This window comes from Rhipicephalus microplus, chromosome 1 (assembly GCF_043290135.1).
Source record: "Rhipicephalus microplus isolate Deutch F79 chromosome 1, USDA_Rmic, whole genome shotgun sequence".
In the NCBI taxonomy this organism is placed as follows: Eukaryota; Metazoa; Arthropoda; class Arachnida; order Ixodida; family Ixodidae; genus Rhipicephalus; species Rhipicephalus microplus.
Window position 1 is genome coordinate 238,579,237 of NC_134700.1, and position 72,089 is coordinate 238,651,325.

At 45.4% G+C, this 72,089-nt stretch overlaps 1 protein-coding gene across 1 annotated transcript; it reads left to right on the forward strand.

Moving 5' to 3' along the window:
• The first annotated feature begins 23,336 nt into the window (after window positions 1-23,336).
• On the forward strand, window positions 23,337-55,595 carry LOC119166124 (acid-sensing ion channel 4-B-like). Its single transcript, XM_075868333.1, has 12 exons — window positions 23,337-23,615; window positions 25,393-25,489; window positions 25,863-25,961; window positions 28,125-28,279; window positions 29,099-29,205; window positions 30,074-30,231; window positions 31,207-31,311; window positions 32,922-33,042; window positions 33,423-33,495; window positions 36,005-36,056; window positions 38,486-38,520; window positions 55,484-55,595. Exons 1-12 carry the CDS (start codon window positions 23,350-23,352, stop codon window positions 55,593-55,595), a joined length of 1,380 nt encoding a protein of 459 aa, XP_075724448.1. The 5' UTR covers window positions 23,337-23,349.
• Window positions 55,596-72,089: the final 16,494 nt, after the last annotated feature.

Sequence of the window (72,089 nt, forward strand, 5' to 3'; positions counted from 1 at the left end):
AGTTCACGTGCTACGTGACGCCAAACATGCGCATAAGAGTGTTTTCACACTCGTTGTTTGGCTTATAGATGGCGCTGACTGTCGCTCCTACTTCTAAATTCACAGATAAACCCAAAAAAGTGGATGGAGGGAGTGCCGCTGTAATAGCTCAGTGGTTAGAGCATCGAACGCGTAATTCGAAGGTCGTAGGTTCGATTCCTGCTTACAGTTGGTAATTTTTTCATCCACTTTTCTTTCTTCTTATTTACATTCCATTAATGTTAATAACTTCCCCTGTACATTCCTTGGCATTACTGTCTGTTATATCTCATTATTATTGTGTTAAAAACACGGAAAAACGAGCCCTTAGGTATACACTTCTCTCCCTTATTTCATTGAACGAGGGTCTCGTACTGGCAGACTTGGTGTGTTTAGGTTGTATAAGAGGGACAATTAATCAGCTGCCCGCTCATAATAAGTTCACGTGCTACGTGACGCCAAACATGCGCATAAGAGTGTTTTCACACTCGTTGTTTGGCTTATAGATGGCGCTGACTGTCGCTCCTACTTCTAAATTCACAGATAAACCCAAAAAAGTGGATGGAGGGAGTGCCGCTGTAATAGCTCAGTGGTTAGAGCATCGAACGCGTAATTCGAAGGTCGTAGGTTCGATTCCTGCTTACAGTTGGTAATTTTTTCATCCACTTTTCTTTCTTCTTATTTACATTCCATTAATGTTAATAACTTCCCCTGTACATTCCTTGGCATTACTGTCTGTTATATCTCATTATTATTGTGTTAAAAACACGGAAAAACGAGCCCTTAGGTATACACTTCTCTCCCTTATTTCATTGAACGAGGGTCTCGTACTGGCAGACTTGGTGTGTTTAGGTTGTATAAGAGGGACAATTAATCAGCTGCCCGCTCATAATAAGTTCACGTGCTACGTGACGCCAAACATGCGCATAAGAGTGTTTTCACACTCGTTGTTTGGCTTATAGATGGCGCTGACTGTCGCTCCTACTTCTAAATTCACAGATAAACCCAAAAAAGTGGATGGAGGGAGTGCCGCTGTAATAGCTCAGTGGTTAGAGCATCGAACGCGTAATTCGAAGGTCGTAGGTTCGATTCCTGCTTACAGTTGGTAATTTTTTCATCCACTTTTCTTTCTTCTTATTTACATTCCATTAATGTTAATAACTTCCCCTGTACATTCCTTGGCATTACTGTCTGTTATATCTCATTATTATTGTGTTAAAAACACGGAAAAACGAGCCCTTAGGTATACACTTCTCTCCCTTATTTCATTGAACGAGGGTCTCGTACTGGCAGACTTGGTGTGTTTAGGTTGTATAAGAGGGACAATTAATCAGCTGCCCGCTCATAATAAGTTCACGTGCTACGTGACGCCAAACATGCGCATAAGAGTGTTTTCACACTCGTTGTTTGGCTTATAGATGGCGCTGACTGTCGCTCCTACTTCTAAATTCACAGATAAACCCAAAAAAGTGGATGGAGGGAGTGCCGCTGTAATAGCTCAGTGGTTAGAGCATCGAACGCGTAATTCGAAGGTCGTAGGTTCGATTCCTGCTTACAGTTGGTAATTTTTTCATCCACTTTTCTTTCTTCTTATTTACATTCCATTAATGTTAATAACTTCCCCTGTACATTCCTTGGCATTACTGTCTGTTATATCTCATTATTATTGTGTTAAAAACACGGAAAAACGAGCCCTTAGGTATACACTTCTCTCCCTTATTTCATTGAACGAGGGTCTCGTACTGGCAGACTTGGTGTGTTTAGGTTGTATAAGAGGGACAATTAATCAGCTGCCCGCTCATAATAAGTTCACGTGCTACGTGACGCCAAACATGCGCATAAGAGTGTTTTCACACTCGTTGTTTGGCTTATAGATGGCGCTGACTGTCGCTCCTACTTCTAAATTCACAGATAAACCCAAAAAAGTGGATGGAGGGAGTGCCGCTGTAATAGCTCAGTGGTTAGAGCATCGAACGCGTAATTCGAAGGTCGTAGGTTCGATTCCTGCTTACAGTTGGTAATTTTTTCATCCACTTTTCTTTCTTCTTATTTACATTCCATTAATGTTAATAACTTCCCCTGTACATTCCTTGGCATTACTGTCTGTTATATCTCATTATTATTGTGTTAAAAACACGGAAAAACGAGCCCTTAGGTATACACTTCTCTCCCTTATTTCATTGAACGAGGGTCTCGTACTGGCAGACTTGGTGTGTTTAGGTTGTATAAGAGGGACAATTAATCAGCTGCCCGCTCATAATAAGTTCACGTGCTACGTGACGCCAAACATGCGCATAAGAGTGTTTTCACACTCGTTGTTTGGCTTATAGATGGCGCTGACTGTCGCTCCTACTTCTAAATTCACAGATAAACCCAAAAAAGTGGATGGAGGGAGTGCCGCTGTAATAGCTCAGTGGTTAGAGCATCGAACGCGTAATTCGAAGGTCGTAGGTTCGATTCCTGCTTACAGTTGGTAATTTTTTCATCCACTTTTCTTTCTTCTTATTTACATTCCATTAATGTTAATAACTTCCCCTGTACATTCCTTGGCATTACTGTCTGTTATATCTCATTATTATTGTGTTAAAAACACGGAAAAACGAGCCCTTAGGTATACACTTCTCTCCCTTATTTCATTGAACGAGGGTCTCGTACTGGCAGACTTGGTGTGTTTAGGTTGTATAAGAGGGACAATTAATCAGCTGCCCGCTCATAATAAGTTCACGTGCTACGTGACGCCAAACATGCGCATAAGAGTGTTTTCACACTCGTTGTTTGGCTTATAGATGGCGCTGACTGTCGCTCCTACTTCTAAATTCACAGATAAACCCAAAAAAGTGGATGGAGGGAGTGCCGCTGTAATAGCTCAGTGGTTAGAGCATCGAACGCGTAATTCGAAGGTCGTAGGTTCGATTCCTGCTTACAGTTGGTAATTTTTTCATCCACTTTTCTTTCTTCTTATTTACATTCCATTAATGTTAATAACTTCCCCTGTACATTCCTTGGCATTACTGTCTGTTATATCTCATTATTATTGTGTTAAAAACACGGAAAAACGAGCCCTTAGGTATACACTTCTCTCCCTTATTTCATTGAACGAGGGTCTCGTACTGGCAGACTTGGTGTGTTTAGGTTGTATAAGAGGGACAATTAATCAGCTGCCCGCTCATAATAAGTTCACGTGCTACGTGACGCCAAACATGCGCATAAGAGTGTTTTCACACTCGTTGTTTGGCTTATAGATGGCGCTGACTGTCGCTCCTACTTCTAAATTCACAGATAAACCCAAAAAAGTGGATGGAGGGAGTGCCGCTGTAATAGCTCAGTGGTTAGAGCATCGAACGCGTAATTCGAAGGTCGTAGGTTCGATTCCTGCTTACAGTTGGTAATTTTTTCATCCACTTTTCTTTCTTCTTATTTACATTCCATTAATGTTAATAACTTCCCCTGTACATTCCTTGGCATTACTGTCTGTTATATCTCATTATTATTGTGTTAAAAACACGGAAAAACGAGCCCTTAGGTATACACTTCTCTCCCTTATTTCATTGAACGAGGGTCTCGTACTGGCAGACTTGGTGTGTTTAGGTTGTATAAGAGGGACAATTAATCAGCTGCCCGCTCATAATAAGTTCACGTGCTACGTGACGCCAAACATGCGCATAAGAGTGTTTTCACACTCGTTGTTTGGCTTATAGATGGCGCTGACTGTCGCTCCTACTTCTAAATTCACAGATAAACCCAAAAAAGTGGATGGAGGGAGTGCCGCTGTAATAGCTCAGTGGTTAGAGCATCGAACGCGTAATTCGAAGGTCGTAGGTTCGATTCCTGCTTACAGTTGGTAATTTTTTCATCCACTTTTCTTTCTTCTTATTTACATTCCATTAATGTTAATAACTTCCCCTGTACATTCCTTGGCATTACTGTCTGTTATATCTCATTATTATTGTGTTAAAAACACGGAAAAACGAGCCCTTAGGTATACACTTCTCTCCCTTATTTCATTGAACGAGGGTCTCGTACTGGCAGACTTGGTGTGTTTAGGTTGTATAAGAGGGACAATTAATCAGCTGCCCGCTCATAATAAGTTCACGTGCTACGTGACGCCAAACATGCGCATAAGAGTGTTTTCACACTCGTTGTTTGGCTTATAGATGGCGCTGACTGTCGCTCCTACTTCTAAATTCACAGATAAACCCAAAAAAGTGGATGGAGGGAGTGCCGCTGTAATAGCTCAGTGGTTAGAGCATCGAACGCGTAATTCGAAGGTCGTAGGTTCGATTCCTGCTTACAGTTGGTAATTTTTTCATCCACTTTTCTTTCTTCTTATTTACATTCCATTAATGTTAATAACTTCCCCTGTACATTCCTTGGCATTACTGTCTGTTATATCTCATTATTATTGTGTTAAAAACACGGAAAAACGAGCCCTTAGGTATACACTTCTCTCCCTTATTTCATTGAACGAGGGTCTCGTACTGGCAGACTTGGTGTGTTTAGGTTGTATAAGAGGGACAATTAATCAGCTGCCCGCTCATAATAAGTTCACGTGCTACGTGACGCCAAACATGCGCATAAGAGTGTTTTCACACTCGTTGTTTGGCTTATAGATGGCGCTGACTGTCGCTCCTACTTCTAAATTCACAGATAAACCCAAAAAAGTGGATGGAGGGAGTGCCGCTGTAATAGCTCAGTGGTTAGAGCATCGAACGCGTAATTCGAAGGTCGTAGGTTCGATTCCTGCTTACAGTTGGTAATTTTTTCATCCACTTTTCTTTCTTCTTATTTACATTCCATTAATGTTAATAACTTCCCCTGTACATTCCTTGGCATTACTGTCTGTTATATCTCATATATATATATATATATATATATATATATATATATATATATATATATTGTAGCTTCTTGCAAAGTAAAAGACACAATTTATTTACATACCTACAGTGGCTTCAAAAAAGAAAACACAGGCGCGCCTTAACATGGCAAGAGAGAAACCGATGTGCGATTCTTGTCATGCACTATTGCCAACAGCAAACAAGAAAACTCCCAGGATTCCTTGTGCATTCACTTAAGACGACTCGAGCGAGAAAGTCATCTTCTTTTTCCTCCCAGCAGACGCATTGATTCTGCCCCACCATTCTTCGAAAGCTTTCTGCTCCTAACGGGCTCTCGTACAGCCTCTGAGATCAGAGGCACCTCACCTGGTTTTGCGTTTGCCTCCGTGATCAGAACCACCATGATCGAAACCACCGAGCTACGATTTGATGTTATGACGTCTTGATGACGCCATGATGACCTCACAAAACTTTGTTTTGACCCAATTGAGGCTTCATATAGTGACGTCATTTCTTGATGATCATTTTTTGCGTCACTCGTTGCCGAAGCCGCGGGACGCAAGGCCGACGCGAGGCGCCAATAACAGCTTTCCTGTTTGATGCAGCCTCTAAGGCGTTCGCCTTAAAATATAGAAGATTGCGTGTATAGTCTCGCTTTCTTGTGCGACCCGGACCGCGTATGGCAGGTACGCCGACGAACGTACCTTGCAGCGCACTCGCATGCATCATGGAGTCCCGCGTTTTTCAGTCGGAGAGGTGTCCATGCAGGTTGTAACAGTATGCTCAAAAGATATACACCTGTCCCACAATGCATGTTTTCAGGAGACACATGCATGGAACACTTCTTCTGCATTATCAGCCTGCCCACGATCTCTTCAAAAGGATAAGTTGCAGTGCGAGAACGTGTGCTCCGCGACTTCCTACACACAATCATCCATCGTAGGTTGCGCCCAATTATCCGAGCATTTGAGATTTTCAGTTTTAACTCTAGAGCTAGCATTGTACTAAACAGCTTCGCATCTCCTGGATAAGTTTCTTCAAACATATGCTGGCATAATGAATATATTCGTCAATAAATGGAAATAAATGCTATATGTACAATTGTAGTTAATTAATGAACAAACAGCTCCCATGGCAGGAGTTTCTAAATTAGATGATTTCAGAAGACTTGTCATGAAGTGGGGAAACATAACTCTAAAGTAATTGTCAAAATAACACGTTCCCTGTATATATAGTTGCATGAACGTGTTAGCATACGGAACTGCCGTACGAAGTTGCATTTTTTATGAATTTTCATCGTACCATTTGATGGCGTATTTATTACAATAGCAGGCTACAGGCAATATAACAGAAAATTACTTCTCTAGAGTCTCTCTGTATTTATTATAGACTGGGGAACTCGATCACGCACCCGTAGGAAAAGCGTGCCTCGCATGGCTACAGCAAAGCGATTTTGAATATCGCTCGCTTAACTGCTTAACTAAAATAAAGAATAGTTTTGTGGTGGCTTTGAATAGATACAAGCTCCGACTGATATGTGTTTTCGGCTGACAACAACGAGATGCACTAGAGCATCACAAAGGATTGCCAGTTATTCCCATAAGGATGGTGACAAATGTTCAGGTACCATAATAAATAAGAGTGTACCGCTGAAAGCACAGAAAAAGGTCCGTCAGCATACGGCAGGAGAATAATTTAAAATTCAAATGCAAATTCCTTCGTACTTGAAGAATCGGTGCAGTGAGTCCTGCAGAATGAGGAGAAAAGAAGGGTGCTCTAATCAGCGTGTCGTAACACGGTGCAAATGGCGAAGAGAGTATGGGTTCAAATTAGCACCAAACTTATTGGAACCCGATTTTCTCCATTTCGGACCAAACGACGTCTGTCGGACCTACTTGGCAGGCCAGAAAGTCGAACAAACGAAAAAAGCCCGTAAAGGAAACGGTAAACCAACGCCCAACCAGTTCGCGCGACAGAGTCCTCGAAGTAAGGTCCCCAGAGTCGAGAAACCTATACGCTATGGAAGCAACGACGTATCTTTGTTCCTTCGTTCCTTTGTTTCTCGTTTAGCTTTTTCACGAGAGCTATCGGCAATGGCCGAGGATCGAAAAGCTACAAAGCTCGTCGCCGGCTTTCTTGATTGCCTTGTCGGAAACGAGTTTAATTGAAACTGGGAACCGGAGAGAATTGGATTACTCTCTCTTTCTGCACGTCCATTCGTCAAGCTGACCTTCCACTGCTCCTACATTCTAGCATCTGTTTTCATTCTTTCTCGTTTTTTCGCTTAGACGAAGTTAGAATCGCCAAACGTTATTTATCGCCAGAGACGCTAATTACATCGTCGTTATGCTTTTATGGACTTTTTTATGACGTTTACGTGCTTGATAAATTGCGATAGGATAGAGTGACTCGTGTTGCTGAAGGAATTAAGAAGCACTCTGCTCTTCATCCTCAATGAGCTCTTCGGCAGCGTATACTTTTTGACACATAATAACTGGAAACAATAAAGTTAGCCTCCCTGACCTTTGGACTGACCCTTTAATTTTGTCGTTTTGTGCCTCAACGTACGAACTCAATTTTCTCTGTGTCCTCCAGCTAAGTGATGAAACTTATTTTGTTAGGTTTCCATGTATTAGTGTACACGCAGTGCTACACGCATTACTTAAGGCATTGCTCCTCACATGAAGCCACTACAAGTTGTGCCTTCATGTCCCGACTTGTCAGTCATGCGAGACGTGTTTTCTTCTGCCCCGAATTCGATACACACATTGCTACCTTAAGGACCTAATAAGGAAGTACTTTCTAGCTACTTAACGCTGAATTTGAAAGTTAGGTCTGAAGTGTCATATGAAATCCATCAGTAACTTCGTTTCCGTTCTGTTCTGTTCTGTTCTGTTTTAACTGTTTTGCTGTGGAGAGGTTGAGGTGCCTATTGCCTCGGCTACTCCATATCACAAAGTTCTGCAGCGAAAAATAAAATAATAATACAGAACTGTACCTAAAAATTAATAATATGGAAAAAAACACATAATAGGACACTGAAACCAGTTCAAATATCATGCCAATACACAGTTTTCTTCATGCAGTTCACACAGTCATAAACCACTTATACGCACACCCTACTAAGCCAATGTAAAATACATAAGTATTATTATTGCTCTGGTTTTCACGTGAGGTAAAAACGTCATTAATAATAATTTTGCACAAAGGTAACAACGCAATGCAAGATGTAAAGGCCGGGAGCACAAGGGCAAAACCTTGCGTTGCATTGTTACTTCTTTTCGTAGCATGAACCAACTGGCCTAACATGCTTTCATGAAATCAACTGCATCATTTTCTCTTATTTTGTGTAGAAACATTCATTGTCCCGCCAGCGTGGTTCAGCCACTAAGGTGCTCGGCTGCTAACCCGCAGGTCACGGGATCGAATCCCGGCTGCAGCGGCTGTATTTTTGATGAAGGCGACAATGCTGCAGGCCCGAGTGCTAAAATTGAGGGCACGTTAAAGAACCCGAGCTTGTCGAAATTTCCGGAGCTCCTATACGGCATCTCTCATACTCATATGGTGGTTTTGGGACGTTAAACTTCACATCTCTACGATTAGAAACATTCATTTTCTGAAATTCTCATGGGGAAGCTTTTCATCGCGCTACAGAAATTGAAAATATTCTACTTCGTTGAGAACTGTTATTTTTGTCTTGCGCTATGACCGCGAAACGAGAAATAGGCCACATAGTTATTCGCCTGCCACCTGGAGAATTACTTAAATCACCGACATCGCTTCTTGAGGAGGCAGTGAACAAAAAAAGACTTCTGAAATTTTGTTAACGGGAGGCATAAATATCTTCTGCGCGTGTCTCATAAATACGCTCTGTTATTTGCTCAAACACCACGTGCTAATCTTTCGGGCAAATAATTGGCTAATTCTTCTCATCTGTAAAACAGGCCACCAAGTGCACCGTCAGCGACACGTGCGAAGGAACACTCGAAGGCTTGTCACTGCTTGTCAAAGCTCCTTGCATAAAACCGCCCTCATGCGGGGGGACCTTTTGGAGGCGGCAGCACTTCAGCCACCAGTCATCCATGGGCACGGAGGCTTAATTAACGAAGCACGAGTGTCCGCAGCCAGGCTATAGCCTCTTGCACGAGAACACTCCACACCGCGCCCAGTGCCTCCTGAAGGTTCCGAGATCGTGTGTGTGTGCTCCGCCCGTTGAGCTTCGTCTAAGGACCTACAAGCGTTGGTCGGCAGCCGATTTCTGCTTCGTAAGCTCATTTGAATACCAATATGCCTCGAGGCGATGATCGGCTCGCCGTTTGGCTACCAGGGAACGAAGGAGACCGGTGTTCGCACATCTCGGTCTTAGCACATGGGATAAGAAAAATATAAAAGAGAGCCAATTGACACTTTTTTTAGTCCTGACTTGCCCCGTGTACGACTTTGTTTAGGGACACGTTAACTCTCCTTTGAGATTGTTATACACTCGTTGAGGAGTCGTAGGACCTAAACAGGGGTTAACGCATCTCTTTAAAGAGAGTAGTCATACACGTGGCGAATGTGAACTCGTCGAACATACACCCTTTTTCTTTCTTTGAGCTCAGTAGTATTGCTTTAGCATTCGTTCAGCTGTCAGAGAGAGAAATCTAAAAAATAAAGGAAAGGCAGGGAGGTTATAACTAGCGGAGCACCACGTTCAACTGACAGATGTAACGAACTCAATGGCAGGCCGCGAACAAAAACATGTTTTTTTTTTAAATGAGCGTATGAATATTTTTCTCTTGCTTTATTATTTTGCTTTTTATCAAATGGGAATGTACTGACATGTGCTCCATCAAGTCTCTAGCAAGTTTATGCCTTATTGACAGGCCAACATCATTCACCCGCCGTTCACCAGTGTACTTCACTGCCTCGGGGCACTCTGCCACGGCGTCTCTCATAATCATATATCATGGTTTCGGGACGTTAAGCCCCAACAATTTTTCTCTTATTATTATTATTATTATTATTATTATTATTATTATTATTATTATTATTATTATTATTATTATTATTATTATTATTCATTGCCATTACAATGGCAGACGAAAATAGCTCGTGTTCTTCGCCGAAGAATCTAAGCAAGCCATGCGCGCAAAAGAAAAAAAAACAACTGAAGACTTCGCCTTTTGTCGGAAACGCAGCGTGGAATTTGCCCGACAAAGATTCAACCAGTCCTGCGATCCCCTTACCACAATGTCCCCGAGTGTCCGCCTCCGGTACCGCTGCTTTTACCACCTGTGTCAACTGCGCTTAATTTCTTGCGATTGTTCCACAAGAATGGTTAAACAGTTATGCATTCGTTTTTCATTCGTTTTTCGTTCCAGAAGATGGTTTAATGCATTAAGCAAGGAAACCAAGGGCAATACATGTGCGCTTCCAACTTTGCCGGAAACGTATCACTGCAATATATTTGATTAAACTCGAGGCCTCCTGTACTCTTTGCGCGCGCTCTCTCTTTTCTCTTTCTCTCTCTATGTGAGAAGACTTCTGCGCAGATCTTCTCCGCGTGGGTAAGCACTGTAATCAAGTTCTTAACGACCGCAGCGAAAACAAGGGAAGCTATCCCACCCTCTTCACACCTTCCGTCTTTCTCCCAGCCTTACTTCCTTGGTCAAGGTATATTTGGCACACCGAATGATTCGCGCAGCGACTGCCCTTATCCGTCGGCTCGGGAAGGCGTGGGATCAATAATAACGGACGCATCGACGGGCCCAAGCCATGGCCAACGCCACTGTGAGACTACCCGGATGTTCCTGCGTGGTCGAAACGCCGTAAGGAAAGCCGAAGACAATGTTCTTTTACCACAGCAAGCAACGAAAGCAACGCAAATAGTCCGAAAACAGATAGATGAAAAAAAAAGGTTGAGAAAGAAAACGAATGGCTCGAAGCGGGAACCAATACCGTGTTTAAGACCGTTCAGATGACTGAGCCTTCTTGTAATTACAGGTTCAAGGCGCGCGAAAAGCCGGAGGATGAGTCTTCAGCCGATATTGTGTGGTAGTCGGGCTCGCCTTTCCTTTTGTCTCGCTTGGTCGTCTGCCTTTAGAGGCGTAAGCTGGCAGCGGAAATTAAGGACGACGTGTCTGAGCTCCTGAGGTTTCGGCATGATTGTCGTAAATCAGACGCCGAGTATTTGAGCTTGATGATATCACTTTGAAAGAGTCAAAGCCCGTTCCCTGGGTTCAACGAAGAACCAGCCTGGCTTGTGTCTTCAGGCCTTAATGTCTTAAGCGAAAATCTCGTAACCACTCTTAATTATCTGTCAATGATGGAAACACTTGTAATAACTATTGACATGGTAATGATGTCATATTGATATGAATCTGTGTTTCAGAAATGAGAAACACTACACTGGAAATTCGGGTCAGAGAGAGAGAGAAATAAATAAAAGAAAGAGACAGGAAGGTTAACCTAGACGAACTGGTTTGCTACCCTGTACGGGGGTGAGGTAAAGGGTCGGAAAGAGGATAGAAATAGAGAGATAAATAATAAGTTAGAAAAAAAAACCACACGCGCACACAATCAGGGAGTTCCGATCACAGTCGTTTGGACAGGCCGGTTGAACGCAAGAAGCGCAGGAGCGCCTTCACAGCCTTCTTCTGCGACATAAAGTCCTGTCGGCAGCGCAGGATTCTTTCTTCCGAAAGAGGCTGGTTGTCCAGTTCATTTAGTGCATTGCAGAGTGACTGTCTCTGCGAGCAGTATTGTGGGCATTCACACAGAATGTGCCAAGTTGTTTCATCACTGCCACAATGGTCGCATGCAGCAGTGTCACCCATTCCTATGCGGAACGCGTACGCATTGGTAAATGCGACGCCCAACCTTAATCTGCACATAACCATAATCTTGGGTCAGAGAATTTAAAACATCCTCAGGACGTCCTCAGCTTATCAAAACGCTCTTCTTTCGTGGACTACAAGCTCGGGACGTGTACATGTGGTACGAGCTTGCAGCTTGGTCAAGAAAGGCTGCTTCATAAAACGATATTCAGAAAAGACCTAGCACTGCTTGCGCCGAGTCGCGCAAGGCTATAAGTCAGAGTAGAGCTTGTGAGTACCTTGGGCGTCCTGACTTGGCTAGGTTTTTAGCCTCTCACCTGCCTATTCTACACTCCCTGGTAAACTATACTAGACATGGTTATGCTCTTTCTGTTTTTTAATTCGTAACATTTCTTAGCGAACTGCAGGCACTTTGAGCATTACTATCTATCTATCTATCTATCTATCTATCTATCTATCTATCTATCTATCTATCTATCTATCTATCTATCTATCTATCTACATATCTGTCTGTCTGTCTGTCTGTCTATCTGTCTATCTATCTATCTATCTATCTATCTATCTATCTATCTATCTATCTATCTATCTATCTATCTATCTATCTATCTATCTATCTATCTATCTATCTATCTATCTATCTATCTATCTATCTATCTATATATCTATCTATCTATCTATCTATCTATCTATCTATCTATCTATCTATCTATCTATCTATCTATCTATCTATCTATCTATCTATATATCTATATATCTATCTATCTATCTATCTATCTATCTATCTATCTATCTATCTATCTATCCACCTAGGTCTGGGAGCTCTCGCGATCGCCTCTTTAACCTATACGGTAGGACAACATTGGTATAGGAGGGTAAGAGGATCTGACGAATATGTCTGGCTAGTCTTCACGTCTCTCGCGGAAGGTCTGTAGGGGGTCAACACCACAGGTCGTTTCCCGTGGATCCCTCATAATCAATCGAACTTCGGCCGTTCCGCATTCGTGGTGTCCTTTGTTTGTTATGTTGTTTATTTGTTGTTTTGGCATACTGTACAAGGTTGTTTAGAGTGTCACTAGTGATATATTTCATTCGGCTAGCGAGCTCATTGATGTAAAAGCAAAGTGAATAAACGTACACGGGCGTTGGTTTGCGTGACTGCTGACTTTATCCGTGTGTTCCGAGAGCGCGACTAATATCGAGACCCCACACCGTATAACACGGGCCCTGGTATGCGGGCATGTGCCACAGGGGACTAACAGTTTATGTCGACCTAGAAACGAAGCGAACAAACGTTGGTAATATAAATGCGGGAGGGTTAAAACTGGCATCGCCATCGTTGACCCGACGAATGCAAAGAGTAAATGACAGGGTCTCGGCAGAAATCGGAACTCAAGTAATACGCGCGGCAATGCAGTATTTTACCATGGAGCCATACTAGGTCTCGGAACTGCTTCGGAAAAAAGACACACTGCAGGCCTACTGTTGGTGAAATGTCGATTGTTGTTACAGTGCAGACGTCGGGTTAACGTCAGTTGTAGTTGAGTGCCACCATCCACTGAAGCTAGTCTACGTAGCACTCCATAGAGGTATACGATCCTCGTAAGTAATGGCGCTACATATATCAGCTTCTGGTGTTAGCAATACCCGTGTTTCTGCTGGCATTGTTAAACAGCTATAAACAACCAAATATATAAGCACAATGTGTGACTCTTCAGCATATGTCTGTGCGTACAACATTTGCACGCATCCTTAGCGTCATTTCATAACGTTTCGCTCACAAAAATTACACCGCCGTCACCTTTCCTCCACATCCTTCGCATAAAAACATCGATTCCAACGGTACATGTTATCTGCCGAATTTCTTTAGTATGTGTATTTCTATCTCTTTCTCTCTATGCCTGTTGGCAAACATCGACCATAAAAGCTCTCTTGCATGAAACAACTCCTATATCACGAATGTGCCACGTGAAATTTGGCAGATACCACACCTCCCACCTCACTTGCCACTAAAGATTGACAAACCTGACACACCACCACCATCATCGATGGGGGGTGGGACAGGATAGAGGTCGATCCCCACTTCCCCCTGTCCCGCCTGAAAGAAAGTAATGAACTTGAAAGTTTATTCATTAATTCGTTTAACAAACACACGGACAGCGAACACGTATTAGGGGCGCCGCACGTTTCAGTTTCTCCTGTTAACCATCTGTAAAGGATTATTGGTAGAGGATGGCACTATAATTACTGGTGAGGGTGTACATACACAGATTAGGAGCGCCGCACGTTTCAGTTTCTCTTGTTAACCATCTGTAAAGGATTATTGGGCGAGGATGGCACATTGGTAACGGGCGACTCGGCTGGTAACGCGAAAGTCATGGGTTTGACTACGGCCTAGGCAGCCACATTTCAATGGAGGCTGTATTGGTTGGGACCCGCGTACGATGTTTAGTCAGTGCGCGTTGAAAGCACCTGATAGCCGAAACCTTTGATGCCCTCCTCCTCGGCGTGCCTCGTAGTGATGGCAGTTGTTACATGCGTTTGTTTTGCATTTGAAGTATACTATTTTGTCATTTGTCTTATGTACTAAATTTTTGTATGTGCTTGTGTTATTACTGATACGCCACCGCCAAGTCCCGCATTGCGAAACACACACACGCACACACGCACACACACACATTATATATATATATATATATATATATATATATATATATATATATATATATATATATATATATATATATATATATATATATATATATATATATATATATATATATATATATATATATATATATAATGTGTTTGTGTTAGCAGCAGTTGTGTTGTGATTATTCTGCTCGTATTGCTCACATGTAGTAATGTTCCCACTCCTGCTCGGGCTCGAGTGGCGCAAGCGGCCTTTCTTTGTAAATAAATAAAAAGAAAAAAATGTGTCATAGTTCTGCCACGTAAAAGTCCTAAATATTTGTTTATTTATTTATTTATTTATTTATTTATTTATTTATTTCACAACCATGATGACCCGGAGGTGTTATAGAAGAGAGTATATAGGTAACTGGACACGCAATAATAAAGGGAAAAAGAGAGCGGGAAAAGAAAATCTCTGCTAGCTAAGAGTACACGCAGCATTCAAAGCAGCCTTAAAGCAGTGGCGCTGGTTTGGAGATTTGGACAAGTATTGTGATTATCGCTTTTTAGTCAGCGACAATGGTGTCAGTGACGTACGGTGGTAGGGCATTGCAATGAATTTCATTGGCAGGCTATTCTAAGTGCATATTGGTATCGTCGCGCCACCTCTTCAGTTCGCTCCAACGAGCCCCTAGCTAGATGCTCCAGTCGCCAGCAATAGATGGCGCCTCAGTTATTTTAACGCTGCTGATAGGAGAATATTTGTGATTGTTTTTCCGTAGTTATTGATAACGAGTGCCCAATCACTGTTTTCCTTCAGCAATGCAGCATATTGGACTATGCTAAAAAAGATTCTAATAAACATAAGTGCCACTATGGCATGTATTCTGTGATTTGAGCATGTGTTTCATGAACACAGCGTATTAATACGATATAATATTACATTTTATTGCTTGCCATTGTTGACTGCCTATGTTGTGTGTGTGTGATATTGTTATCTTGTCATACGTCTTATATATATATATATATATATATATATATATATATATATATATATATATATATATATATATATGAGATCTAACAGACAGTAATGCCAAGGAATGTACAGGGGAAGTTATTAGAACCAATGGAATGTAAATAAGAAGAAAGAAGAAAGAAAAGTGGATGAAAAAATAACCAGCCGTGAGCAGGAATCGAACCTACGACCTTCGAATAACGCGTTATTCGAACGCGTTATTCGAAGCCCTTAGGTATACACTTCTTTCCCTTATATATATATATATATATATATATATATATATATATATATATATATATATATATATATATATATATATATATATATATATATATATACATATATATATATATATAAATATATAGTGGAAGTTGGAGGCACGGTAGTTGGACAGGACACTGGCAAGGTTTCCTAGGAAACGAAGAATCTCATTAAGAAGCGTCAAACCATGAATATGGAAGTCTCAAGTACAACAGACAAAATAGAACTGGCAGAGCTTTCGAAGTTGATTAATAAGCGTAAGGTATCCGATGTGAGAAGGTATAACCTGTAGAGAATCGAACACGCTCTGAAAACCGGAGGAAGCATCAAAGCAGTGAAGAGGAAACTTGGGATAGGCAAAAATCGGATGTATGCACTAAGGGACAAAGAACGCAATATAACTACCAATATGGATAGGATAGTTAAAATAGCGGATGAGTTTTACAGAGATCTCTACAGTAGCCAAGACAACCACGACCCTAATACTATAAGAACTAGCAGCAACCCAGATGACACCCCACAAGTAATGATAGAAAAAGTCAGAAAAGCCTTGGAGAGCATGCAAAGAGGCAAAGCTGTTGGTGATGATCAGGTAACATCAGATCTGCTGAAATATGGAGGACAGATTGTGTTAGAAAAACTAGCCACCCTGTTTACTAGGTGTCCCCTGACGGGAAGAGTACCAAAGTGTTGGAACAATGCTAACATCATCTTAATACATAAGAAAGGAGATGACAAGGTCTTGAAGAATTACAGGCCGATCAGCTTGCTCTCCGTAGTATACAAGCTATTTACAAAGGCAATTGCTAACAGAGTTAAGAAAACATTAGAATTCCGTCAACCAAAGGAACAAGCAGAATTTCGAACAGGCTACTCAACAATAGACCACATTCATACCATCAATCAGGTAATAGAGAAATGCTCAGAATACAGCCAACCACTATAGATAGCCTTCATTGATTACGAGAGGGCGTTTGATTCAGTCGAAATATCAGCAGTCATGCAGACACTGCGGAATCAGCGCGTCGATGAAGCAGATATAAACATCCTGGAAGAAATCTACAGGGGATCAACTGCTACCATAGTGCTTCATAAAGAAAGCAAGAGAATACCAATCAAGAAGGGATTAAGGCAGGGGGACACAATCTCCCCAATGCTGTTTACCGCGTGCTTACAGGAGGTTTTCAGAGGCCTAGAATGAGAACAGTTAGGGATAAGAGTTAATGGAGAGTACCTTAGTAACCTGCGCTTTGCCGATGACATTGCATTGCTGAGTAACTCAGGGGACGAATTGCAACTCATGATTACGGAGTTAGACAAGGAGAGCAAAAAGGTCGGTCTTAAAATTAATCTACAGAGAACGAAAGTAATGTACAACAACCTCGGAAGAGAGCAGCGCTTCTAGATAGGCAATAGTGCACTTCAAGTTGTAAAAGACTATGTCTACTTAGGGCAGGTGATAACCGCGGAGCCGAACCACGAGATTGAAGTAACTAGAAGAATAAGAATGGGGTGGAGCACATTTTGCAAGCACTCTCAAATTATGACGGGTAGATTGCCACTACCCTCAAGAGGAAGGTATATAACAGCTGTATCTTGACGGTACTTAGCTGTGGAGCGGAAACCTGGAGACGTAAAAAGAGGGTTCAGCTTTATTATTGCTTTTCATGTTCGTGCCACTTCATGACCATACATTTGAACTATTCTCTTTTTATCTTAGCAATGTTTTCGTTAACTTTTTGTATTACATTTTTGTGATGTTATACCTATGTTTATTTCATAATTGTTGTGCATGATTGTCTGCCACTCCTGCTGCTTTGTCAACTTTTGAACGGAGTCAGGACCTCGTACAGCTCTTAAGCTTTTAGTCCTATACTCCATCTTATCAAAAGATAATAAAATGATTGTTTCATTGATTGATTGATTGATTGATTGATTGATTGATTGATTAATTGAAAACAACGCAGTGAGCGATGGAAAGAAAAGTGGTATAAGAAGAGAGCAGAGTGGATTAGGGAACAAACTAGGTTAAAGGATATCATAGTTGAAATCAAGAAGAAGAAATGAACATGGGCCGGGCATGTAGCGCGTAGACAGGATAACCACTGGTCATTAAGGGTGACTAACTGGATTTCCAGAGAAGGCAAGCGGGTTAGGGGGAGACAGAAGGTTAGGTGGGCAGATGAGATTAAGAAGTTTGCGGGTGTAAATTAGCAGCAGCAAGCACAAGACCGAGTTAACTGGCGGAACATGGGAGAGGCCTTTGTCCTGCAGTGGATGTAGTCAGGCTGATGATGATGATATTTGTTTTTCCGTATTTACTGATAACGAGTGTCCAATCACTGTTTTCCTTCAGCAATGCAGCATATTGGACTCTGCTCAAAAAGAATCTAATAAACATCTGTGCCACTATGTAGGGCCACTATATATATATATATATATATAGTGAAGGTATGGGATATGGCACAACGGGAGCGTTGTCAACAAGGATAAATATATTTATTTCCCAACAGTTTCGGGAGGGGACCTCCCTTCATCAGGGGATGAGTTATACTGACATGAACTTCCTTGCTGCCGCGTCCCTCTCGCCTTGAAAGACGTTTGCGAGAGTGAGAGGGAACTGGAAGAAGGAAAAAAAAAAGAGAGAAAAAAGACGAAAAAAGAAAGAAAAGAAGTAGGTGGATGTAGACGGACAGTTGGCTTCTCTCAGCGTTGACAGTGGTTCTTCCTGTTTTTTACTTTCTTTCTTTTCTTTCTTTTTTCGTCTTTTTTCTCTCTCTTTTTTTTTCCTTCTTCCAGTTCCCTCTCACTCTCGCAAACGTCTTTCAAGGCGAGAGGGACGCGGCAGCAAGGAAGTTCATGTCAGTATAACTCATCCCCTGATGAAGGGAGGTCCCCTCCCGAAACTGTTGGGAAATAAATATATTTATCCTTGTTGACAACGCTCCCGTTGTGCCATATCCCATACCTTCACGAAGACTAACTGGCCCATTGAATTATTACTCCCACTATATATATATATATATATATATATATATATATATATATATATATATATATATATATATATATATATATATATATATATATATATATATAAAGAGTGTCACACACTCTTTATGAGCCTGTATGGTGTCACTGACACTCCCATTTTTAAATTCACATGTATACTCAATAAAGTGAGTGGGGGATACCTGCTTTGGTAGCTAAGAGATAGAGCATCGAACGCGTTATTCGAAGTTCGCAGGTTCGGTTCCTGCCCACGGCTAGTTATCTTTTCACCCACTTTTATTTCTTCACATTTACATTACCAGTGGTCTAATAACCTCCCCTATAATTTCCTTGGCGTTATTGTCTGTTAGATCTCTTTATATTGTGTCAAAACACGGAAAAATGAGCCCTCAAGTACGCACTTCTTCCCCTTATTCATTACGAGGGTCTCGTACTGGTACTGCAAAGCGTACAAGCCCAAGCACTTCGGACATGCCTTGGCCTTCCAAGATGCTCATCGACAGTGTCAACTATTGTTATTGCACAAAACAACCGGTCACAACGCATATCATTGTCGAGACGCTGAGAGCGCACATTCGGCATTTATCACGGCTACCGTCACATCATTTAGCGTGTTTGACAGCTCGTAGGCACCATTCTTCGTACTGCGGTATTGTGACAAGAGAGAGAGAAAAAAAGATGCAAGGAAAGGCAGGGAGGTTAACCATTGACAAAACATCAAGACATACTACCACCTGGCTTCAAACTTGCAATGCATCCAGCAACTGCGCCATGAAGTCTTCGTCAACCTGACGTGCGCTTATCAGTTCCTGGAATCTTTAAGAAGGCACGCATGTCAACGCTAGCCCTGAAGCAATTGACTTTGCGTCTGTTGGACGAAAGGTACTTCGACCACATACATGTTTACACCGATGGCTCCACTAATTCCAACAGCTCTACAGGAGCAGTGGTTGTTCCATCTGAAAATGTGTTGCTTCAGTACAAGTTTTCTCACACGACGACGTCGACAGCAGCAGAGCTCGCAGCACTTCAAGGTGCAGTAAAGTACATTCTTCGGCAGCAACCTAACCAATGGGCCATCTTTTGCGACTCCAGGTCAGCCTTACAGTCACTACGGTTTGTTATGCAGCACGGGTTACACGAACAATCAGTATATCAGATAAGGCACGACTACCACGAAGCGCTCAAGGAAGGTCACGATATTGTATTTCAGTGGTTGCCGAGTCATTGTGGAATCATCGGCAATGACCGCGCGGATGAAGCTGCTCAATCGGCTCATGACCAAGACCAGAACACGCCCATACCACTCTTGAGAACGGACGCTGCAAGGCTACTTCAATCACTTTCTCACCGTATATCTCTCCTATAATGGAATACGCAGGGTTTCTCCAACACGCACCTGTATTCGATCGACCCGAACTTGCAACTTCGTTTGCCATCCGGGCTCCCACGATGCGCTGAAACTTTACTGTGTCGCACGACGTTGGGCGTGGCATTTACGAATTCGTACTCTCGTCTCCTTGGAATGGCGAGCACTTCGGCATGCAACATCTGCGCCTGCGAGGAAACGCTTGAGCACATTCTATGTCATTGCCCAGCATACCAGACCGAACGACGTATTATGGAAGCCAAGCTCTGTCAGCTGGATTCACGGCCGCTTACAGAAGAGAAGATCCTGGGACCTTGGCCGACGGCTACCCATACGCGCAAAACCACGAAAGCCCTCTTGTACTTTTCAAGGACCACCAGACTTCACGACCGCTTGTGAAAGAACTGTGCGAGACCGTGCTGTGTAGTCTCGAGCTGACTATTGATGCTTTTCTTCCTTACTCCTCTCCTTTTCTATCTCTTTCCGTTCTATTATTCTCCTTTTCCCCCACCCCAAGTGTAGGGTAGCCAACCGAGCCAAGCTTGGTTAACCTCCCTGCCTTTCCTCCCTATTTCTCTCTCTCTCTCTCGTACTGGCAGACTTGGTGCCATCTTGAAAAACGAAGGACGCGCATGCGTGCCCGTCTTGGAGGCGATAAGGTGTAGAACGCAAAGCAACGGGTAAGTGCCGCCAATGTGTCGTCTAAGCAAAGCGTTGGAAACACTCGCCTTTTCGTGCAAGCATTGCATTATCAGCGCGGCGTGATAAACGCTACGGCCCTTAGAATTACTTATGTATGCCTTTTCTAGTAATAGACACACACACAGAATATATACGTGTTTTTATGGTATCTCAGATATGTGCAATAGTCGGTTTTCAATTGACAATCATACCAGTATGAAGGCTAAAACATGAAAAATGATGGTGGGCGCTGCGGATGGGGTCTGCCGTTTGGGGTACCGTTAAGGGTGGACAAACAAACAAATGTACAGACAGATTGACAAAAATGTTTGCGTCGAAAGTCCGCAAGAAAGACTATTGTCTATAAAAGACTCAGGCGCGCGGAATCGAACGTGGGACCTCTGCGTCGGGAATAAGTGCCGTTAACCACTCAGCCACTTAAAGATACCCCCTTCAATGTACAAACGGTAAGCTATTCATATCTAGCTCTTACCGCTGTTGACGGGCATCTCGGGGGAGGGAACTATCGTGTTTTCAGCATTATCAGCAAGATGGCGCCGTGAGCGCGTGGCGGCTCTCATCTCTCACGCGTACTTTGGCCCGCGTAGAGAATAACAGAGTGTATGCTCGATCCCGTGCCCTTATCTTGCAGTGGGGAGAATCGTACGTCTTGGCTTGCGTTGAGTTTCATCGGAACGATTGTGTTGTAGTTACCGGGCGCACAAAGGTCACTGAAATTGTAGCACAGTCTCCGTTTGTGAAAAGGGTGTGCTTTTTAGGCACAGTGAAGCAACGACTAAGACGCTTGTTTGCGTTAATTTGAACCTGTGAGTACGATTCGTGCATCCTTTGTGCGTGAGAAACACAGGAAGCGTTTCGATCTGCTTGCCATTCTGCGCGTGACCATCCAATTTGTTGCTGTCACGTTCATTGTTTTGCCTTTGCGGCAAAACTATGACTTTATTAATATTGCAGAGAAATTTGCACGTGTGTACGTATATGCGTGGGGGAGGGGGGGGCATGGCGGTCACCGAGAGAGAGCATCATTACCTACACCTTGTTTTTTTTTCTAAGATATAGGTAGAGATATATGGAGGACTTCATAATGTGTATGAATTCCGCTTCTGCTCAGGCTGCGAGGACTACTATGATAAAGACAAAAGGTGTGCCTCAAATACTTACTTCAACTTGAGGAAACTGAACTTTTCGCCGGGTTGTAGTATGCGCATCCTTATAAGGCCAGTTTTCAAAGCCATGTGTATTGATCTCACGGCAACTCACACGGCCATCAATTTTTCTCGGTGACCGGAAAATGGCGGTTCCGCAATAAACAACAACAAAAAAGCAGGAGTTTCCGTTTACCACAATACAGCTTTCAGACGAGCATTATAGCAACTGCGTGCTTTAATCTACCGGGCCGTGCGTGCTCATAAAAACGTCTACATAAATTCTATACCTTACTTCCCCATCAGCCTTGCTAAACGCACGCGAAACCATACTTTTCCGCCAATAGATAAGTAAAATGCGGCCTATTGTACTGATAATGGCTTTATGCGAAATAACCAGAGAAGGTGAAAAACACGCCTCCACTTGCTCCTGCGTGAGTGTCGATCGATTAGCAACGATTGGACACGATAGCAGGCGGGTTTCACCCATTCTGAACTTTGTCAGAACTCCCATTTAGTCGCATTAAGGGAGCCTCTTTGTTCGTTTCCTCTGACGGTCAGGGTAAGTACATATATGGCATATATTCTTTATATAAGGTTTGACAACTAATTGCGCGCGGGAGTATGCAATTATTTATATTATTTATAAGGTCTTCACGTACTCAATATTTATAATTTTGACTTCATGGCTTCTATTCTTGCCCTCTCACCTTGTGCAGATTCGTCATAAGTGCTTTGAGTTTCTTTTAATAATTGTCGCTGTTTGATGTCCCAAAACCCCGATTTGATTATGAGGGACAGCATGGTGGATGATTTCGGGAATTTGGACCACCTTGGCTTTTTTGGAGTGCATCTCAATATAGGTATACATGGGCCCGTAGTATTCGGCCTTAATCGAAAAATATGAAGTCCCGGCCATCCATGGCGACCACAATTTCGGCAGAGCCGAAAATGCTGGAAAATGGGAGGGAAAAAGAATGGAAGACGCAGGGTATATTGACACTACAGTTTGTCAATGAAGCACATATGCGCATGTGATTTGCTGAGCTTGACGTGTGCGATCGTGGCGTAGCACTGAAAATCCCGTATAGAAAACATGCGTGGTCCGGGAAGGCATAAGCGAACACATCGACATGGGCGCCGCGGGGCCAGCCGTTCGTCAAGTAGTGCACCAGTTCTTGAAGGCATTGGGGGAAAGCATGTCGTATTAAAGCTGATAAGCCAGACGGCTGAACGTATTCTGAAAATCGGTTGCTTTTCAATGTGGGACGTGCTAAGAAAGTACTGATGGTGCTCTCCTCTTGAACGTATGATTGCTGAACAAAGTACGTACTCGTTTTGCTGAAGGGGCTACTCATGATGTCTTACAAGCTGATGACAGCCCTGCTGTTCACACTTTGTTAGTATGACTGCTGTTATTCGCGTGGTCGCTTAGGGTGCTCACGTTGTGGTCATGACCACGTGAGCCAGCTTCTTCCTTTCTCACTGTCCAAATCGCGTTTCATGCGCTTCCAGTTCGCGCTAAGTCAGCAAAATGACCACTCGGCCACGGCGAGTCGACGCTCTACTGGCCGAGGCCCTCGAGAGTTCAGGCACCCGAGCACGCGGTGGTAGCGGCGTGAAGAACTCGAGCGCAGGCATGCAGTTGCTACTGCGGCTGCGGATTATGTTCGCCGAGTCGGCCATTCCCGGCCTTCGCGTCATCCTCGGCCTGTCTCACCCGGTGCGACGGCTCGCCTGGACGGCTGCCTTGGCAGCGCTTGTGTACGTAGGCCTCAACGACCTCTACGTTGTGTTCAGGTAACTCTTTTTCTATCAGAGGCACCTTTAACATACAGTATGCATTTAGAATGGCTAGTTGGGCGCGTTGGTAAAGGTTCATGATGAAACAAGCGCTGACAATACACACACGTCGGGAAGTAAAATACACGAATCGTCCGGAAGTAAAAAAAAAATTACAATGTTCGGCACACGCGAAGAGGGGAGACAAGTTGAGGTTGAAAAAGAGCGGAAAGTGGTCATCCCGTCTCTGCACAATATTTCACATCGGTTGAAAAAAGTTGCATTACGGATTGGGTGCGGGTTGTCTTTCAAGCTGAAAACAGATAATCAAAGATTTGCCCAGCAGTAGAAAGGCAAGTCTACAAGAAAGGAAGTGGAGAATCAGACAGATGTGGCATAAAACATGGCAGGAGGTACGTTGAGTGCAAAAAAGATGTTGTGTACGGAACTCCTTTCACATGTGGAAAAGAGTATTTTGGTCAGACAGTTCGGTACCTAAATGTGCGTCTTCGTGAACATGAGAGTTCACTAAAGGAGGCCCCTTACTCACATTTAGCGATGCACTGCAAGGAGTGCACCTGCAAACCGAACTTTTCACACACGAGTAATGAACAGGCACAAAAAGCGGACGACGAAGGAATTAATGGAAGCCTATAGAATAAAGAAAGGAGGTGACAGTTGCGTCAGTCAAGCGTCAGTTCTACTAACAGATGTGGAATTTGCTTTTTTGGACGTCACATAACTCAGCGCATTTTTTTCTGTTTTTTTTTTAAGTTTTTTCTGTTTTTTTTATTTTTTATTTGTACGTTTTCTTTTCTTAGTTCTTCACACATGTTTGTCTCCAGATGTGTGCAATCGATTATGGTACTGCATATTTTGTTATATCATGTCGTTAATGGTGACAGGGGAAATTGGGAAAGACTTACATGCGTGGGATGTATTTATTAGTGTTCGCTTCGAAATAAAAATTTGCAGTTGCTAGTAAGCGCTTGTCTGTGTCCTCTCTGAGTGTGTGTATTTTCAGCGCTTGTTTCATCATGTGCAGTTTACACGTCGTGTTGTTTGGGGCATTCTACTTTCATAACCTACCTATATTGTATAGGCCGAAAACGTAGGTTCAGTTCGCAGCACACGGCCTCGAAACCAAAAGCCTTTTGACCATTTACCACACTGCGTTCTCATTTAGGCACACGCCTTAATTTTCCCAGTTCTGTGCAATATCGACAAGGAAGAGACAACAAGAAGTGAGCAGATGAATATTTCAGCTTTCTTATTGCCTAAAGTTCCTTTATATCTCTCTTGGTTATAATATTTTTCTACCCACAACTGATTTTACGAAGGCAGTACCAAGTTTATCGAGACGTTGCACGTCGGGCGATTTCGCCGGAACTATATAGTATACCCACTTTTCTACCATTTGAAAAAATGCTTGCTACAAGCTGATCACTATCACCTCTAATTTTAGTGGGTAGTTCACTTTAGTTTATAAAAAAAAGCATAACATGACTGCCTGTACAACGATAACATACGTTGTAACTAAAGTTGACTCCTGTACAACACACTATAACTTATCCGAACACTTCCACTTTTCTTGAATTTGATCCTCAGAAGCTTGGTATCAAATGGCGCGAATATCGCGCATTTATGGTTATTTGATCGTAATGAGTGTCCCAAAGAGTTAAGCGACGCTAACCTTTTCCACACATGATACAGCCAATGTAAAATATCACTGGGAATTCACGAACTTTACTGTGTCACTATATTAACACATGTCTTACACTTACTTGTCTGACAGAGAGTACTTCGAGTACGCCGACACAGTCGACGTCATGTGGGCCAGATCACCCGAAGGAATGGCGCTGCCTGCTGTTACGGTTTGCAATGTGAATCAGGTATGTGTAAACTAAATTGATGGTAGAGATGTAAGGTCAAGTTGCGTGACGTAACTTAACCTAATAATGCGAAATAAATGTGTTGTCCGGTTTGTTGAGTCAATGTACAAATTTTAGCATGCCATTAAAAAAAACCGTGGCCTACTACAGAACGGGAATCGTATATTGCTTGTTGAAAACAAACATACATCTTTAACAGGTGCGTCCAATGGGCTCAATGTAGGGCTTAGGTGGAAGAGTGATAACGCGAGCAGATGCTTCTCGCAACATTCAGGTGTATACGCATAACCCAGGAACACAGAGGCAAAGCATGGCCTCATATTTGCTTCCTCAGTTTCCAAGTTTGTTTGCGTTTCTGTTGCATTCTCCGCAGGTACGGTGGAGCGTCTTCTGCGGAGATATAGAGCTCAACCGAAGCACAGCTTCCGAATGGCAAGAAAAAATCTGCACAAAGTCATCACTGCCCATCTGGGTGGGCTCACACTGCGTGCTTATTTATAATACTGGGATTTGTGTGCTTGTGTGTGTGTGATGTGTGATGCCCTATCTTTCTTTCTCTTTCCTCTCTTTTTTCCACTTTCAATCTCCCTCATCCCGTTCCCACGTGTAGGGTAGCAAACCAGTTATATACTGGACTGGTTAACATCCCCATCTCTCTTCCTATACCATTCCATCTTTTCTCTTCATTGCTATCGTAATTGTCCTACACTGCGTCCTGTATACCGTGTATCTATAGGCTCTGACTGCGGCCTTTCCACCAACAACAAAAAAATAAAAGAGACTTGAAAAATTTTGGGGCTCGTCGGTATTGAACCAATAGGCTCCCGAGCCCGATCGTGCATCTGTTCAACACTAATAATTTAGGCATCATTTAGGCAATTGAGAAACGAGAGCATAATTCCGAAATTTGGCGCGCACCGGCACCATGGCTGCGATTTCTGAGGCTATGTACGCGAAAGAAAAAGATATTCCCGCGTGCGCCGTACACCAGGTAGTTCAATACCCCTGTGGCATGCAGGCTTGTAACTGTTCGCGTTAATTTCTCGTCTGTTTGTTTTTGCATGCGTAATCATAGTAACCTCAATATGCGTAAACGTTCATGGCTGTGTAAACGCAGCTGGAAGACTTACAAGCACGTAACGAAGCTTTAAGCACGCTTTTATGGATGCTTTGATGATTCTGTGTTGAAACCTTTAATAGTACCTTAAATTTATTTTTCTATTACAACTACAGATTCTAAGCATTTTGAGCTCCATTCTACAAGATTTCGTACATGTCGTAGGAAGATAGTGTATAACTCAGCTTCGTTACCTTATCAGGTTAGTGATAATTCACCATAGTTTAAATGCTCTTTTCGTCTCGAACTGACTCAGCATGCTGAGTACTACTGATGGCAGTGGTTAGAAGAAGAAGGGACATAATTTCTGCAGCCTGATAGGGAGCACGGCGCAGCGCCTCACTGACAGGAAAACAGACAAATAAAAAACGAGCGATGGGGCCACCCATAATCATTACGTCCATTGCCGGTCACATGCTCGCCCTCCGCTATTCTCGAGAGTTGATGTATCATTCAGGCGTAAACTTCATGCATTTCAACCGGAAAGCGATAGAAGCATGTGACGTAGTCAAATAAAGAAAGTCTAAGTCATGTTTAGGTGAAATCTGTAAGAACTGAGGGGAATTTATTGGCTCGTGTTTTCTATGTGTTCATCTTGCGATTGTGTTATCTGCTCTATTCTGTTCTTTTCTTTTGGCTATCTGATTTGTTTTGTGGTTATTCATTTTCTGTTCTATATACGGTTTTTTTATTTTACGGTTCTATGTTTTTCTGAACGGCACTGACAGCAGATTTTTTTTTTCTACCCAGTTTTTTTTACGCACAATGAAACGCTCTCTCTCAGTAATGTATAAACCAGCAGTGGCTGATTCTGAAAGCGTGTGGATATTTCAAAAAAAGTTTCGATTTTAGAAGCTAGTAAACAAGGACGAGCGTCTCCTCCAGCAGCGCTGAGAATTGATGACAATTACGACAGCTCTTCTCACAAGCCGTTCTCTCAACGTCCTACTTTCACAAGAGGGAGTGCAGTTGTAGCTAACCACCTTCATTCTGCCATTTTCGACCGTTCTTTATTTTAAATGATCTAAATATAAAAATAATATAATATAATAGCACAATAATAACATAATAATTACGAAGCGGGTAGAATAAGTTTTGCGAATGTTCATTGTGACTTGAAAGCTATTCAATTCGCTGTGGGCCAGGCGCTCGTGGTAGTTCTTATACAACTTGTCGTCATGCGTGGCTGGTCCCTCAGCCAGCTTAAAGTAAACTTCACGCTGCACGTGGCTTCAGCAATAGAATCCGGAAGAGCGCTTTGCTGGAGCTGATTACGGAGGACACGTGCTGCCGTTCGTGAGCGTCTGACATACTTCAGGCGAGGGCGGCACCACTCAAGCGAAGATTGATGTGCAAGCGAAGATTGATGTATCGGCACATTGTAGGTTAGGAAATGTTTTAATGAAAGATATATTGTATTTAAACACTAATACAGAGACCATTACTAGCGTAAAGGCTCACGTTGTCGCCATCATACGCGTCTTCGCTTCCGTGATGTCACACGACGTGGTTGCGCAGTTACGCGAGGACAACGCTACGCAGCGCGAGGAGTTCCACAAGTGGATCGCCGAACTGCAGCGGCGGAACGAGACGACGGCCAAGTTGCTGGGTCATCAGAGGGAGAACATGGTTGTCAGCTGCCTGGTCGGTGGGAAAGACTGCAACACTCCCGAGTAAAATAACGCTGCCACTTTTTCGTTTTGTCACAGCACCTTCCTAAATTACTGAAACAGCGCAGCAGAGGACGAGAATAGGAACGATGGACAGCAGCGTTCCTTTTTTCGTCCTCGTTTTCTGTCTCGATGTTTAATCATTCGAAGATCAAAGCACACCAACCTGTCCAGTTAATTAACCGTTCTGGTTGTTACAGCCCCTTCACCCTTCAGATCAGAATACACCAAACTGAAGCGAGGATACACAAAGCAGGCTCGGATGCTTGTGCAAAAGCTATACCGCACCAATAATTTTACCTCCAGATGTTATATACTGTACTATATTATAGTATATACTTACTATATTATACTATACTATAGCAGTTTTATTACATCTATATATACAACAGTCTACAAAGCACCGAAGCTCACTTTTTCTTTAGTCATTGCGACACCGCATACGTAGCCATTTGTTTACTGCAGTAAAATCTTCGTCAATGACTTTAGGGTATATCCACTATCGTTGTGCGTGGAGGCGCACAGTGCAGGCCTAAAGCAGGAGATGTAAATAAAAGTACGATACATACGATACGCATGAGACATACAATTAAGTATGTGTGTCACGTACTCAAGTTTGTTCCTATGTGTTAAAAGAAATAAAGCGTTGGCAGTTGTTCATTACCTTGTACAACTATACAGCTGCGCTGACCAACTACATAGAGCTGTGGAGAGAAAAGTAGTTTCTTTTTCCTACTTCTTTGAGCCACCTTCGCGTTATCTTCAATTATGCATGGATGTCGATGTTGTTATACATTTAATCTCTCGTTTTTTTTTTTTAAGGCATCTTCAAGTGAAAGTTTACGGCCCTTACGGCAACTGTTTCTGTCTGGGCTGCAACCTCAGTGCAGAAAGAGAGAAGATACAGACGGCCTACAGTCCCGATCAAGGTACCGTTACCTGCATGCACAACAAGATCACACTAAAAGCAAGTGAAGGCGCCAGGCAAACTATCAGCAAGAAACAACATCCCCACAATCTCACCGCGTAAAGCATTTATAACTGAAGGCCGAGTTCATTTTGGAAGTGTGTGTGATAAGAATACGTGACTGAATGCAACGTAAAGAGCTTAAAAGAGTGGCCTTTCTTAATTGAAACCGTGGTAAAATTGTTTGGCTAATCAGACTCTCTGCTGCTCTACGCACACGGCACTGAAAACGCTTCAGGTGAATTCTTGTGCCTCAAGAGAGGAATTTCCTTAGCTAAATGGATTACGACACAACTCTTTAAAATCCTTGAGCCACTTCTTTTTACTTTTGAATCACCTTATAGTGGTTCGTGTTCTTTTTTTTCCTTCTTTTACTGTTATATTTATAAGCCTAATGTATATTGGCAGTCAAGTTATTATTCATCATAGCACGTTTTTGTTCATCTTTCGGCCGAAGTGCTTCTTTTTCTGACACTCGCCGAAGGGCTTCTTTTTCTTTTTCACAGGCTTCACAGTAATATTCAAACGACCCACTGTGTTCACCCTTCGTCCCACGCACAATATATTTAAGTCAGCTGTATTTCGCGATTCTCTGCGTGCCATTTTTTTCTTTCTTACCTCTTTTTGCTTTTTAGCAACCATGTGCGTCTTCATTGATGCCATTTTTTCATACTTCTGTGGCCTTACGAGGATGAATATCATGTTGCCCATCATGCCATTTCCCCAGCCAAAGACTAAAGCTGGACTACCATATACATTTCCTTATAATCCGTCCATGTGCTTGAGGACGCTTTCCTGCTCTTCTGTTTTGCCCTCGTAATGCGTTGAAGGTGTCCGCCTGCTACTGAACCTGGAGTTGAACGAGTACCTTCCTCACACAACCGAAGCTGGCTTCGTCGTCAGCGTCCATCAGCCGGGAGTGCAGGTCGACTTCCGCGACAGCATTTTCTTGCTGCCTTGCCACACAACAATGATCAGCGTTACGCAGGTTTGACATTCCATTGGTTGGAACATAAACTACCGGTCTGATGTGTAGTAACTGATGATGTGCTAACGTGTATTATTACAGCTGTTAAACACAGTTCCCAAGCTCTAAATTAGAAGAGATGTTCCGCGCGTGATGTTCCGAATTACTTTGATTTTTTCTTCGTTTTTTTCATTATTATTATTATTATTAGTAGTAGTAGTAGTAGTAGTAGGAGGAGGAGGAGGAGGAGGAGGAGGAGGAGGACGACGATCATTGTTTCTGTTGTTTTTTATTTATATTTGGCAAAATATGAGAAGGGATAGGTTATGTTAGAACCGGCGATCCCAACATCGTGACAGTTGTGTACAAGATAAACACACCAACAAGGAAAATTAAGGATAAAAGAAGGAAAAATGAATCAGAGGCCCTATGTACTTACTATACACTATAGGGCTTATAATGCATGAATGAGTACAGTATGTATGGGCATGCATACTGTGCTATAGTTGTTGTTGAAGTTGTTGTTGTTTACCGTAAGAAACGCTTGTAAGAAGCGCGTAAGAAGCCTTCTTCGCTAGCAATATTCATATCGCGAACTGATGACGCATGTTATAAAATCAGTCTCTTAGAGTAAGAATAGTTTGTGAATACAAGCCTTGAACTCTAACGTAAGACTTGTTTCGAAACAACGCTTTTTGCACATGAGGCTTCAAGGTCTACTCGTTATGCTTCCTACATCCGCAATCGCACATCGTTAGTAAGCCAGTTTTCTCCCTGTAATAAATGGCCATTATTTATCATTATTGTCAATACAACGAGTTTTGCCATAGCGCAGGATTGTCCCATCAATGAAGTTTGTCTTGAAAGTCAAACATTAAAGAAGTCCCCTAGTAAGCATGAATGGACAGTCGTAAAAGTGTCGCAAGACGCCCTCCGGTCACTGAGTTGAATAATAACGCCATTTTACGTTTTCCCACTTTTGAACTGTTTTCGCAGTCTATTTACTTTCGGCTGGAGCCTCCATACCGGAACCCATGTCAGCGAGGTTTCCCCGAAAAATACCGCGAATATATTCCCCCGGACAGAGTGTACACGAGAAAGGTGAGCTGCGCCCAGCCGAATAGCAGCGGCATTTTTATTACTTGAAGCATGATACATTATCTGGTTGTGCCTTCGATATATGCGACGCATTAAAGCTGCCCCGTGTAAAACGAAGTCAAACAAGAGTTGGCGTTTCTCTTCTCAAAAACTATTTTATCAGTCTGAGCACTTCGGTGCTGTATCTCTAGTATCCGCATCTGTAGTATCAGTTCAGTAACTGCAGTTTATTTTACTTAATAAACATTACAACTGGGTTTATCATTAAATAAAGCACAGATGAAAGTGATTCATGATGATATATAACATTTACTTTGAATTATATTGTTTAATGTTGGCAGTTTTAGAACCCGACTCTCACCTTATTTATGTGTTCTTTGCATGTATGCTTCGTACAAACAATGACAAAATAAGTGTCATTAAAGAGAAATGGTTGATTTTTGACTAAATGGTTGATTGATTTATTTATTAATTCATTGATTGAAATAAAATTATATACAAGACGTGCTAACCCCTATGCATCACATATTATGTAAAAAAAAAACATTTCCCTCGGACAGCATTGTATGCATTGTGCACTGACTGGATTTAACGGTATTCTATCTCTCAATCGTAATTTTTTTATGTTCACATGGGTATAAACGAACCAACGATGGAAGAGCATAAATCAGAAACGAATACAGCGTGCAAGTGTCCATTGTGAACAGTTCCAAATTTTTGGAAAAGAAGTTTGACATGATTCTTCTCATTTTCTGCTTATCTCTGAAAGCATGCGTTTACTTGACATTCGTAGCACCGACGCTAATCTACTGTACTGAGCGAATGAAACGGGGACAGCCGCGATTATTTAGTATTTGTGTGGAGGCGTATGTCTTTCGGATTGCGCGTATAGTATTTACACTTTGTAGAAGAAGCATATAAAGAATCGAACGTACAAATACTTACGAGGTTCATGCATACCTACTCCTGCAAATTTAATTTATTCTGCCGGCAAGCTTGTATTATTCGCCCCGCCGCGATTGTCTAGTGGCTAAGGTACTCGGCTGCTGACCCGCAGGTCGCGGGTTCGAATTCCGGCTGCGGCGGCTGCATTTCCTATGGAGGCGGAAATGTTGTAGGCCGTGTGCTCAGATTTGGGTGCACGTTAAAGAACCCCAGGTGGTCGAAATTTCCGGAGCCCTCCACTACGGCGCCTCTCATAACCATATGGTGGTTTTTTGACGTTACACCCCACATATCAATCAAGCTTGTAGTATTCTATTGCCCAGCAAGAAGAATGATTCATTGTTGTGATAACTTGAACATTATACTACGAACATTTGGGAACGATTAGTTAATGTGAAAAATATATACAAGGGCTGATAGCACTTTCTTTATATTTGAACTGTTGTGAAACCTTTATACTCAGAAGCTTCGCACACCGGCGTATAGAGCAACCCACAGCTTGGCTTAGATAGCCTACATTCGCGTGATGTATAAGCAGACAGTATACAGATGCACTCGACATCGTGCCGAGATCTACAAAGGGCTGTCATGACACGGAAAAGCGTATCCAAGTAACACGTAGCTGTTGTAGATGAAGGTTGTAACGACTCACTCTGTCTTCTCATCAGGCTTGCAGGCAGATTTGCGCCCAGCTGCACGTGATCGCTGCCTGTGGATGCCAGTCGCACGACTACGACACGGTCGACAGGTCGCTGTCCGACATATGCAATGAAGACGACGAGGAACTCAGTGAGCGAAGCAAAGCAAGCGCACAGGTTTAGCTATCGACAGCACTGGCAGTGTTCCAAATGAAATTTCATAATTCAAGAATAAGGAACATGAACAAAAATGTACTCCAAGAGGAAATATTAATCGGCAATGAATTCAAAGAAACAGTGGTAAAGAATCATGACGAGTATAGAAATGAAAACCTTAGGCGACCACACACGTCCACGCACAAACACAGTCACGCGCGCGAACACACGCACACACACGAAACGAAGCAATCGGCACGCACCTATATAGATCTCTTTAATGAAAATGCCAATCACTGTATACTAACACAGGGAGAGAAAATAGGGTAGACGTGGGCACATTCTTCATTACCGCTTTTGCGCATTACATTTCAGACAAATGCATCGCAGAAGCGTCCGAGAGGATCGATGGAGGGAAAGTCGAATGCCCGTGCTTGGAAAGCTGCACGTAAGTTCGCTCTTGGGTCTGTAAATGGGCAACACTTTGACAACGATTTCGGTACTTATTCATTGTAATAAATGAAGATAAAAAGTGACATTGCACATTAACGCTAGAGCATGAGAAGCAACATTCTACTGCATGGACTGAGAACTTCGTTTATGTATGTTGGCATATATATAGCAGTAGTTTCACAGCTACAACTTATGGGAGACAGCTAAATATAGCACAATAGGCGTCGCTATATACTTTTACTCATCACCGAGAATTTCGATACTGTGACAAGTTGCTCCTACATGGCTTCATTGAAGACATAACAGTGCACCAGTGACTCCAAGTGCGGGGAATAATGAGTGGTAACGACTTTTTCCCCTACCCTAACCCCGTACTCACTGGTTTAATTGATGCTTATTGTGTTACTCAAGAGCTTGTCGCAAACATGGCAATGTGTGATATAGACTCCTGACGAACAGTATCTGGCAAAAGTGTTTACATTCACATTCGTTTTACGCTGTGTACCTGTTCCTGCGGTGGTGGCCACTAGTGTGTCAGACAGTATGTGATCAGTTTATGCTTTGGAGGTTTTCCTTTAGGTATTTGTGCCTCTGACTGGTACATTTCTAGGCCTGTCTAGGTTTAAGCTGATCGCACTACCTTATTGATGTGCTATTTATGCAGACAATTAGAATAGAATTGCTATAATTTGCGCCTACATAAATTTTCGGTAGCCGCATAAAATGCTAATCACTTCAAAAATTAGTGGTGACAGTAGTTGACGTACAAGTGCATAACAGCTTCATTTTTTTTCTTCACTAGCTTTATCGTAGACTAATAAAATCCCTTCTATAACCCTTTTCCTCTGTACGTCAGTACAGTCAGTACTTTTGACGTTATTATATACCATATAGCATCAAGGCAATCGCTCTTGCTTCACTCGTGAAGACTGAATCCAACCGTGCCATGCGTTCCTCATCGATCAGTGGCTTCTAACTTTTTTGTCATCGTTTTTTTATCTTTTTTTAAGAGCTGCTTTCCGTGCGCCGTCGTTGCCTTCACGAAGGCAAAAATTCCGGTTCCTTCGATTGGCCGCGGAGCCGTGTCCAGGCGCCACGGTGTCAAACGATCCTCGCATGCACTTTCTGACCATGGTGTGCATGCCTTCTTCCAGCACAGACGCGAAAGTGGTGGCCCGCAGACAGGAAGTAATCTGTCCGAAAAAGAAAAAAGGAAGAAAGAAATCGACTACACAGTACGCACCCTTGTGCTGACCAGCCAGCAGGGGGCGGGGGGGGGGGGGGGGTTGTTCTAGGAGCAACCGCGCATTTAGTCGATTTCTCGAAAGGGCACAAAGGATTTGTCGATCCTATAAACTCACGTTTAACTTCGGCTGTTTAGCGTCGCATTATTTAAGGGTAACATGTAAGGGTCGCATTTATGATATTCAAATCTGAAAACATGAGTCGTACAGTTAATTTGACTTCATATGTAATTAGTCATACTGTTCCAAAAGTTTATACGCATGAGAGTTAAAGAATAACAGCAATGATAGCGAATAGTGACAGGGATTTACAGCGAAAGGAACGATGGAGCAATCTATTTATGGTGTGCGGATTGCGCTAAAATAATCCCTTCAGTTTTCTGATTTTCAACACTATCTTCATTCTACTTGCGTCATACACGTGCAAAATTGTCTTTAAGAATGGTGATCATAGACATGTTTTTTTTTTTTCCCGATTACCGAACACCAGTTCCTCTCCATTAAGTTCGCACGTTGAGGAAGACAGCTGAAGAGCTTTGCAGCTGTTACTTTTAGCTGAAGGTAAATTAATTTGAGATAAAAGTGGGGTTTATGTGTGTTGTATTAGGGGAACAAACACTGAGTGCTACTTTTTCTCCTCTGCCAAGGATTTGTGGTCAGGCGCTTCCTTCCGGTTTCCCGAATATTTCGGCAGTCTTTTTAAAAATACAAATCGATGCATCCGGATTAAAAGTTGTATTGAATGCACATGTGAGCGCGGTCTGTGCAGTTGATCATTCTCACCTGGTGCGTACGAATCACCATAATCACCATAGTTTCTCTCACTGTGTGTTCGGTGTTGGGCTCACGCACCTGATACTTACGGCATATGATATACCGGAGCATAACTTCACTTATGAAGTTAAGATAAGGACAGCCTCTCTTAATAATTAATGAAAATAAACTCATTAAGTTCGTTGAAAGATAGCGATTTGCTGGGATATTTGCCCCACCTGGCGGAGCTGATTGCCCTCCTTTCCACGTGACTTCTCAGATTGGCAGCACGCGAAGCACAATGCGAACCCAATAAAACGCCTTCTTCAAGGAATACACGACGGCATACGAGCGTCAACGGGCAAGTATAATTACCATAGGGTCGCCTCCAGATTTTTTTCTGTCAAGTGCTTCTAACTGTACCATTTTATGTGAGCTCCTATTGTTGTTGCGGCCTTGGCTGGAATTGTCGTCTATATACGTGTTTCTCTGTATTCTTTGACGCAGAGTGATAGAGTACTCGTGGCAAGCATCTTCCCTGAAGTGGACGAAACACATTGTGAGACACGTGATTCTTTTTTTTTTAAGTCTTTCCTGGAACCTGTATCCATGTGCAGTTGTCATCAACTGAAATAGAAGAGCGCAATTGCATACTAAAGGTCGTATACTGGCTAAACAAATTTGGTAAGCTGAGAAATTTTCAAAACATTAGATGCTCAAGCGGAAGCATATCTCTCAGAATTCGATAGGTCACATTCATGTCAGTACATAGTAATCGTGGATTAAACACGAATTCAGTGTTCCATTTCACGGTACTCGCGATTACACATACTGTAACGTCTTCGTGAGATAATGCTGCCATTCCACGCTGCGAGGAAAAAAAAGAGTATGTGCGACTCCTCTCGGCAAGCCCTTACTTGCCACTTATACGACTCTCTTTAAACATACAAGTTAACTCTCTTCCGGGTCAGATGACTCTTGTAAAAGGGTATAACAATCTTCAAAGAGTGTTCACGTGTTTCTTTAAATGGAGTCATGCCTGGCTAGCCAGAAATCTCCAAAAGGGTGAAATTATTTTTTTCGGAATGCACAAAACGCAGGAACTAGAGGCCAGACGCATAAAAAAAACTGAAAACATAGTGCTCAATCTCGCTCTCTTTATCGCGCGCGTGCACACGTTCGAGTTTGTTAGCATGTTGGTCGGCAAATTATGGATAAGTAATGCCTTATAGCAATATGCGATTTGCACTACGTTACACACGCAAGCTATTTTTTCGGCTTCGTGTCACAATCCTTGAATAGTGCTTTGTTCGACTTCTCACCAGGCTTCGTCATAATGTGTTTGCAATACAAACAAATAAGAGCGGCACACACAGCAAGTGGAAGGCACCGTGTCTGCAAATTATGTAATGCACCTACGTGGTGCAGGAACGGTCGGATGTTAAAAAAGGAGGTACTCTGTATAAAGTAGGTAACAATTATAGTTGTCGCGAGAAAATAAATAAATAAATTATTTTACTTCCTTTGAAATTATTTGACTACAGTACTCAGTTGCATCCCCAGAAAAGTGACTCAGAAATTACAATAATTACGCTTGTGTTACTTCCATTCAATATTGTATTGCCGTAACACAATCACACAAGTTTACTCATAATACAACGAACTACTTTGGCTTGCATTGTAGAAGAAGGCTGAGTGGCTTACTGCGGCTTCTGTGATGCATTGCTATGTTGTAGCTAGAGTTTTTTTTTCAAAGTTGTCCCTGATTTATCGACGTTTCCTCGTAGCTGTTATACTGAGCACTCTCTCAATTCATGAGCCGGGGAAGGGTAGTATTGTAACATATGGACACCTTGTGCACCAACTCGTAGTTGCCCAGTGCTTCAGTGCTAGTCTTCTCCACCTCTGCAAGAGACAGGACAGACCTGTTGGTTGTACATACTGTAATCTTGTAGCGCCTACAGACAAACGAGAGTGAGAGAACGACACGGTACAACAGAAGCGCGAACTGATAACTGCTTAATTTTAAAGAATCATGACAAAAGTTATATACCCGCAATGAAAAGGAGTGAGAAAACGGAACATAAAGAAGAACATTCACAGATGCTCAAGAAATACACCAAGAGAGATACTATCCTCAATCCGGCGCCCAAATGTCTCGAGGTTTGTTTGTTTCCCTGCCCTGGAAGAATGACACCTCCGCTCCTGTTAATGGCAGTGAAGGAGCGCTAACGCAGGTATTAACGCCAGAGTGCGGTACCGTGAAGGTTTCGATGATTTTCCTATCTTTAGAGTTACTACATCGTGATACAAAAACGGTGCAGTCTAACTTCAGACGACATTGACTCCCATTGCAATGAGCCATGTTTCCTATTGAGTGATCTGCTTGAAGTTATGGCTATGTCCATGCAGTCATGGGCTGGTGCACCTCCTGGTTAGTCCATTTTACTTTCTTCCGCAAGAAAGGGGGACACATTAAACAGCTGCTTTTTCGCATGCACTGAACTTGTCCGAATCACTGACACTGTACAGATTGCTAGACCACTGCTGGTTTTTGTTGATCTGATGACATAGTGAAATTATTTTTTAGAATCCGTGTAAACCACGAGTATACCAAACCTGTTCGTAATTTTATGTGGTCCATAAGAAACTTTGTGGATGTCATGAGGTCAACACTATATCAACACTATATCAACACTATGTCATAAGGTGAACAGCAACCAGCAGGATGGCCGATGCACGACGCTTATTTTTCTAATCCAAGGGTTACCATGATTTCATTTGAGGTTTGGATTAAATGTTCGAACAAAATGCCATTTTAGCCTCAGAGAAAGAGATTTATAGAGTGGCTCTGGCAAGCTACTGCGAAAGTCACTAAGCAGAAGTGTGCATCGCCTATGTGATGATTCCACATGCACGACGCAATGTTTTGGGTCCTGTATACCTGAAAAGAGCGTATTCCGATTGCCTTGCTGTAATTTCACGCAGCTTGAAGAGCAAAAGGGGCTTGGACACGACCGAAGGTGAGTGCCTACAACCTTTATAGCAAAGTGTATGAGTATAATTGTGCCTGTTCGCCGGTCTACGAAGCTTAGCTTCGAAGACACTGAAAAATTGTGCGTTCGCTAGCACGAAATACCAAACGCAATGTCGGATAGCACCATATATATATATATATATATATATATATATATATATATATATATATATATATATATATATATATATATATATATATATATATATATATATATATATATATATATATATATATATATATATATATATATATATATATATATATTGAAGTACAACGGTTCGGCTGACGCTTTATTCAAGCAACAGCAAGATGGCGCCGATGATGAAGAGAAACGAAATGAAGACTGATGATGGTTATTGACAGATGAGGAAGATGACGTCCAATGAATTCTTACACTAATTTCCCCCGTCGACGGAAGCGGCCAGCCTGACCGCGAATTACGCTGTGGAGCGCATACGATAGGGCTTGAGACACGAAACGTGCACAATCTCTGTCCCGCGGCAGCGTTGGTCAGTGGGGACATGAACAGGTGTGACAAGGTAGCTCACCGGTGAAGTCTGTTCGACAACTTTGTAGGGGCCAAGATAGCGTCACTCAAGCTTCTCGCATAAGCCAGGCGTTCGCACAGGAGTCCACAGAAGTACATCGTCACCTGGGCGGTAGAGAACGACGCGGTGAGTGGCATCGTAACGATGTTTGCGATCTTCTTGGCTAGCTTCGGTGTTTACACGGGCAAGACGATGGCATTGAGCAACACGGGACAAAAACTGGTCGCAAACGAATGGTGAAGAGTTGACGGGGCCAGAAAAGAATGAAACGTCGAGTGGTGATGTCGGTTGTCGTCCGTATACTAGGAAAAACGGAGAATAGCCTGTGGTTCGTTGAACTGACGTATTATATGTATACGTGACAAAGGGAAGTATGGCATCTCAATTGCGATGGTCTGGTCGGATATGCATGGACAGCATGTCACACAGCGTGCGATGAAATCTTTCCGTTAAGGCATTGGTTTGCGGGTGATAGCTAGATGTTGTTTTATGAACTGTTTTTGATGCTTGAAGAACTTCACTGAGCGTACTTGAAAGAAATGCCTTGCCCCGGTCGCTCAAAAGAACACGAAGGGCTCCGTGACGTAGGTAAATAGCATTCTAGAAAAAAGTTGCTACTTCCGAAGCAGTTCCTGAAGTGATCGAGGCCGTCTCAGCGTACCGGGTCAAGTGATCAACGGCGGTGACGATCCCTCTCTTGCCGTCTGATGTAGTTGGGAGGGGCCCGAAGAGCTCAATTCCGACGACAGAGAACGGCTATGATGGACAAGGAAGTGGTTGTAGGGTCCCGACTGGAGCAGTAGTGGGCCGCTTGTGGTGTTGGCAAAGTGTGCACGAGGCAATATATTTAGCTACCGTCGTGGAAAGACCTGGCCAGAAGAATCGACTGCGGATGCGCTCGTATGTTTTGTAGTAACCCAAGTGTCCTGACGTCAGGTCGTCGTGGGAAGCACGCAGAACTTCAGTGCGTAGTGCGCGTGGTACGATGGCAACCCATCGGTGGCCTTCCGGGTGGAAAGTGTATCGATATAGCACATCGTCCTCCAACTTAAATAGTCGGATTTGTTTCCGGAGCTTGGCATTATGGGAAGATGAAGCGCCGGTAAGCCGACCGATGATGTCAGTGCAATAAAAATCGGCTCGCTGGTGAGTAGTAAGTACTGACGGACGGGTGCATAAAGGTAGGGAAGAAATGGCTGATATCGACGAGGCGTCCTCCGTATAGCCAATTTGACAAGGGGATGTGACGTGCGCCAAAAACTGCGGCAAAGGGCATCGTCACAAAGCGTCGGCATCTTGATGTTGTCTTCCAGTCTTGTAGATGACGTCAAAGCCATAAGATTGTAGTCGGAGAATCCAGCGGCCAAGTCGTCCCGACAAGTTTTTGATTGTGGACAACCAGCAAAGAGCATGGTGATCTGTCACAACAGTAAAATGTCGACCATGTAGGTACGGACAGAACTTTTGAATGGACCAGACAACAGCCAAGCACTCTTGTTCGGTTATCGAGTACCTCTTCTCTGCATAGGTCAGAGTGCGGCTTGCATACGCGACAACTTTCTTGCGAAAGGCAAGGTCGCGCTGGAGGAGTACGGCACCGATTCCTTGTCCACTAGCGTCAGTGTGTAATATCGCAGGTGCCCTGTCATCGAAATAACAAAGCACCGGTGGGGATGTCAGTGCCTGCTTGAGTTCTTGAATTGAGGCTTCGCATTGATCATCCCAATCGAAGGAACCGGTACTAGCAAGGAGCTTGTGGAGAGGAGTGGCAATAGTGTCAAAGTTGTGAATAAAGCGGCGAAAGTACGATGCGAGTTCAAGGAAACTGCGTAGTTCTTTGGAGCGAAAGGGTCACGGAAAGTTGAGGACTGCGGAAATTTTGTCAGGATCGGGCTGGATGTCACCTTTGCTAACGAGATGTCCTCGAACATTTATACGCGCTGGAGAAGTACGGCGCCGATTCCTTGTCCACTAGCGTCAGTGTGTAATATCGTAGGTGCCGTATCATCGAAATAACAAAGCACCGGTGGGGATGTCAGTGCCTACTTGAGTTCTTGAAATGAGGCTTCGCATTGATCATCCCAATCGAAGGAACCGGTACTAGCAAGGAGCTTGTGGAGAGGAGCGGCAATAGTGGCAAAGTTGCGAATGAAGCGGCGAAAGTACGATGCGAGTCCAAGGAAAGTGCGTAGTTCTTTGGAGCGAAAGGGTCGCGGAAAGTTGAGGACTGCGGAAATTTTGTCAGGATCGGGCTGGATGTCATCTTTGCTAACGAGATGTCCTCGAACATTTATAGCTGTGCTGCCAAAATGGCACTTCTTTGTGTTTAGTTGAAGTCCAGCATTGGAGAGACATGTGAGCACTTGATCTAGACGTTGCAGATGATCAGCAAAAGTGGAAGAAAACACGACGATATCATCGAGGTAGCATAGACAAGTTTTCCACTCGAGGCCACGAAGAACAGTGTAGATCATCCTTTCAAATGTGGCGGGAGCATTACATAGGCCGAACGGCATTACGTTAAACTCGTAAAGACCATCCGGAGTAAAAAAGGTGGTCTTTCCTTTGTCTGCTTCGTCCATTGGTATTTGCCAATACCCGGACCGAAGGTCAAGGGTGGAGAAGTATTGGGCGCCTTGCAATGAGTCAAATGCATCATCTAGTGTAGGCCCGTGTACTCAGATTTGGGTGCACGTTAAAGAACCCCAGGTGGTCGAAATTTCCAGAGCCCTCCACTACGGCGTCTCCCATAATCATATGGTGGTTTTGGGACGTTAAACCCCACAAATCAATCAAGTGCATCATCTATACGGGGCATCGGATATACATGCTTTCGGGTAATCTTTTTGAGCGAGTGGTAATCAACACAAAATCGTACCGATCGATCCTTCTTTTGTACCTACACAACGGGTGATGACGAAGAACTGGTAAAGGGTCGTATGATATTTCTTTTAGCATATCGGTCACGTTCTCCTCGATGATCTTGCGCTCGGCCAAGGAGACTCGGTAGGGACGACGGCGTACAACAGTCTAACCTTCAGTGTCGATGCGAAGATGCGCTACTGTGGTCTGTCCTAGTGCCGAAGCATTGGCGTCGAAGGAGGCCTAGTGTTTCGTTAGCAAATTTAGCAACGCCTCACGTTGAGAAGCAGAAAGGTCAGGATTTATCCCGGGAGCAAAGCAGGAGGAAGTAACAGACTGGGCCTGTTGTGGCTGAGCTGTCAAGGCGTCAAGAGAGGCCAAAGATACTGGTTGGGTATCCACATAACATGACACTGCAGAACCTTGAGGTAGGAGGACAGGCTCTGGAGTAGGGTTCAGGCAGGGGATTATCGCAGCACTGTCTTTGAACCGCACCAGGCTGGAGGCGACTACAACGCCGCGAGCTAGACATCTGCTGGAAGGGGTGATAAGGACGTCACCATTAGCAATATTCGGAGAAGTGATGGTGATGAGTTGCTTCTGACCCGGGAGCAGTATGGATTCAGAAGCTGTGAAGAAACGCAATTGTTTTTCGTCGACGCGTTCGCTGCAGTGATCGTTCTCGGTCATTTCGACTACACGTTGACGGCAAGAAATTAATGCAAATGCTGATTAGAGAAAGTCCCTACCTAAAATTAGTTCATGAGCACATGAAATTAACACAGCGAAGGTGATGTGATGACGAATACTATCAATGAAGACACGTGCTGTACATTGGGCCGATGGTCTAATTATTGCTACATTGGCCCCAATCAAAGATGATCCAAGGTAGGGTGTCTTCACTTTCCGCAATCGAGAACACAAGTCGGCATGCATAACTGAAATAGTTGCTCCAGTGTCCACCAAAGCCTACACCCGCACACCTTGCACAGTTACCAATAACATGCTTGATGGTCGTTCAGGAGGACTTGGGTCATTTCGCCGCGATGCAGTTTTTCCTCCAAAAACTGCACTGTTTAGTTTTCTGATCGCTGGGCAGCCAGTTGAGAGACAGGCCAAAGTGGTGAAACAGAGCGTCGGAGTGGCGAAGGGGTGCGTGGTCGGAATGCACGTGTATTGTTGGTCGTGTTGGAAATGCGCACAGGAGACGGTGATTGGTGGTTGGAACGACTGTCGGCATAACGGTAGTAACCTCGAGCACATGTGTCTTCTCGTTCAAAAGCGGCATAACCACGACGTTCATCTTGCTGCCGACGTCGACAGACCCGGAAAATGTGTCCTCGAATTCCACAGTAGTAGCAAATAGGCCGTGGGGCCCGCCAGGAAGAATGGTAGGTTGGGTTCGGTGGACGGGCGACTAGAGGTGCGAGATGTTCATGATCAGGTACATGTAGTGGTACTTGAGACGGCGAGGGTTGCATTGAAGCGATCTGTGCATACGAAGTGGGTTGGGGGCATAGTGGAGCACGGTGGGTGCTTTGAAACGCTGACATTTCTTCCCTAATAATGCCACGCAGATCGCTAGAGGCGGGTTGAGCCGGAACGTTGTTAGAAGGAGGTAAACTGTAGGCTTGCGATTCCTCATGAATTATGGCTCGAATGATGGATCGGAGCTCCATACTATTTACCAAAGGGTTCTCAGAGAAGTCGAGTCGCTGTCACAAAAGTAGCGCTCAAAAGGGGCGCGCCGCCAAATTCTCGCGACGAAGCGCCAGAGGGACGCCGCGAGGTCAACGATAAAAAAAGAAAACAAACATTCAAAGACTCCCCGGGCGCGCGCCCCTCTCCCCTCGGAAGCGTGGGTTCGCTGACGAACCTCCTCGCATCGGCGGCCGAGCAAACACTGGAATTTTCTAGATGGAAAGGGGCGTGGTGGTGCCGGGTTGCGTCATCCGTCACTGATCAACAGGCAATGCAGGAAACACAAGAAGAACCTCATAGATGACGGTGAGGTCGAAGGCCCTGATAGTAAACGTGGGCCGGCTATCTCCCTTGAAAGGTCAGTACGTTCCAAAAGCGACACCCGAGTGAAAGCACTCGAGGCTCGCGTGAGCAGTCTCGAGGAAACTATCACCACGACTATCACGCATATGGTTCAACAGAGCTTGGAGAGCATTTAGCTCAGATTGTACAGATTAGAAGCTGCCAACAGCGCGCTGGTGACGTCGCATAGCGAAGCGGCGCCACACATGTAGTACCACATAACCATAACACGACACTCTTCGAAAAACATACAATATGGCAGTGGAACTGCAGAAGTTACAAAAACAAACGAGCGCACCTACAACAATACCCGAAAACGATCCCCGAACGCCCAGACGTCATCATACTGCAGTAAACAAACGGCCCCGCCAAACTTTCAGGGTACTAGTCTATAACAGGCAAGGAGGAGAATCCAAACGTCCCCACACTGGTCAAGCGAGAGCTCACAGTTATCGAACACAACACCCAAGTCAAGGATATTGAAAACGTCCTCGTAGAGCTAATTACACCGCGTAAGACGCCCGACAACATCTTCGTACTCAACGTCTATAGCAGTCCGAGATGCCGCAAACACCACTTTCACGTCCTCTTCAAACGAGCACTCGATATCGCCCAGGGGCAACAACTCTTTATTGGAGGCGACTTCAACGCGGTGCATATACGGCGTGGGGTTACAAACACGATCAGCCGAAAGGCAGGCATTTGTGGGAAACGGCGCAGCTCGCCGGACTCGAGCTGGTCACTGACCCAGTGGCACCAACTAGGCAGGGCAACAGCGTCAGCACTGACACCACGCCGGACCTTACCTTTACGTGCAATAAACGAAAGGTGTCTTGGAGAAACACCATGCAAGACTTGGGCAGTGACCATTACGTTATATTCATAGAAGCAGAAGGCGGCCCACAGGAACACAATGCCGGTCGCCAAATGAAGATCACCAATTGGGAACTACTACGAAAAAATCGAGACAAGCAACAGATTGAAGACAGGAAAGACATTGAGCAATGGACCGACCAACTTCGGCGGAACATCGAGAGGGCGACGCAAATGATGCCGCCAACAGCTGGGCTTGATAGAATAGACACCCGGTTACTGCACATGTGGCAAGCCAAGACCCAACTGCATCGCCGTTGGAAACGACAACGACATAATAGGAGACTGCGAAAACGAATAGCACAGCTCAATAAAGAAATAGAAAAGCACGCACTTAACCTGCAACAACAGCAATGGGAAGAGAAATGCGTGCAGATGGATGGTCAGCTCACTACGAGTCACACATGGCAGATACTGCGGTACCTCCTAGATCCCGTGAACACCAAGACCTCACAGAGGCAAGGCATATGCAAAATCATACACGCTTACGGGGGAACGGAGCAAGATTTCCTACAGGAAGCGGAACTTCATTACATATCCCAAACTCCCCCGCAAGTACATCCGGACTACAGGGGAGAAGGCAACGCCATCCTAGACGCAGAATTATCAATTTCGGAAATCGAGGCGGCCCTCATCAAACTCAATACCAAGTCAGCCCCAGGCCTAGATCGAATATCGCAGAGGGCACTGTGCAATCTCGATTACAGATCGCTAGAGAAACTCACATATTCTATTAACGAGTGTTGCGTGCGTGGAAAGTTACCCCAGCCATGGAAAGAAGCACAGATCCTACTTATACCGAAATCCGGCAAGAAATTACAGCTGCAGAACCTGCGCCCCATCTTCCTAACATCATGTGTAGGTAAACTGATGGAGCATGCGTTCCTGAATAGACTAACAGATTACCTCGAGGACAACAACCTGTTACCACACACACTGATTGGGTTCAGAAGACATCTCTCCACACAGGACGCTCTTCTGCAACTAAAACATCAAATCATAGAAAATCCTGGGTGCTCAAAGAGAGCCATCCTTGGCCTGGACCTGAAGAAGGCCTTCGATAACGTTCGTCACGACGCCATATTGCGACAAATAGACAGATTGAACCTCGGAATGCGAGTGTACAACTACGTCCGAGACTTCCTCACAGGAAGAACCGCACGCATGCGAGTGGGACAACTAGAATCAAATCAAATCAACATTAGAATCTCGGGTACACCACAGGGCTCGGTGATCTCGCCAATGCTCTTCAACCTCGTCCTGCTGGGGTTACCCGAGCGATTACATCAAATTGATGGACTGCACTACACGCTATACGCGGATGATATTACGATCTGGACGACAACTGGCGGTGACGGAGAGATCGAGGATCGCTTACAGGTGGCCATAGAATGCGTGGAACATTACCTCGTAGGCACGGGACTCACCTGCTCAGCCGAAAAATCAGAATTACTGCTATATAGACCGGTGAGAAAGGGACGCCCGCCCAAAGACTACGTACCTTCAGAAAAACAAGAAATCAAACTGACATCCTCAAACGGCTCACCGATCCCAATGGTAAAGAAGATCCGGGTACTGGGGATAATGATTGAGCAGAACGGCGGCAATGGTGAAGCACTGCGCAAGATAATGGCAAATGCCACGAGCACGATGCAACTCATCCGACGCATCACAAACAAACATGAGGGCATGCGCGAAGGCAGCGTCATACGACTCATACAAGCCTTTGTTATTTCACAACTAATGTACACGGCCCCGTTTCACAAATGGACAGTTGCGGAAAAAGACAAGCTTAACGCCCTGATACGCAAGACGTACAAGTTCGCGTTGGGACTGGCGCCCGGAGTCAGCACCAGCAAACTCCTGGAGCTAGCGTTGCATAACACCCTCGAGGAACTCGTGGAGGCGCAACAAGTTTCCCAGCTCGAGCGCCTATCCAAGACCCGCCCAGGCCGACACCTACTCGAAAAACTCGGCATCACATACCATACGCAGCACGGCATCAAAGTCGAAATTCCAAGATCAGTACGCGAGCAAGTATAGTACCCCCATTGCCTCGCAATGTTCACCCCCAACACCATACAGGACGGCGTAAAGCCAGGGCACAACGCATTACTCAAAGCTACTCCAACGACACTGAAGCGGTTTTCACTGATGCCGCGCATGACACCAATAAAAATAGTTTCGTGGTGGTAGTTACCGGCCATCACGGCAAATACATCACAAGCCTCACTGTGAACACGGCACACGCTGAAGCGGCAGAGGAAGCGGCTATAGCACTGGCCCTCACACAGACCAGTGTCACATACGTGATTAGTGATTTGCGAACAGCAATTCGCAATTTTGCCAACGGACACATCTCGCAAGAGGCGTTTTACATGCTCCAACGACATCCCATGCATCCAGGAGAGGTCGACTTCGATAACTGAAGGCACCTGTTATGGATCCCGGCACATACCGGACTGAGCAGCCCCAACGAAGTGGCTCACCTTGTTGCTCAAGGCCTCACTCACCGAGCATCGCCGGAGGACGACGAGCCCCCGCGGGGAACTGTAGACATCTGGGCATGAGAGAATCGTATGACCAGGTTTCACGACATCATCACACATTACCAGTTACGAAGACGCGTATACCCGTCCTCTCACGAAAGGCTAAACAGAACGCAAGAGGTACACTTCAGACAATTACACACAGATTCATACAGAATTCCCAGACTCATGCACGCCATGTATCCAGACATATACACTACAAACAGATGCACGTCATGTGGCGAGGTTGCCACCCTTAGTCACATGCTGTGGGAGTGTCAGGGCCTAATAAACAATTCGAACAGTGCCTATTCGTCTAACTCTTCCACCGCCAGCCTCCGCTCGCGTTGGAAGGCCGCACTGCTCAGCTCGAACCTGACAGCACAACTCTGGGCCGTCCAGCGTGCCGAGGAAGCCGCTTCGAGACAATGTCTCGGAACTGAATCCGCGGTGGGTGCCCAGGCCCACTAAAAAACGCCGGACTCGAATCGTCTGGATTCGACAAATAAAGTTTATGTTCTTCTTCTGACGAGTCCACGTTCACCACACGATGGGACCAAAATCAGCGTGTGTGGCGCCCTGTCAATGCCCGCTACTACCACCTCTACGTGCAAGATGTAGCATCGAGTGGAAGCACGGCTGTGAATGTCTGGGGCGCTGTGTCCCGTGATGGGCTTGCATGGTGTGTTGCACCGCATTGAGGGACACCTGACATCGGTAAAGTACTGTGACATCCTCGATTATGTCATGATACTTTACGCGTTGGACGGGCCTTTTTCTGGCGGGGACTTCTTGTTTCAGCTAGACTTGTCACCTGTTCACACTGCAAAGGTTGTTTGTTGAAGAATTCCTGAACATGCGAGGGGCGCGGTGCCTGAAATGGGTCGCCAAAAGGGCAGACCTCAACATCATTGAGGCCGCATGGGACATAATGAAGGTCAGGCTGTGTAGAAGAGGGCTACACAGTTCATCCGTTGATGAGCTATTGAGCACTGTCGAAGAAGAATGGATACGCCTCCAAAATAAACGCAGTTTTATTGACAATTTGTACGCGTCACTACCGTCCAGAATGCAGGATGTGATTGCCGTGCAAGGGGCCATGACCCGCTACTAAGGCGTGGCGACCGCTTCATCTGCTTTCCCTTCCCGTCAGTCGAATTCTTGCGTCTTACTACTATCAGTGCCGACGGCTCATCGGTTCATCAGCAGCCGTTCAGCATTGGGACCGCAGCCAAGCACCATCGACGAAGTGACTGGCCGGAATAGGAATTCTCATGCATGTTGTTACTTCTTATGCTATGCATCTTAGTGTAAGTTCATTTCGTTTTATTTTTGTGCACAACTTTTGCCTTCCTACAGTACTCATGGTATTATGTTCCTGCGAGAAATTGACTTTTTCTCGCCATTTCAAGCAACACATAATGGATATTAAACAAGAATAAAAAAGACAAACAGCACAGCATTTGTTCTCACTTAAATATCAGTTACCTTTTTTTTATTCGAGCAGTGTTTTGATCTCTTTTAATGACCGCACAGTTATTTTGGAAAGCCAGGGAAGTTTATTACTTAGAAGACTGAACACGATCCCACGTTGATGTATCCGTGAAAAGCGTTTCCTACCTCCCCATTTCATCGGCTAACTGACTGGAGAGTGGCATACGTTCATAACTAGTGTTATTAAAACGCATTATCAGCGTAGTTGTAAACAAGCAAAGTAACGGCTGCCGCGCCCATAGAATAAATGTTGCTAGCAATCACCGAAACGGTATTAACGGCAACAGGTTGTGCATTGGCAGCGCAGCTCTGCTAAAAATTATGACTGAAAATACCGCACAGCCCGAGTCGTCGCCGGCTCTTTATTTTCTCGAGAAGCACGACGTGATTTGAAAGTACCCATTTCAAGGAAAACAGGGAGACATTAGGGGGCGCCGATTCATGCGGTCGTCTAAACATCGGCTCCTGCTTGTTCACCTTTTTTTGTGTGAAAGTTAGCTATGTGTTTGATGCATTTTGCTCCAGTCGACGCCTGAAGTCTTGAGGACCACGTGGAAACAATTTTGTCATGGTGTGTGGATCTTTTACCGAGTTTTGAAGGTCTTTCTTGCTCGACCACGCCGTAGATTGCTAGGCCTAAAGTTAGACTTAGCTCAGCCTAACGCTAGGCTTACCGCGTTTGAGCACTCAAGATGGCTATGCAAGTCACTGTGCATGGGAAGGACATTTCGCCCGAAGAATTAATTCCAGTGTTCTGGATGAACAACGGCGCTTTCTAAGCGTAAGTCAACTAAAGCACCCGTGGCGGGCACTGAAGTTCAAGGCCCACCATACGGCAAGAACGCTGGCACCCAATCTCCCGCCAACGTGAAGAAACGCCTCGCTAATGCGTCAAGGCTGCCTCATCTACCAAGGGAGCATTTTCGAATCATTGTTAGGCCACGGGGAGGCCTGAACGTTAAGAATACCAGTAACGTCCGGATTTATCAAGCCCTCACGACAGCGGCGCGTCTATCCACTGCGGATTTTACAGAAGACATCATTTGTCCTAACGCTATGCAGAACATTGTAGTGATTAGTACGCCATCGCAAGCCAACGCCAAGGCCTATTCAAGTCTAGAGGCCATCACCGTTAATAACGCAAGAAAGGAGGTCAGCTCTTACATTGCTGCACCCGACAACACATGCTAGGGCATCATCAGAAACATCGATATGGAAATTGACGACGAAGAGCTCAGAAGACTTCTTATTCAGCCGAGGAATCCCACTGTTCTCGAAGTGCGGCGAATCAAAAACTCTACCACAGTCGTTATCCTCTTCGAAGGACTTCGAGTCTCAAATTACGTCATGCGTGATCCCAGCATAGCCAAGTGCACCCTCTACCGACGGCAGACGGATGTCTGCTATACCTGTGGTAGACTCGGCCACAGAGCCGACGTGTGCCCCACTCCAAGAAATGTTATCTGTCGAGGTTGCGGAATGACCTCCCCTGGCGAACAGCACGTTTGCTCACCGAAGTGCGCCTTCTGTGGAGGGCCTCATCCAATGGCCGACAGAACCTGTACACAAAGATTCGAGATACGTTACATCGTCAGACAGAGCAGAAGAGAGAGACGTGACTTTGACAAGGACTTCCCACCGAGACATCACCTGTCCGAACCAGCCAACAAGTCCAGGTCCCAGTCCAGGAGCTCGAGGGGGCACTCCAGATACAGGAGCGGTCCTCGATCCACAAGCCGTTCCCATTCCCGGAGCTGTTCCAGATCACGGGGCCCGGCTGTCAGCATTCAGGTGCCTGCTACCACAGCGACCGAGTGGGCTGAACGTGTCAAAGGATCCCAGAAACAGGTAACGGGGGGCATACTGCCAGAGCAGAACAACGATAGAATTATTCGGCTGGAAAGGGAGAACGCTGCACTGAAGGAGGCAATCGCGCAACTTAGAGTAGAGATAGTTGCACTTAAGAATGCTACTAACGCTAAGAGTGAGGCCGCCACAACCTCCTGAGGTCACTAGACTCGAAACGCCTGTTGAAACGCCTATGGAAACGCCCGTGGAAACACCTATGGAAACGGCTTTGAAAACGCCCGTAGGAAAACCCGCGGAGGCGCCCATCGAAACACCCATGAAAGTGCAGTGTACTGTCCGCCCAGCCAAAAAGAGGGCTTTGGCGAGGCCCGCTTTTAATGAGGAACTGCATAGTTTTAAAACAGAGATCAGAGACATGTTCCAGTCGCTTAGCCAAACAGTCGAACTGGTTCATGTTAAGGTCGATACCTTGGCGGACTAGTTCAGCGCACTCGATGCCAAGGTCAATACGTTGGACGCTAACTTCTGTGCGTTGGACGCTAAAGTCAACGCGCTCGAACGCAGGCACATATCTCTCTAGCCTAACCATGGCGCGTCCGCCTAAAGAGTTCAGGATTTCGCAGTGGAACTGCTGAGGGTTTACCCGCAAGAAGGCAGTTCTTCGGCAGTTTATTCGTTCTCACTTTGAAAAGCCGCACGTCATTTTGCTTCAAGAGACGCTTTCGGATTCTGTCATTCTGCCGGGTTACACATCTCACGCTCTTTATGGAGACGAACGAAGGGGCATTTGCACGCTTGTATCTAAGGAATACACCTACATCTCGCATGATCCTTCTATGAACAGTAGTAAAGTGGAACACTCATTGGTCACAATAATTCCGGGGGGCCATTTAAAGAGTAGCATTTTCATCCTGCATATTTATAGTTCACCAAATGACTCGAAACAAAGGTTTGCGGCGCTCTTGAGTAGGGCTGCCGCCAGGGCCGGTATCTCCCTGCTTGTGGTGGCGGGTGATTTCAACGCTCCTCATCAGGGTTGGGGTTATCTGCGGTCATCCCGTAAAGGCGAGGATTTGTGGCAAGCAGCGGCGAACTTGAACCTCACCCTGGCCACGGACCCAGCATTTCCGACCAGGATGGGTAACTCCGGCACGAGGGACACCACGCCGGATCTTACCTTTGTTAAAAATGTTGAATCTGCTACTTGGCACAACTTGCACGTGGATCTGGGTAGTGACCATAATGTCTTAGCTACCCATATCAGTGTAAAGGGCAAACCCGTAAGAGAGTTTAGTTTCCCAGATTGGGATTACTTCCAGCATATTAGAGAAGAACGCGCGCAAGCTGAAGACTGAACCCCCAGCCTGGATCAATGGGCCAATCAGCTCAAGGGAGACGTTGGTGAGGCGACAAAAAAGATACACACAGATTTGGAAACGGGTAGGATGGACAGCCGCCTTGCGCACCTCCTAGAGATCAAGAAGTCGTTTCTGAATAGGTGGAAGAGGCAGAGGCTCAATCGTCGGCTCCGCAAGAAAATTGCAGAACTTAACCGAACTATGGAGGACCACTGCCAAACCTTCTCCAGGCAGCAGAGGGATGAGGTGTGCAATTGTGTTGATGGACAAATGAGAATAGGAGGGAAATGGAATTTGCTAACGCACCTTTTGCACGAGTCGAATTCCAAGAGTAATCAAAGGCAAGCCATTGCTAAACTGATACATGCCGCAAGACAGTCTGATTTTGAAGACTCTATACTAGGTGGTTTGGCTCACAGATATTTACGCATTGGCTCCTCGAGCTGTTAAGACTATTCGTCTTACACTGGACCCCTTGTAATGAGCTCGGAGAGCCCTTTACCACCAGCGACGTTTGGGAAGTTCTTCAAAACCTTAATGGACGATTGGCTCCGGGGCCGGATGGCATCTCGAACAAGGCCCTCAGGAACCTGGAAGACGAATACATCAATTTTCTTATCGGTGAGATCAATCGCATATGGAGAGAAGGTTCTGTCCCAGACTCTTGGAAAATGGCATCCGTTGTCTTCATTCCCAAGCCGGGGCGACCTCTAGGTTTAGGCAATCTAAGGCCCATATCTCTAACGTCCTGTGTCGGCAAGGTGGCGGAGAACGTCATTTACAACCATGTCTCTAAGTACATCGAAAAGAAAGGTCTTTTTTCTTACAACATGGTTGGGTTTCGTACGTCTTTGTCCGCATAGAACACAATAAAGCTGCTCGAACATCAAATCATAGACGTGAACACAGTGGACGTAAGAGGCATCCTGGGTCTTGACTAGGAAAAAGCGCTTGACAACATCTCTCAAGCGCACATCTTAAACTCCATTTCAGACCTTGGACTAGGCGAAGCCTTCCACAGATACGTCAGCTCCTTTCTCGAATCCAGGAAGGCCACGCTCAATATCGAAGACCTCAAGTCCTCTCCCATAGCACTGGGCCCTAAAGGCATGCCGCAAGGAGCTGTGATATCTGCGCTTCTCTTTAACATCGCTATATACAAGTTGTCTACACTGCTATCTAACGTGAAGGGCATCAACCATACGCTTTACGCTGATGATATTACCATCTGGTGTCCCGGAGGTAGCGAAGGGGAAGTCGAGACTGCACTACAGGAAGCCATCGATCAGACAGAGCTCTTCCTTGCTGGCACAGGGCTGAGGTGCTCCTCGAGTAAATCGGAGCTGCTTCTATACAGGCCCAATAGAAAAAGAGCTTTATCAGAGGTAGACATTGTACTTCACACCGAAAGTGGCGCCCCCATTCCGAGAGTGAACACTATTAGAGTGCTGGGCATGATTATAGAGTCGCACGGGTACAACAGACAAAGCATCGCTAAGATTTCCACCAAGACCGAGAACATGATCAGGTTGATTAATAGTGTTTCGAACAGAAGGGGGGGGGGGCTCAGAGATGACAATCTACTGAGGCTCTTTCATGCATTCCTCATGAGCCACATAACGTACGTTGCTGCCATGCACTCTTGGTATAGATTCGAAAAGAAGAAGCTGGAAACTCTGATCAGAAAAAGCGTAAAGTGGGTGTTGGGCATCCCCGTGCGAACAAGCACTGAACGGCTTATGCAGCTAGGAGTTCATAATACCCTAGATGAGATCATTGAAGCCCAAGAGACTGCACAGCTAATGCGCCTGTCGTCTACGCCGGCTGGTAGGAAGATTCTGTCCGTCCTAGGCCCCAGTCTGGCACTCGTAGAGGATCACCGTCTTCAACCACCACATGAACAGCGTACTGCCATCCAGGTCTCTCCATTTCCGCGAAACCTCCATCCTCAGCACAACGTATGAAGGCGCCGGGCTAGGGCCATCACGCTTCTGAAGAACATCAGGAACGATCCTCATTCAGTTTGTTTTGTCGATGCCGCTCAGTACGGTCGTTCAGCTAGGTTTTCTGTTATTTCCGTCAATCATATGGGCTCTATTATCAATGCTGCGTCAGTTAGGGACTCTACTTCCTCAAGATCCGAACAGTTGGCTGTAGCCCTTACCCTTTAGGATGATAGTAGATCGCAAATCTTCACCGACTCAAGGTCAGCGGTCAAGGCTTTCGCCTCTGGTTCCGTCCGTACTGAAGTATTTAAACTACTTGAAAATAGGACACTTTCTCCACATACCATTACCTGGTTTCCTGCACATCTCGAACCCCTACTGGATTCTCAAGTAAACCTGAATGACACTACTCTCTCCCGGGCGTGCACACTAACCCTCCGCGCTTGGGAGGACGTAGCTCTGCAGGTTGGCAGTGAGATGTTCAGGGATGTTTTACTTACATTCAGTGAAGTCGCTAAACACTACCAGTTGAGTAGGCGTTCATTTGCTCCACCACACAACAAGTTGTCTAGACCTCAAGCAATTCCGTTTAGAATGCTCCAGACCAAGACCTATCCAAGCCTATTTTTCTTCCGCATAGTCTCCTCAGAGGCTTTTGACTATACCTGTCTTGATTGTGGTGAGGTTAGTGACTTAGCACATATGCTCTGGCAGTGCCCCTCATTACGGGGCCCAAGTCGGCTCCAGAATAAGATTGGGACTCTGCCTTACGAAGTTCAGAGTTGCTACCACAACTACGGGCTGTCCAGAGAGCCTACTACGCGGCGGTGAGGCTAGGCTTCCCCGTTCCTACGTGGGAGCGGCCCATGACATTGCTCTAAACGAGCAGCGTTTCTCAGGACTCAATGAAGTTCTTTGTCTGTCTGTCTGTTGAGGAAAACAGTACTTTCACATCCATTCTTGCTTGAAGTTAACGCTCAATCTTTGATAAGATTCGCACGACACGTCTTGTGGGTGGTGAAGTCACTGCATTGTGCTCGAACTTTTTTTCAGTAAAGACGGAATCAGCAAGCAAAACGAAGCGCAAAAAGTTCTTCCAAAAAAAAGAAAGGCGAGGGTGAAAGGAAGCATGTGGGGGTGATGTACATTCGCAGGATCAGCCAAACCTTCTCCCGATAACTCAAAAATATGTCACGATCGGCGCTAGTGTACAACCTACAACCTTGCAGCGCGCTCGGCCACGCTCTCGCGTGGTGTAGCTCACACTGAGCGCGATAGTACATGCAATAGGTCTATACATATGGTAATGAAAGTTGGGCCAGTTGGTACGGCAGCATTTTTGGGTACGGTGCGAAATCGACGAATACGGGCTCATCCGTCTTTGTCGATTTCGCGCTGCACCCAGAAATGCAGGTCTCTACCAGACACATGAGTTAAGAATTAAAGTCGGCTCTTCTTTCCCCCCCCCCCTTTTTTTTTGTCCAGGGACCACCGCAATGTACTGACAGAAGTCGTCGTCTACTTAGCGAGTGCGCAAGAGTACCGCAGGAGGAACGACCCCAAAGTGACGGCAAGTACAACGATTCGAGCGCTCTAATGCAGCTGTTTTTCCACATGTGCCCAATCCCAATATCAAATTGTCTCTTTATTGCCGCGTGGTTCTGGCACGGCGTTTACCGTCAATTGTTAACTATACATGGGTGTTCCGCCCACCCATCTATGTGTTTGTTTTTGTAGTGCGCACGTACATACACTGAGATCAAAAAGACGAAAAAAAATCGCAAGTATGTTTGAGCCTCTCCCTCTTCTCCCTAATTCTGCCTTGCTGGCTTGGACAATCCACAAATATGAAATTCAGATTTGAGATTGGGATATAAGAAAAGACTGTGATGTCACATATTTATAAAAATGTGAAAACGTAATAATAACCCTGGCACTGGTGTAAATTCGATTTTCTAGATAAGAAATATTTCGTATATACTTTAATGATGATTTTTTCATAGCCTCACCGCGGTGGTTTAGTGGCTAAGGTACCCTGCTGCTGACCCGCAGGCTGCGGCGGCTGCTGTTTCAATGGATGCGAAAATGCTGCAGCCTAGTGTGCTCAGATTTGGGTGCACGTTGAAGAGCCCCAGGTGGTCGAAATTTCTGAAGCCCTCCACTACGGCGTCTCTCATGGTGGTTTCGGGACGTTGAACCCCACATATCAATCAGTTATCCTTTCATAGAATCGAAAGCGACTATCTTGCCGCGAGATGCCGCATGGTATAAGCGGTAAAGCTAGAGTCCCTGTTTATGCTGCCGCAAACAGCAGAGTTGCGCATAACTTTTGATCGTGCCACTCTAGGCGCCATTCGACGATCGCCATCACGTAGTGGAGAAAGACGTCAAATGTTCAATGTCGCCGCAGCGAGGCGAATTTCACGGACAGAGTGGCGCGTTTCCCGCGTCTACTTGATTTCGTCAGTTCCATCATCAATGCTCTTTTTAAAGACGATAGGCTTTCTTGGGGACCTTCGACGCAAAAACATTTTGTCTGTCTGTACCTTTGTCTGTTTGTCTACCCTTAACGGCATTCTAAAAGGCACCAGAGTGACCAGCCGATACCCCAAACGACCGAGCCCATCCGCAGCGCCCACCAATATTGCTCAAAATTCAGCGTCCATACTTGTGCAATTGTCCATTAAAAAGCAATTATTGCGCATGTTTGAGCCACCATAACAACACGTCAACATTTTGTATGTATATCTTTTACTAGACAAGGCATACACAAGCAATTCTAAGGACCATAGCGTGCATCACGCTGCGCTGGTCATGCTACGCTTCCCATCTCGTAGTGCACTGTCCCACATTTGCTACGCAGCGGTCTTTGCTGATTAAGGAATATAAATTTCTAGGACTCAAGTGCGCGTCTCTAGACGACTTCCTCTTTCTGAGTGGTAGTGCTTCCCGACGCGACCAGGCCCACCGAGCTCTCCTTACATTTATGAACCAAACGAACCTGACCACCCGTTTATAGATGGTCTCTCTCTCTCTTCTTTTTATACTCATTTTTGTCGATGTATTCGTCATCTTTTTTCTCTCTTCCTTCCTCATCTTCTTTCCTATTTGTCCTCTCTAATCTTTGTTTCCTCTGTTTCTTCCCTCCTCCTGAAAGAACGAGCCCCTCCAGGTGGCAGTTCCAAGCTTGCTCTCTCCCTCTTTCCTCTGTGTCCTTTTGTATTTGTGCATGTAAATCAAATGATAATAATGATAATATTGCAACGCTTGGACGAAAGGCAAGTGTTTGCAAAGCTTTGCTAAGATGGCTTGGTGGTGGCACCTACCCGTCGCCTTGCGTTCTACACCTTATCATCCCCGAGACGGGTGCGCACGCCACGCGCACGCTTCGTTTTCCAGGCTAACTGCCAGATGGCGCTCATGTCTCTCGTGTGACCTGACTTGATGCGCTTGTTCGCCTCTGCTGCACGCTCGAGGCACTCTAACGCAGCGCCTCCAGAATACCATTCACCAATTTGCTTGCGCAGAACATCAAATAAACGTTTTGTTGATCTCTCTCCAGACGCAAGGCTATCGTCTTAGACGACATTTGCAGATTAACATGCAGATACGGGGCCACTTTTTTTTAAACAGAGAAGCAGCTGTGAATGATGTTTAATGATAAATGTTATTTTGTCAGTAATCACCAGCGTTACCGGACGCGCAATGGTCTTTTGGCCGTGGTCACTTGGCCGTGGTCATCAGGTCTTAGGCGCGCCCAAAGTGCGCCCTGGATTTATGGTGGCTGATGGTCGCCCAACATACGTGAAGTTTTTTTTTTGTCCAATAGTTCATGTTTTAGGCCAGTCGAGAAAAATGTCGTGAGCATGCGCACCATTCAAGGCGACCCCGGCAGTAAGCGAACTTTTGAGCTGCGCTATCGTATACCGCAAGAACGTTGTGGTGGTGTCGGCTTCCCCTTCCATATTTTCTGTACACGCGACTCTTGAATAGTTGCACATTTAGTCAAAGCATAGCTATATAGAGCTCCAGTATATGCATTTTACTAAGTCGGATCACTTATGCCACTATCAGATAAATTTAACATACTTCATTGATCTATTAACGTTCAGTTAACTCCTTCACCTCTATTACACTTCATGAACCTCCTACTCACTTCTATCCTCACTTGGTTTACTTGGTTGATACTTAGTTTCGTGTAGAAGCCACTGCGCCACGCCCTGCACACTGCCCTCAGGATCACCTGAATTCTGCAAAAAGAATTGCTGTTTTATGAATCTTCTTACTCGCAGAAGCTATGCTCTAAAAGCTATAGCCATGTACAACTTTGAAGCAAAAGTACAATCCTTCTCGGCGCATGCGAATCCGAGGCATGACGCCCGCACCGGAACATATCGCACTGATGTGTCTCCTGCGCATGCTCCCGAAATATAACAGCAACTCTAAAGAAGGCTATGGCACTTCGATATCTGCCGGGATGGTATAGGAGTGTATAGTCGTAGTGTATAGTGGGATAGTGGTAGTGTACAGTGGTATAGGAGCGTATAGTGTGTTATGGTGTCGTATCGGAGGGTGCTCCGCTGTTGACCCGAAAGTTGCGGGTTCCACCGTGGCCGCGGCGGAGAGGAAAGCTAACGGCCCGTGTAGTGCGCGATAATCAGGATCACAGTTGGTGGCTAAATTACGCCAAGTTGGCTGCATGCTTTACGACCCCGTCTGGCGACAAAAATGTCACGTTGGCGCCATGGCTAAGTTTAACTTTTGTTTTGGCGCATCAACTAGTTGTAGCCATTTTTCGTAAGTATAGGCTGTTTCTAAGCTAATCCGTCGTGTCATCCAGTGCGCGCTCGCTTCCTCCACCAAGCAGCTGTATGGGCATCCGAACGCAACGCGCGGCGGACCTGCAAATGCGAAGTGACGATGACGCATATGCATCTTGGCAGACGCCTAACTACAGCTCGCTGCCCACCATATATGCTGCTCCGCAAGAAAGTTAAGCTCGGTTGTTCATCCTAACCTGATTTTACTATACCTGATGTTGCTTTAGTATTAAGTTATTTATTTATATATTTTCATACCTTCGTCGATCGCACCAGTGGGCACTAGAGCAGGAAGGTTGCAGTAAGAATAAAGAAACGAAATGATCACACACTAAGCGCAGTAAAAGGCGTCGTGTTCACAATGTCAGGCGGTAGAGCATTCCGTTTTCTCACGGCTCGTGCAAAAAAAAAAAACGCGTACATGAAGATGACAACCCCGAAAGGAAGGAAACTCGCGGACTTTCAGGCCATGGTGGTATCTCGACGACAAACGTGGGCAACCAGTGAGTGAGTGAGAACTTAATTTTGGTCCAAAGGCGGCAGAGACTGGACAGGACCGGAGGCCCCGCTAGCTCAGCCAGGTGGCTCCGCCCAGAATGGTGCCGGGAGGTGGAGTCTCTCGGCGATGTCCTGGGCCCTCTGGACGGCCAGGAGTTGGTTGTCGAGTTCCGTGCTGCACGTGGCAGCCTCCCAAGAAGTTTGGTCTGGTAGTTGCGACCTCGAGTTAGAGGGGCACAACCAGAGCATGTGTTCGAAATTACAGTACTCGTGATGACAGTGCGGGCAGAGGGGTGAGAAATCTGGGTCGAGTCTGTGTAGTATGGTTGGTGTGATGTACGTTTGCATCTGTAGTTGCCGAAGTGTAACTGCTTGTCCTTTATTCAATTTAGGGTGCGCAAGAGGGAAAACTCTGCGCCCTAGTTTATAAGCTGTGGTGATCTCGTGAAATGTAATCAATGGATCCTTGAAGTTCATACGTCCCCGTTCGCTACCCCTCTGAGAGGGCCGCTCACCGCCGCGGGTAGCTATAGTTCGCGCGCTAGCTGGTGAGCTCTCTCGTTCGGATTGCCGGTCGAGTAAGATGAGAGATTACCCATATGGGCCGGGAACCATGCAATATGTGTCAATGGAACTTCAACTTCATTTTCCTGAGTAGGTATGTGAGCAGCCGTAGTAGAGACGAAGCCGTATGAGAATGACCGGATGGCTGTTCTTGAGTCGGAAAAGATGGTGACATCCATTCTGCGTTCGTAAAGAGCGACCGCTATTGCGAGTACCTCGGCTTTGTGAGTAAATCTGGTGATCACCATGGCAGCATTTACTAGGCATCCTTTCTCATTAACAACAGTGACGACATACGCATCCTTCTTCCAGTATCAGGCTGCATCGACAAAGAGGGCTACAACCATCGGGCTACAACCCCTCTTTATGCCACCAGAAAAAAAAAACAGAGTATATCTGCTGAGATAAGAGGGGCCATGTGTGTCCACCCGGTCCCCAGGAACATCCATCCGGTGCACAACGAAGGGCGCCGACGAGCAAGAGCCGAGGCCATCATGAGGAAGATCGGGCGCTCAAGCTCAGCTGCCCTCTTTGTCGATGCAGCCCAATACTGGGCAACCATATATATCTTTCTCGCTCAATTCCGCTTTCGAAATGGTAAACAGGCTAAAAAATACTTCTGCCACAAATATTACGGACAAAGAAAATTGGCAGATCCCGCGTACAGTGGGAATCGATGATATGCAAAGCATGAATTAGACATGTTGATATGACACTTTAAAATCAGCACAACGTTACGAGGTGGAGGTAAATGCTGCCGTACATGACTTCCATATGTCATGATTATCGTGTTTGGATGTGTCGTTTACCTTCGTCAGCTATTCACGTCACGTGATACCAAATTTAGTATATGTGGAGCCAGCGAAACGGCCTCCAGCACGCTATGAGCGTGGTATGTTGTCATGTTCTTACATGACACGCGTGTCAAGATTATCATGTTTGCACCAGTCATATATTTCGTCATCCATTGACGTCACGTAATACCAAATTTGGTATATGTGGAGCTAGCAAAATGGCCGCGAGCGCATCATGAAGGGCCCAATATACTCCAATGTACATAGCGTTGAAGCGCGTGCATGCTGGGCACAGTGACGCTACGTTAGCATAACTCGAGCACTTTAAAGCCTTACGCCAGGCGAGACCAGCGTCCGTCGGCGCGGCCTGACGGCAACCGGCGCGAAATGCGACATGTTGCATTTCGCGCTGATGCGTTACCTATATAGACAACGCTGCGTCTCCCTCTGCCCCGCCATGGTGGTCTAGTGGCTAAGGTACCCGGCTGCTGACCCGCAGGTCGCGGGATCAAATCCCGGCTGTGGCGGCTGCATTTCCGATGGAGGCGGAAATGTTGTAGGCTCGTGTACTCAGATTTGGGTGCACGTTAAAGAACCCCAGGGGGTCGAAATTTCCGGAGCCTTCCACTACGGCGTCTCTCATAATCATATAGTGGTTTTGGGACGTTCAACCCCACAAATCAATCAATGCGTCTCCCTCTTTACGTGGCAGAGGGACGCCGGGCACGCTGAACCGCGCGTGCGTCAAAGCAACGCAGTGCGGTGCGCGCCTGCGAGTATATGGCAGGACTGGCGTCTGGCGTGGCAATGCGACCATATGAACGTCGGTGAGCACGCGCACCGCGTCACGTCGAAATGTATCGGTGCCTTGACTGTGCCATGTGCTCTTGTTCTCACATGACACGCATCTCATGATTATCATGCTTGCCCCAGTCACATACCTTCGTTATCTATTGGCGTCACGTAATACAAAGTTTGGCATATGTGAAGCTAGCGAAACGGCCGCGAGCGCATCATGAGCGTAGCATGTTGTTACAAGACACGTATCTTATGATTATCATGTTGGCACCAGTCACATACCTTCGTCTTCCATTCACGTACTGTAATACCAAATTTGGTGTATACTTAGTTGAGATGGCAGCCACTTAGCGTTGCACTTGATGATACGCGTGAGCGACGCAGAGACGAAACGTGTAGCCGAGGGTCTCGATATCAACTAACTCTGTTGTTCGTTAAACTCGATAGGCTCGGGGACCGGTGCCCCTTTCCTTCTCCGCGCCTTTGTTAGTGGTGCAGAGGGAGGGAAGAAATTTATTTGCCCGTATCTGCATGTTACACCGCAAATGTCGTCGAAAGACGGCAGTATTGCGTCTGGAGAGAGTGAACAAAACGTTTATTTGATGTTGTGCGCAGGAAAATCGGTGAAAGGTATTCTGAAGGCGCTGCGTTAGAGTGCCTTGAGCGTGCAGCGGAGGCAAACGAACTCGTCACGTCACACGTGAAACATGAGCGCTATCTGGCAGTTATCCTGAAAAACGGGGTGCGCGGCGTGCGCAACCGTTTTTGCGATGATAAGGTGTAGAACGCAAGAAGACGAATAGGTGCCACCACCGTCTTAGCAAAGCGTTGGAAACACTTGCCGTTTCGTGCAAGCGTTGCATGGCCAGCGCAGCGTTATAAAGGCTATAATCCTTAAAATTACCTATGTATGCTTTTACTACTAAAAAATACACATACATAATATTGACGTGTTCTTACAGTGCATCAGATATGCGTAATAATTGCTTCTTAATTGACAATTGCACAAGTATAAACGCTTAACCTTGAGCAATATTGGCGCTGCGGGTGGGGTCGGCAGTTTGGAGTATCGTTTGGTCACTTTGGTGCCGTTTAGGCTACTGCTAAGGGTGGACAAACAGACAAATGTACAGACAGACCAAAATTTTTGTGTGGAAGGTCACCAAGAAAGACTACCATAAATAGTATACTTCTCTATGAGACTACCATCTTTAAAAATGCCCGAGGATGGCGATAGCCATTCCACGCTACGTGGCCGGCCCGTTCCAAAACCCGGCGCTGCTTCTCGTCGTAGCAGCTCGACCTGGCGATGGCTGGCCGCGCCTAGCTGGGCTGGAAGACTGAGCAGGCTTGTAGGTAGGAGGGAGAAGTATTATTTTATCACTTTGGTGCCGTTTAGAATGGACAAACAAACGAATGTACAGACAGACAGACCAAAATTTTTGCGTCGAACGTCCCCAAGAAAGACTACCGTCTTTAAAAATGTCGGTCTGCAATACGCTCTATGGCTGCACCGCCTGCTGCACCGTGGAGCACTTAGAGTTCACCACACGCTAAGTGTGGCAGCTGTGAGGGAAAATTTTTCTGCAGGTGAAAAAAACGGTCGTGTATCCCACATTGGCACAAAGGGTTAAGATGGAATATTTCTTCTCAGTATTTTTATTGTGTTACCCGGCAAACAGAAAGAACAAAGCCGGCGGAGGAACCTTAGACTGATTTTTTAAATGCGAAACATTAATTAGTGAACTTCGGCAACTTTGAGCGTATCTATCTTTTCATATAGCTGACTTTTAGCTCTCTTGGCCGTTTCGATAATGGTATCGATACCAAACTTGGTATAGCACAACATGACTGTATGAAGAGCATTCAATGCGAAGCATTTCTTAGCGAACTTCGCCGACTTTAAGCTTATCTATCTATCTATCTATCTATCTATCTATCTATCTATCTATCTATCTATCTATCTATCTATCTATCTATCTATCTATCTATCTATCTATCTATCTATCTATCTATCTATCTATCTATCTAGCCGCCTAGGACTTTTATCTCTCCTGGCCGTTTCGACAATGATATCGATACCAAACTTGTTCCTCATACAGTCATGTTATGCCATACTATGTTCGACTAGTCATAACATGAAAATCATGACATGTATGTCATGAATGTAATGATTAAATTTCGTGGTCCTGCAGCTCTTGCGGTGGTTTCGTTCACATGGCATGTTGCGAAACTGGTATGGTATGACATGATTGCATGGCGAACACAAGCGACAGACCCTGACATGAAAATCATGATATGCGCGTCATGTAACAACATCACTACATGCCACGCCCATGATGCGCTCTCGGCCATTTCTCTAGCGTCACATGTCAGAAGGACGTATGTAATGGGCGTGAGCACGTAGTCTCCATCAAGTACAGGTGGCGACGCTGTTACGGCAATGCGGGTAACTGCTTGCGGTGACAAACGGACATGTTCAGAGGAGCAGAGACGAACTTGGGGCGGACTGGGCGTATCAGGCGTACAGGGAAGGTCAAGTTGCACCGTGCTAGCTGAACAGTCAATGAGGGCCGAATGGGCAGTTGTCACAGGTCCCGTTAATTCGGTAGGCGATCGCCGGGCTAATTCCAAGGGCCGAAGTATCGGCCCCCCGAACCACACCACGAAAGCGTGGACAATTTAGAAGTGGTCCTATTTGGCGCACCAGCGGACGCCGGCTGTGGCCCAAAGAACAAGTCAGAGCCGAGAGTTCATAAACAAAACAATGTACTACACAGTACAATCAGCCACACTCGAAACAACGGACACGAACAACAATCCGCTCTACAATGCAGTCACTTGCATCGAACAACCAAGGCACTTAAAGACGAAAGAGTTCGAAAACTTATTGAGTCCACAGTCCTTGGAACAAAAGACTCAATGATACTCTCACTCAAAGTCCAGCGTTGTTGTCGTTCCGCTGCCCCAGAAGTTTCTCTTCAAGGAAACCTCGCGTCTTCACTTGGCGGCTCTCCAGGCTCCAAACTTCTTCGCCCGAAACACGTCGGCTTCACACACGCAGCTGTTGCCACGCGTCTTCGCTGGATAGCGGTAGACACACACTCTTGCCTTTAGCTCTAGTCTTCACCCATCAGGTGGAAATCCTCTTCTTCTCCTCCTTTGTCACGGAAGACAAAAGGCTTCGCCCCCAAGGCGGAACACCCTACGCACTCTGGCGCATACTTTGTTATCCTGCTTTGTCACTAAGGACAAAACCTTCGCAGACTACACGGCGGAATACCCTACGCACTCTGGCGCTAACTTCCGTCTTCTCCTGATCTCCCGTGTCGGCTGCTCGATTAAATACCTTCCGCGCGAGATTCCAGAAATTTCTCATCATTTCGTCGGCGCGATACGCAGCGAAGGCTGGGGAAAGGGTGAGACAGTGCGAGGGCCGTCCTCGAAAGTTGACGCAACCCTGCACCACCACGCCCATTTCCATCGAGAACTCTCTAGGGCTTGCTCGGCCGCCGATGCGAGGAGGTTCGACGGCGAACCTACGCTTCCAAGGGGAGAAGGACGCGCGCCCGGGGAGTCCTTGGATGCTTGTTTTCTTTTTTTATCATTGACCTCTCGGCGCTTCGTCCCGAGACCTCTCGGCGCGCCCTTTTTTGAGCGCTCGTTATGTGACACTGCCCCCCACTTTAGGAATATTATCTCATAATATTCAGAACCACACAAACGAGTGCGAACAGTCACCACACACTTAAAGACTGTAACATAGTCCGTCGCTCATGGCGCGTCACAATCACAATAGAACACTCAATGCAATTGTATGTTGTAATTCAATCTCACAACACATGAAATATAACCACAGGTACATGACTACAACACTTCAATACATATTTCAAACAATACAAATGTACAAAGTTCTCTCATTACAACAATTGTACCATACTATATATCACATCACCGTAACAAAAATTTTGACTTACTCGACATACAGTTGTGACACAGGACAACAACCACATTAACTTAATATATAGCACATTCAAACACATTCCGATTCGACCTCAACACCTATACCGTGTACTTCGAGCTGCGCTTGCGTCCTTTCTTGCGGTGCTCGCTCGATCTCTTCTTGTATTTCCTCGTTTTGTTCCGGCGAGCCCTTTCCACCGATGGTATCTGAGGCGGCGTCTCAGCCATCGTTGTCACTTCCGACATTGTTAGCGGGTCATAACGCTCAACCAATCCTGTCACCCGCTTGTTCATGTCACGACATTGGGCCTGGCTGACCGCCTCCGTCACCTTTACACTGTCGGTCGGTTGAGGTCGTGCCAACGTAAGTCCAGCTGCCCAGCACGTAAACTCATTCAATACGATCATGTTCTCATTCGCTGTCTCTTGCGCCCAGGCTTCACCTTGGGCTCGGGTGAAATCCTTCACAGGATTGTTCTCCGCTGAATCTCGCGGTCCCTGTGTCAGCGGGGGCTCCATCTTCGGGTCTTCCCCCAAACACTCTGGATCATTCGGCCCTCGCGCCCCGTCGATGTTTCCGATGACGAGGTCGTACAGGGGGGTCGTCATGCATAGAGCAGTAACCTTACCGCTGAAGTACGGGGTTTCAACCTCAATTTCTGCTTCGGGAAGCATCCGAAACGTACTGTCAATTAGGCAAACCAGTTTCGTTTTGCCTGTCAACTCACCTTCCCATACCAAATTTCTCCGCACGATAACCGTGGAGCTACCGGTGTCTCTTAACACCGTAATCTTCTTGCCCGCAACTTTTCCAGGCAGCGTTGGCATTCCCTTCGTAACACCGGTCGGCTGTTTTGTCATTACAGCACCCACAATAGGAAGTTTCTCCCCATTTTTCAACTCTATAAATCCGTTGGTGACGGCTTCACCATCGGATTTTGGTGCTGCTAGCACACAGGATACCTGGTGGGTTTGACTCGCTGCGTTACGACATGCGTCTGCTTTGTGCCCAGTATGACCACACTTGAAACATTTTACTACCGTAGGGCTCGTAAAGTTAGTACGACAGTTGTTCGCGCGATGACCCACTCGGTTACACAGAAAACATCGCGGAACACTCTTCGGTGCACGCTTCTTTTGTTCGGGTGCCGAAATTTTCGAATCTTCGGGACACTGCTTCTTGACTCTGGCCAAATTTGTGCCACCTTGTGCTTCCAAGAATTGATCAGCTAATTCAAGCATGTCTTCAAGTGACTTAGCTCTCCTCTCTTTAAAGTACAGCGACAGGCTTGGGTGGCAACTAGTAAGAAATTGTTCTCTAATTAGGAGCTCTCTAAGCTCATCGTACTCCTGCGCTGTCCCTGAAAGTTCAATCCATCTGTCGAAATAAATGCAGTCAGGCGGCATACTGCGTAGCCGTCTCACCATCAGCTGGCTTTCCTGTCCGAAATCTGTCCCGGAAACCTTCCACAGTAAATCTAAATCGCTTCAGCAAAGCAGTTTTCACCTTTGCATAGTTGGCTGCATCGGTCGGCGTCAGCCTACTGTACACACTGAGCGCTTCACCACTCAAGCAAGTACTCAAAGCAGGGGCGGCGCCAGGATGTTTTTACTGGGGGGGGGGGGGGCAACCACGAAAAGTGAGTTCCTCCGGGGGGGGGGGCAAGCTAGCTCTGCTCCTACTAGGTTTTCAATATATGCTTCCAGGAACTTGGGTGGGCATAGGGGGGGCAGGCGAGAATTTTGGGGGGGCTCCAGCCCACCCTTGCCCCCCCCCCCCCCCTGGCGCCGCCCCTGACTCAAAGCAGTTGCCCATTGATGTTCCGGCCAGTTCTGGCTCCTTGCAATCGTCTCAAATCTGTGAAGGTACGCGTCAAGGTCGTCCTTCTTTTCATCAAACGCTACGAGCAGCTTGCTTGGGTTCAAGCGGAAGCCATGACCTTCCCGTTCGCTGCTTTCAACTCTTGCTTGGACGGGAGTATCACTTCGCTGTTGCAAACGGAGCCGCTCGAGTTCCATCTCGTGCTGCCGCTGCCGTTCCCTTTCAGCCATCTCCGCTTCTCTTTCTTCTTTCAGCTGTCGCTCCTTTGCTTCTCTTTCTTCTTTCAGCTGTCGCTCCTTTGCTTCTCTTTCTTCTCTTGCCATTTCAGCTGCCAACTTTTCTCTCTCCAGCTCCAACTTCAATTGCTGCTCTCTTTCTTCTCTCGCCCTTTCGGCTGCAAACCTCTCTCTCTCTCTCCAGCGCCTCTTTCTCCTTCTGGCTTACCCACTTCCGTAGTTCGGCGCCAGAAAGACCCATATTCTCACCAAAAGCGACTACCTCTTCGAGATCCATTGTGTCTCGCAAATAAAGTCTTGCCGCGTGCAAAAAATATCTGCCTAAATCAGTCTATCGGAACACTCTCTTGCACTCGTTAACGAGAACACTGAGCAACACACAAAATTGTTCCGATAGCACTAACAACAACTCCAGGCTCTTTCTCACAACTTTGGACACACTGTGCACCAAAAAGGTCCTTGTCGCGGACGCCAGATTAATTGTCACAGGTCCCGTTAATTCGGGAGGCGTTCGCCGGGCTGATTCCAAGGGCCGAAGTATCGGCCCCCCGAACCGCACCACGAAAGCGTGGACAATTTAGAAGTGGTCCTATTCGGCGCGCCAGCAGACGCCGGCTGTGGTCCAAAGAACAAGTCAGAGCCGAGAGTTGATAAACAAAACAAAACTATATTCTCAATGATGGCAGATAAAAACGATACACAAATATGCACAATCGACAATCGTTGAATATGATATGATACCAATCAAACAACCTACTACACAGTACAATCAGCCACACTCGAAACAACGGACACAAACAACAATCCGCTCTACAATGCAATCACATGCGTCAAACAACCAAGGCACTTAAAGACGAAAGAGTTCGAAAACTTATTGAGTCCAAAGTCCTTGGAACAAAAGACTGAATGATACTCTCACTCAAAGTCCAGCGTTGTTGTCGTTCCACTGCCCCCGAAGTTTCTCTTCCAGGAAACCTCGCGTCTTCACTTGGCCGCTCTCCAGGCTCCAAACTTCTTCGCCCGAAACACGTCGACTTCACACACGCAGCTGTTGCCACACGTCTTCGCTCGATAGTGGTAGACACACACTCTTGCCTGTAGCTCGAGTCTTCACCCCTCAGGTGGAAATCCTCTTCTTCTCCTCCTTTGTCACGGAAGACAAAAGGCTTCGCCCCCAAGGCGGAACACCCTACGCACTCTGGCGCATACTTTGTTATCCTGCTTTGTCACTAAGGACAAAACCTTCGCAGACTACACGGCGGAATACCCTACGCACTCTGGCGCTAACTTCCGTCTTCTCCTGATCTCCCGTGTCGGCTGCTCGATTAAATACCTTCCGCGCGAGATTCCAGAAATTTCTCATCATTTCGTCGGCGCGATACGCAGCGAAGGCTGGGGAAAGGGTGAGACAGTGCGAGGGCCGTCCTCGAAAGCTGACGCAACCCTGCACCACCACGCCCATTTCCATCGAGAACTCTCTAGGGCTTGCTCAGCCGCCGATGCGAGGAGGTTCGACGGCGAACCTACGCTTCCGAGGGGAGAGGGCGCGCGCCCGGGGAGTCTTTGGATGCTTGTTTTCTTTTTTTATCGTTGCCAGCATCAAAGCTTGCCAGCATCATGGTTGGGTCCCATCTGTGGTTTTCACTCACGAGCTCGTAGAGCTGAAGCCACTCATCGACGTCTTCGCCGTCAGTGCCCGAAAAGTTGCCAGGATCGTGGGGTGGAGTGGTTTCAATGACCACATGTGAGGTGGGCGCCGTTGATGCGCGAGGCGTGGCTGTTGGCGCAGCATCCCTGTCGGTAGACAAGTTAGAAGCGGCAACTTGGCGTCCGCTGCGAAGCTCCGTCGTGCTTGGCTACCCCGCACCTCCACCAAAATGTTACGGGAGGGTACACAGAGAAACGAGGTTACAGCTAAGATATATCTACACGACACTAAGCCTAAGCCGAGATGGCAAGCCAGAGTGTGCCCCACATCCCAGAATCACGTCGTCTTTCTCGCTGTCTGTCTTGATTCTTCAGCGTGATGTAGTCTCGTAACAATATATATATATATATATATATATATATATATATATATATATATATATATATATATATATATATTTGAAGCATAAACAAAAAATATTTGGTCATGCAGTCAGACAATTTAAATATTTTATTTTAAATGTAACAATTTTCACAAGTTTAAATTGTGTGGTTGGAGAGAAAAACAACTTCGGTGGTTTAATGTGCATAGAATGTTGCCCCATTTTTATTTTGCATTTGTCAAGTGTCTGCTGTACCCCAGTCCTTGCAGCACTGTGCAGATTTTGTGATACAGTTGAACCCCTCTGTAAGAGGCACTGATATAACAGGCCAGAGCATGTAATAGACAGCAGCATGCCTGCATTGAAATAGGCGTTGGTCAGCAAGTGGGAAAGGGGCACCCTATTTATAAGAGACACTTTATTTGAGGGACAAAAACTGCTTCCCAGTATGTGTCTCTCATAAAGGAGTTGAACTGGAGTTGTCTGTGGTAGTGTTCAAATTTAAATCAACCACTACGCTACAAGATATCTACAAAATGGTCACAAAATTTTTAATAAATTTTAACATAAATCAACGGCCTGACACATAGTTTAGTGACTGTAGGAATGTGCAAGATCAATACTGCGGCTGAAAAAGATTTCATTATGTCTAGGCTAAGCTGCATAACAAGTTGAATTTTGCAATACTCTTCCCGCTGCAGGTACCCCGTCTGATCAGTGGCATGGGAAGCATCATGGGAATGTACGTGGGCATGTCCTTCCTGCTGATTTTCAATGTGTTTGACATCATTGCTCGGGCTTTAGTTGTCTCCTACAAGCAGTTTCAGAGAGCGCGAGAATGTCCTGCAGCCCCTCGAGGTGCGACCTGGCACCCACACAACCTTCTGCCTGGTTATGGCTTCTTAAACTGGCGTGGATTTGCACCTTACATGAATAAAGCTGCTGGACGTTATTGAACTATCAGCATTTGCAGGAAAAAGCGTTAAAGTACAGTACATAACGCCAAATAGGAATGCCTAATATAACTGCCCACAAACTGAAGACGAGCACCAAGTCTTATTGGGTGAGGAGTGAGGCATAGAACTGTCTGTCTAGTTGCTAGTTTTTCCCACGTAAGTAACAGTATAAGAAAAAACCTAACATAGAGCAATTTTTCTTCAACTCATAGCCTACACATACCGTTTGATTGGAGGCATCTCTTTCAAATCGTGCTCATTATAAAATTAATAAAGGACCTTACAGAATCTATGCTCATGTACAGGTGAATATCAGACCATTTTGGCTGAGAGTCACTTACATTCATCTTACATTTTACACATTGAGGTGACTGCAAAGTGATTATGATTTTCAGCCAGCAAGTCACCGTGTGACATGAAGCCCATGTTTGCAAAATGATGGAAGAGTTAAGTGCTCGCACCCTTGCCCTCCCCTAGACTGGCTCTATATAGCTATGCATGGATCGCACTTTACAGTGCTCCTGGAATGAAACACAACAGTTTAGGGCTAAGTAATGCACATGCTTTCATTTCCACAACCTCCAGTTAGTGTCACATTGCTGTAAGACTGGCTTGCTCACTTTCAAGAGCCAACATCACCTTTCATCACAAGATTTCTAGAAGCATGATGTGGTTATCTCAAGGAGTTGTCAGGGGTGCAACAACTGAAACAGAATTCGGAGCAATTTTTGGAGCAGCAAAATACTACATTTAGGGCAGTGAAATGCGAATTCGGAGCAGGTTATTGGGAACAAAACATTCATTATTTATCATGAAAAACCAAATTTGGAGCAGTATGAAAAAGAAGGCTTACATATGGAAAACAATGTACAAACATTCACCATCGTGCCAAGTGAATAGGAAACGACCACTGCTATTTCAATAAAAGTAGTATCTTGAATCACCCGTACTAGCAAACATGTGATTAAGTCCAATTAGCATTTACCACAACCCTCTCAAATGCTTTGACAGAGTTTGAGGATTTATTTGATCATACCAATCATTCATCCCAAGTTATTTAATCATACACAGTTGCAAAAATGCGTTCCAAAGTCCAGACACGCATTAAGCCTGATTTTTAGAGAGTTAGCAGACTGTCCCGCTATTTGGGAGCAATAACGCAAAATACAAAAAAAAAGAAAAGCCAGCCCTGAGCGTAAAGTGCAGCACTGTCACAGTGAAAGCTAGAAGAACAGCCTTTCAAAGCCTTTTCTAAACACTTATTGGATAATTGCTGCAAGCACACTTGCTTGATACCCACTAAGGCATTAATAATAAAAATTTTTGTGTAGTAGGCTGGCATTCATTATGCTATTTTTCGTCATTCTTATGAGAAGCGTGGTATGCGCCAAACACTTGCAAGGAATTTTGTGCCAATTGTTCATGCAGTGGCTATGACGATGAGGAATTGTGCCTAAAGTGGGTATGCGCCCAAGTTAATGGGTGAACGAAAACAAGCTTTTATAATGGGTTGGAGTATTGGACGACTCACTTGTTACTACGCCATTCGCATTGTGCAGCAACTGGTTGTTCTTTCGCTGTTTTAAAACACTTTATAAGTAGTATTAACG

Excerpts from the sequence above, each read along its gene's own strand:
- LOC119166124 (XM_075868333.1), top strand. The coding sequence starts at position 23,350 with ATGACCACTCGGCCACGGCGAGTCGACGCTCTACTGGCCGAGGCCCTC. Across the intron at positions 30,232-31,206 it reads CAATGATCAGCGTTACGCAG|TCTATTTACTTTCGGCTGGA; the intron begins GTTTGACATTCC and ends CTGTTTTCGCAG. Across the intron at positions 33,043-33,422 it reads TGAAGACGACGAGGAACTCA|ACAAATGCATCGCAGAAGCG; the intron begins GTGAGCGAAGCA and ends ATTACATTTCAG.